Genomic DNA, 72,089 nt, shown 5'->3' on the forward strand with positions numbered 1-72,089 from the left:
GCTTTGTCCAGGCGCCGTCCACGTGCGCGTCCCACGTCCCACGTTGCGGGAGTCGAGAGAGTTTTTAAAGCATCTCCAGGTGCTGGTGAGTTGCGTGGCAGTTGAGCGCCACGACCGGGAGGCGGCCTGGTTGTTGTGGTCCTCTGGGACTGCACTCAGCGGCTCAGCAGGGCAAGAGCTTTACAAAAATGAAGCCACGCTGTGGGAGTCGAGAAGAGTTTTTAAAGCGCCTCCAGGTGCTGGTGAGTTGCGTGGCTGTTGAGCGCCACGACTGGGAGGCAGCCTGGTTGTTGTGGTCCTCTGGGACTGCACTCGGCGGCTCAGCAGGGCAAGAGCTTTACAAAAATGAACCCCATGACAGAAGTTCTTACTTGCAAGGTTTTGACTACACACTATACACTTTTTGGTGGCCTATCCCACCAAAGGTACCTGGTTCTCATCTTTACCCCTGTGTCATTGTGAGATTCCACCTGAACAAAGTACTTTGCATGTTACTTATTTTGTACATTTTACCTTCATCAAAGAAATCGGTTCCTGCACCCCTTATTGCGTGCTTCAGACGTCATATCTCACATAGCAGCTTGTTCTTACTTGCACTCCCTGGGAAATGCAACTTTAATTGTTGCTGTTTTATATCAAATCTTACGTTCACTGAGACTATGATCTAAATACTGATTGTTTTACAGAATTTTGCAACACTATTTTATGGACCATTCTGAAGTTTTTATGGTTTATTTTTATAATTGTCGTTTTCATGACCTTTTAATCATGTATGAACCCCTCTGAACTGTGTATTTTATGATATGACTTTTTATGGCTCGCCAGAGGTGAATACAGAATTTAATTTATTGATAGTATGTAATTTATTGCAGTGTATTTGTTTTTATATTTTATCATTTTTTTATTTGTGTTTTTATTAAGATAATTAATAAATTATGAAATTGTTGAAATTTGTAGATGTATTAATGTAGAAAAAGAATGGATTTCAAATGTGTTTACCAGCAGGATGTTGGGTATTTAGGGGATAAGGGTGAGGAGATTTTTAAAGGTAGCTATTTTAATGTAAATTTAATGTTGATAGTTTTAATGATATGCAAATAATTATTGTAATATATTGAAACGTACTTTGATACAATCATAATTAAAATATATATAACTTATATTGAATATAAAACATAAATATTACATTTTAAATATTGAAATAAGTTAAATGGAATCTTTTTAAAATAATAATCTAACATTTTATATATTTTTTTTAAAGTCATAATTAAAATATTTTTGTTTTTTGTCTAAAATGATGTCATTGTAAAAATATGTGTTTTAATGTTTTTATTTTAAAAATTAGTTTTATATATTTTTTGTAATTTCATGATGGTTAATTTTGGATCATGCTTTGATTTATGGTTCAAAGTTTAAGAATGGTTGTAAATATTTTTTTAAATATGCAACAGATCTATCGTGGTCTCTGTTGAGCCCTGCTTAATGGGTGGGACACCTATTAGAATAGCTATCAGAGAAGTTAACCCTGGAGGCAAATTTAAATGTCTAAATTGAATGGAGGATAGGAAGAGCATGATCATTTACCGAGGTCCTACACCTGAGCTCCTCCTATGAGTTGTTCATTAGTCATCAGAAAGGGGGTAGTTCCTCCTAAGCCAAGTGGATACAACCAGTTTGATCCAGTGGCTTTTGTATGAGTCACTGGGAGATTTGAAAATCAGAACTTGGTGCCCTCACACACCTGTTAGGGTGTCATGCTTTATCATTGGCGCTCCTCATCTGGCCGGCGCTGCGATGCCTGACGGGCCTGGTGGCTTCTTTATCGGAGATCTTTTGATCTGGAGATGCTATATAGATGAATGCAAGGGAGGGGGAGAAAGGGTAGTGAGTAAGTGATAACTAAAATAGACTCTGGTTGCCTAAATTTTTTTTTTTAATGATTAAGGAAGGTTACCAGGACTAAAGTAAAAACAAAGGTGCTATCATGTGGTCTTCAGGTACCAGTATAGCTACTAGACTAGTGTGATCACTAGTGTGGTGTGGTCAACATGTTTCGTGCCTTAGATGTCCCATAATCGGGCGGCACCTCATCAGGACCTAGGGAAAAATCAATGTGAGGCCCCTATCAAGGGCTAGAGCTCTCCTTTCTAACAAGGATGGCCTATTGTGCTAACAGGTGACCCCAAGGTGGGTGACGATCAGTGATTCCACCTCAATTGAGGTTAGGTAGTGCTTCATAGGCGTAATGGAGGGTCCTGACCAATATGAGGGACACTTCCTGGCTGGTCTGGACAGTGCCGTTCAACCTACCCACCTCCATATGACCGCTCGATTTTGGGGCATCTCTGATCCCCGTCCATTGCAGTGGTCCCATGGCGGTCCTACTGCCCAACTTCTAATAGCAGAGCTGGAATACCGATGAGGCGGTGCCCGCACCCCCACAAAGCTACGGTGGTCCAGGACCGCCAAAGACATAATTAGGCTCTTAGTGTAATGTATAAGGATTTTTCGGAATGGTACGAGTTCTGCAGGTAGGTTTTCCTGTTTACTTTACAGGCTTTTGTGTAAAAATGTGTACTATGGGCATTGGAAGTTACTGCTGTTTTTTTTAAAGCACATCACTTTTGGTTTATAATAAACCAATATTTTCTGCATTTTTTTCTTCTTTTTTTTAAGTTTACAAGAGCGTTTCTTTTCTAAAATACTTTTTCTTTTCTTTTTTTTGGTTCTTAGATACTTTGGATTGCTTCAAGGGATGTTTATTGGATTCATTTTATTTTTGGATTTAATTTGCTTTTTGGACAATATTTTACCTGTTCCTGTTCTTGGTGGATTATTATTTTTCAGTACATGAATACAGAGGAATATCTGGAGCCACTGAACAGTAAGTCTTATATATTTCATTTCTTTTGGGTGGGAAATGTTTTATTTTATTGTACATGTACATATAATGTGATTGTCATTTGGCATTGTGTGGTTTAAGTATATTTATTTTAGCTGATGGACTGAGTTTGTTCTTTGAGGTTTTTGGTTGGTGAGATTTAAAGTTTTCAAGTAAATAATTTACATAGTATTTTATTATCTCAGCCTTATTTAACATTGGAGTTATATTGAAGGTTTAGACCAGGCTTCTCCAATGAGTAGCTCGAGAGCTACAGGTACCTCTCCATCTACCCATGAGTAGCTCACCTGTGTGCAGCCCAGCCTTCTAAATAAAAAGCTTTTGCTTGGGTGAATTAATATACATGTACCAAAACTGAAATGTGTGTATTTTCAGAGCCCATCGCTCCTGAGAAATATTCTAAACTGGTAAATGATAATCCTGCAGCATTGGCAGATTTATTATTATTATTATTATTATTAATACCTTAGTATTATTACCTTGGTGCCAGGGGCAGTGCGGATGTGACTGTTATGCATTACCCTTGTAGAGGCATTCAAAATTGACAAAGCCTTATTTACATTACTGCTGGTAATCCTGCTCCTAAGGGGTCACAGCTGGTAATCTTGCATAGGGTGCCCACTAATATAATCATTTCTGCTGTGTGCATGGCACTAATATTAGTAGCTCTGAAGGATTTTAATGGAACATAAGTATCTCTTACTACTGAAAACGTTGGAGACCCCTGGTTTGGACTGATGCAATAAAAATTTCTGTTTTATTATTTATAGAAAAAAGATTTGTGATGTTGATTTAGATTTTGTGAAAGTATTTGGGACTTTTGTAGATTACTTTTTATTTTGCAATATGCTTTTGGCTATTATTTCTAATTACTCCTTTGTGGTTTATGAATAGTTTCACATTAAATTGTAGCATGTCGTACATTCTTTTGGTGTTTGCTAAGTTTGAGGCAATTTGGCTAACGGCTTGCTCCATTCATAGCTGTTGGCAGCTTTCCTCTTTTTCTAAAGCTTCTAGAAATGTAGAGGTTGGGTTCTGCCTGGTGTGGGTTGCAAGGCATTGTACTATCCTTCTACTGTGTTGTTTGTTTTGACTTCCTGTGCCAAGGGGCTGTCATAGACATTCCACCATGGTATTTGGAATTTGAGTTGGCGTCAATGTCCGGACCTAAGCATTCTGCAAATCCAAGCGTCCTCAAAATAATTAATCAGGGGGCTTAGTTTATCTTCATTTGGTGGTATCAAGGCCTTTCTATTTGTAAGTTGTGGTGGTTAGCTACCTCCGGGACAGAGAAATAGGATTATGATAACATTTTGTTCCTTTCAAAGGCAAATTGTCTGTTTGTAGAATATTTTGTACTTAGTACAGATTGTTGGAGCTGGTTCCATATGCTTGATTGAATTGATAGTAAAAGCCTTACACGGCTGTGTGGGGGTACATTTTTTTAAATGGTTTGAATCATGATTTGCTCAAAGTTATAGTCATTTATTGTGGTTAGTAGGTATTTGTTTTATGTTTAATGTGGTTTAAGAGTTTGCAGTAAGTGCTGCTATTTTTATTTGGTAGTAGGGCATATATAAAAGGCAGATTTGTATTTTGATATTCACTAGGTACTAGTGTTTATCTGGGTGAATGGGTTGCAACACATTTGAAGGTCCCATCCATTATCCAGGTTGCACAATGGCATATTAGGATTCATTTCTCATTGTTTAGGCTGTCATACAAATGGAAAGGTTCCTAATCATGTGCCATTGTTAAATAATCAGGTATTTCTATGTATTGGTATCCTCTAGGGGCAGGAGGAGTCCCACTGTTGGCTTTTTTAGTTCATGCAATTAATCCTTTTAAAGTATGTATGGGTGGAAGTTAGCCTGTGAAGTGTTGGGGGACTTTAGGCAGAATATCATTTAGGATTTTGGTTGTGGGTTCCTGGGAACTTGTGCTTGCAGCTACATTGACCCACTCACCTTGGTTGTTTGACCACCGCAGGAGCAAGGAACATCTGCCCAATCCCCATGAAATAATTTCCAGCACATGACAAAAAGAACGTGACCCAGCAACTGACCCACAGTGGGAGGGTAGTTTGGGAGAGGAGAAAGAGAGAGATTGTGTGTCGTCGTAATATCTCATGAGGAGGCTCTCTTTTGGGATGCCTCAGTCTGTCCTTCTAAATGGAAGTTGCATGCTTCTGCCTTCATGTCCTATGGGTAAACAGAAGAGGAATCCCTATTGATACATAGCAATCAAATACAAGGACACTATCGTCAAGTACATTAACAGTTTCTGGGTTTACACAGAATAACTTGCCACCTTACTCAACTCTTAGGGCTCTATTTACTAAGATTTTATACTGTGTTTCTCACCTTTATTCTGCCTCTTTCTGCTCCTTCTGCCCGATATTTTGCCTCTTTCTTCTCACATCTGAACTTTAATTTTTCTTATTCTGCTTGTTTCTCACCTTTAAGATGAGAAGCAAGCAGGAATAGGCAAAATAAGGGTCAGGAACGAGCAGAAAGAGGCAAAATACATGTGAGAAACAAGCAGAAAGAGGTAAAATAAAGGTCAGGAATGTCACCCAAGGGATCTTTCACCCACCTTGCCTGCAGCAAATGTAGTCCTTGGGTACTTTGGCAGTTGGAGGTCAACAGAAGAGGACTAGCAGCTCAAGACTTGGCCTTAGCTTAGCTGCCACTCTGAGCTGCAGGACACCACTTCTCTTCAGACTCACTCCCGACAGGCCCAGCAGGTCACAATTCTTGTGACGCAGCACATCGATTCTTATGCTAGTTGCAGGTGACTGGTTCCACCAGTCAGGTGTGTCTCCTTTGGCTTCTGGCATCCACTGAAGTCCCTCTTGCTGGGAGCAATATGTTTGTGCCATGAACACACGTCGATACAGGGTTCCAGTATATGGTCTCTTTGGGCATTTAAGTGTCCTCTTTTTGGGCTGCAGCATACTCCAAAGTCCTGTTGTCACTGATGGCATCTTCTTTGTGTCTTTTATGAGATTACAAGTTAGAACTGAAGGTCTGGTGCCAGGGGAGCCCCTCAAATCCTAGAGTAGGGGATTTTAATGGAAGGGGCTAGTTAAAGATACGATAAATACCCTTATTAAGGAATTAGGGGCTCTTGTAGATAAATCTTCAAGGGATACAATTATTATCTGGGGAGGCGATTTCAACCACTACCTTTGTAAACAATACCAGAGTGGTTGTGGTGACCAGGAAAAATATAGATCTGAAAATCTTCCCCACTTTGCTCATAATAGCGGGGGCGATTCATTCAATGATCTGATGGCCTCATTCGATCTGGGCTTTGTCAACCTGCTTTGTAGGCCCCCGACGGAATTCAGTCCAACATATGTGGGGAGAGGATCTAGCACGCTGATTGATTATATCACCATCACCAACTCTCACTCATGCTGGTTAACTGATTTCGTCACACACATAATTGGGGTGAGTGACCATCTCCCTCTTAGCTTTTGTATTCAGATTCCTTTTAAAATAGATTGCACCCTGGTTGAGAAATTGGCCTGGACAACTAATTGTACCCTAAGTAGTTTGAACGGGTATGCTCTCAGATGGTCACCGAGCAATCCAGCAGATACTAACAGAAACATTATTAAACAGGGGTTAACTTCTATTAACATATGCCTTCAGGATGAAGTATCACATACAGACGTCCTGAATTCCTTTGCAAATATTTCAAAGATTATTAAAAAGGACCTACAACGTCCAATTAAAGATGGGAAACCAAGCAGTAAAGGTTGGTTCGATTCAGCTTGCACCAAGGCCTATACACACCTAAAGAATGCTTTAAGGAAAAAACCGAGAAATCAACTAGAAATCAGGCATTTTAGGCAGGAATATAATCTGGCCAGAAAGTTGCGCAAACGCGTAATCAAGAATGATGCATGGGTAAGTCTGTATAATGCGTCTTTAGACAGGGATTGCTCCGCCTTCTGGTTAGCTGTTAAGGCTCCATTTTTTAACTCGGGGGATGTGGTTAGAATGGATATGGCTATCACAGAGGATTCGTGGATAGATTTTTTTGCCGAGGTTTATAACCCAGGAGGGAAAGATAAATTGGCAGAGAAGGGGAGTTCTACCCAGGGACAAAAGGAGAATAATTTTGCCCCGATTGAGTTAGCTGCCACATTAACAGAAATTTCTGACGCAATCACCCAGAGCAAGGGTAATAAAGCGCCTGGCGCAGACGGCGTCCCTATAGATTTATATAAATATCAGCCTGAACTTTGATCGCCCCTACTCACGCGCGTACTAGATGCTAGCTGTGCACTGGGCTTTATTGACACCTGGGCAGACTCTATAATTATACCCATATTTAAAAAAGGGGACCGGGATAAACCCTCTTGTTATCGTCCCATATCCCTACTGGATTCATTTATGAAAGTTTCTGGGCGAGTCATTTTGAATCGCCTTCAACAATGGGTAGTAGAAGCCAATATCCTATCCCCGGTACAATACGGGTTTCGTGAGGGCTGCGGCACTTTGGAACAGGTCCTTAATTTCACATTACTTTTAGGAAAATACACCCAGGCTAAAGAAGGTAAACTTTTTGCAGCATTTGTCGATCTAAGCGCTGCCTCTCGATTGTGTTGTCCACAATCGTTTGTGGCAGATCTTGAGTGACTTAAAGGTGGATGAAGTGCTTATCTCCTTTTTAAGGCAACTGTATGTCGGGGCCAGGGCGAAAGTTACATATGGTACCAAAGGTGAATGCACCAAGCCTTTTTATGTAAAGCGGGGAGTGAGGCAAGGGTGCGTACTTGCCCCATTTCTGTTTAACTTGTATACCAATGATTTAGAAAAAGAGTTAGTTGCTGTGGTACGTGACTCTCCTCAGGTTAACCAGCATCAAATTACGTCTCTGTTATATGCAGACGACGCGGTGATCATGTCCCGGACTCAAAGAGGTCTACAAACTGCTCTGGATACATATTTAAATTTTATGGATAACAGGGGGCTAAAAATGAATGTATCCAAAACGTTCGTAATGACCTGTGGTAGGTCCAAGAATAAAGAGTGTTGTTTGTATGTCGGGAAGGAGAAAGTTGCCTCAACCAAAACCTTTTCATACCTGGGCATAGTCCTCGAAGAAACAGGGTCCTGGGGGCCTGCTATTAGAAATAGGACCTTGGTATTCAAGAAAGCCACTGCTGCACTCATGTCTTTTTCAAAAAAGATGGGGAAGAGACCACAGACGATCTTGTTAAAAATTTACCAGGCGAAATGTATCAGTACAGCCACATATGGGGCAGGAATTTGGGGGATTCAAAATTCGTCCTCAATACAGAAGGTAGAGAACGCATTTCTTAGATTTATCTTGGCAACCCCTGCCAGCTCCCCTGTTTTTAATTGTCATGCAGAGTTGGGAGTGCGTCACGTGAGTGACTTGATTAGTATACAACCAGTTCTGCTTTGGTATAAAGTATGGACCTCGCCGGCTCTATTGTTAAACAGAAACATCATTAAGGAATGTATGGGGTTGGACAGGGCTTCCAGGATACCCTGGTTGAAGTATATACGCAACTTCACCAGGGACCTTGGTAGACCTGAGTTTTACCATCAACCTGAGCTAATGTCTAGGATTACTGGCAAGGCCTTGAAGGAGTTGTGTTGGCATCATGTAGAATCACTTAGACTTGGTGTAGAATTAAACAAGATACTTGTACAGCGACATCAACTTACACTAGTCTCCTATTCCATCCAGCCTTATCTAATTTGGTGTCAAGAGGGTTTTGACCGATACTTACTAACTAGACTTAGGTTTGATGTTTTCTTTCGACTAGTTACTTTTCCCATAGCAAATGACTGGGCTAGAAATCTCTGTAACTGCCCGTGCGATAATTTGTCCACTCAATCCACTTTGCACGTAATCTGTTTTTGTAAATTTTATTCGTTCGAAAGATCACGATGGATTAAGCCATTTTAAAAAAAACATGGTTCATGGAGACAATGTCGCCCAGCCTTATTGTTTTTAGTTTCTCTAAACGATGAATATAGTGTGTCAATCATGCTGGGTTTTTTAAAAAGTATTATAAGGAAAAGGAAAAGTTTAATCAATTTTTAGAGTAACTTTGTATGTATTTTAACATTTTTATACTTGCCTTTGTAATGAACCTGCTGCTTTTATGACTTCATGAATTTTGAATTTGAATAAAGTATATTTACTTACTTACTAATGGCATGAGGAACAGTAGCCAATGGGCTGCTGGTCCTTGCGACTAACCCACTGCTGTAGTGACAACATCCTGTGGGTGTACTTCACTGTGCTACCCAGAATACTCTATTTTAGGATCTTGCAATATGGCAGAACCCTTCCTCTACTGTACAGCGTTCCTAATCCTCTCTAAATTGTAGCTAGATTTGGGGAGTGTACGCCCCTGGAATACCTAATTGTCCTGTCCTCCTGAGCTGCAGGGTGTAAAGGGCTTTGTCCTTGAGTGAGGGACAAGGTAATTACAAAACAAGGGCCATCAAAGCCTTTGAGGTTCACTGCCTTGATGACTGTAAACACTAGCCATCCTGGGAGGGTGGAGGTGTAACCACTATCCTGCCCAGGCCTCTCTATCCATTGCTGAAAGTGCTAGCACATCCCACCAGGAGGGCAGCCACTTGTCTTAGTGGGAAATAGCTCAGGGGAGCATGCTAAGCCATTCAAGCTTTGTATCCTATAAAGGTACCCAAGCATGGTGGCACCCCTAAGCATGCCAGCTCACCTTCGACATGAGAATCATGTTAGGGTGAAAAAGCACAGTTTTTGGTACCAAACATGACACAATTTGGTTGTTCCATAATGGAGCTTGCTATCTCAAGCCTCCTCAGTAGCCAGCCCATGTTACTCTATGGACCGTTGATCACCTACAGTAAAACGTAGCTTTACAGGGTTACTGTAGGCACATATATATTCACTGAAAAAACCATAGGTTTTAGGGAAAGTTATAGTTGGACATTAAACTCGTACAAAACCATAGAAATTCCCCCGTTATACTCAGTTCGGTGGTTAGCCAAAATATCGAGTTTTAAATTTCGACCTACAATAATATCGTGTTTTTAATATCGTAGGTACAGAATATCGAAGTCAAGAATATCGATGGACAGAATATCGATCCCAAGGTAAGTAATATCGAAGTAAATAATATCGAAGTAATTAATATCGATGTAAGTAATATCGTAAGTAAAAATTTCGATGTCAATAATATCGATATTTATTTAGTGTAATGTCATTTAATATGTATTTTATTTGTATGTGAAAGATTATTGTAATGTATTTTAATACATTTAAAAATAAATGTTTAGAGATTTATAATTATTTTACATTTAATTTAGCGTTTTAGTATCAGAGCGGGTTGTGGGTTTATAGGGGAATAGGGTGGGAAGTAATTTAATTATAATTAATGAATTAATATGTATTGTTTAATTGGTATTTATGATTAATTAATTGGTAATTAATTAATAATTGGTAATTAATTGATTAATTAATTGTTAATTAATTATTAATTGTACAATTATTTTATTAATTGGTTAATTATATACATTATAATTAGTTTATTATTAATATTTATTTATTGTTAATTAATTAATTGTTAATTAGTAATTAATTGGTGATTTAATTTTCTTAAGTGATTAATTGATAATTAAATTAATTATGTGAATTTTAATGTGTAGTGGGTTGTGGGTTTATAGGGGAATAGGGTGGGAAGTAATGTAATTATAATTAATGAATTAATATGTATTGTTTCATTGGTATTTATGATTAATTAATTTGTAATCAATTAATAATTGGTAATTAATGTGATTAATAGATTAATTAATTTTTAATTAATTATTAATTGTAAAATTACTTTATTATTTTGTTAATTATATAAATTATAATTAGTTTATTAATAATATTTCTTTATTGTTATAGTTAATTATTAATTGTTAATTAGTAATTAATTGGTGATTTAATTTTATTAAGTGATTAATTCATAATTAAATTAATTATGGGAATTTTTATGTGTAGTGTGTTGTGTGTTAAAGGGGGAATAGTGTGGGATGTAATTAAAATTTATTTATTTAAATATTTATTTTACATAATTGGTATTTAATAATATTTTTTTTTTTAAAACATTGTTAACATGCAATTTTTTTATAAGAAATTATTAAATTGGTTATAATGTTAATAGAATCACTATGCTATCTAGTGCTTTCCCAACTGTTTTACTATCTGGAGTGGGAATAGTAATTTTTACCCCTACGCTATCCAGCGCTTTCCCTACTGTTGCACTCTCTGGAGTTGGAATAGTAATTTTTACCCCTACGCTATCCAGCGCTTTCCCTACTGTTGCACTCTTTGGAGTTGGAATAGTAATTTTTACCCCTACGCTATCCAACCTTTTCTCTACTGTTGCACTGTCTGGAGTGGGAATAGTAATTTTTACCCTTACGCTATCCAACACTTTCCCTACTATTGCACTCTCTGGAGTGGGAATAGTAATTTTTACCCCTACGCTATCCAACGTTTTCCCTACTGTTGCACTCTCTGGAGTTGGAATAGTAATTTTTACCCTTACGCTATCCAACACTTTCCCTACTATTGCATTCTCTGGAGTGGGAATAGTAAATTTGACCCTTACGCTATCCAACACTTTCCCTACTATTGCACTCTCTGGAGTTGGAATAGTAATTTTTACCCCTACGCTATCCAATGTTTTCCCTACTGTTGCACTCTTTGGAGTTGGAATAGTTATTTTTACCCCTACGCTATCCAACGTTTTCTATACTGTTGCACTCTCTGGAGTGGGAATAGTAAATGTTACCCTTACGCTATCCAACACTTTCCCTACTATTGCACTCTCTGGAGTGGGAATAGTAAATTTTACGCTTACGCTATCCAACACTTTCCCTACTATTGCACTCTCTGGAGTTGGAATAGTAATTTTTACCCCTATGCTATCCAACGTTTTCCCTACTGTTGCACTCTTTGGAGTTGGAATAGTTATTTGTACCCCTACGCTATCCAATGTTTTCCCTACTGTTGCACTGTCTGGAGTGGGAATAGTAATTTTTACCCTTACGCTATCCAACACTTTCCCTACTATTGCACTCTCTGGAGTGGGAATAGTAATTTTTACCATTACGCTATCCAACATTTTCCCTACTATTGCACTCTCTGGAGTTGGAATAGTAATTTTTACCCCTACGCTATCCAACACTTTCCCTACTGTTGCACTCTTTGGAGTTGGAATAGTAATTTTTACTCCTACGCTATCCAATGTTTTCCCTACTGTTGCACTCTCGGGAGTTGGAATAGATATTTTTACCCCTACGCTATCCAACATTTTCCTTACTGTTGTTTTTGTTGAAGTTGGACTAGTAGTTTTATTGTGTCTGATATTAAATATGTTTTGTAATATTTTAGCTATTGTAATATATAATTAATAATAAAAATTATTCAAATTAAAATTATTGATTATTATTTGCTATATGTAATTATTTAATATTTATTAATGTTATTGTTTTATGTGTATAGATGTATTGGTAATTTAAATAAATATTTAATAATTTATATGTTATAGAAATTATTATTAAAAGTAATTATTAAGTCAGTGTATATATTATATATTATATATATGTTTAATTAAAGTTTCATTTAATTATATATATTTATTATAAATTTTACATATTATACAATATATTTAATTATGTTTCTTTGATTTATAAGTATTATTTGGTTTATTTTACATATATTTTTAAACTAAAAAAAAACCGATATTTTTGAATTACGACATTTTTGACATCGATATTAAATTATCGATATTTTTGTACTTACCATGTTGTAGATAGGATGTCGATATTCTTGACCACGATATTTTTGTTGCGATATTTTTGTAGGTCGAATTTTTGTCTTTCGAAATTATGTCATACAATCACTTAGTTCACCTAAATATAACGCGCGCCCCCGCAATGCACTGCTGATGACGTCACATATTACATCACTCATGACATGGTCAGTGACATCACTGAAGACATCACTAATGACATCTCAAATGACATCACTGATGACATCATCCAGTGACTGTGTGTTTCTGTAAAGTTTAAATATGTTTAATATATATAGGGAAAGGCTTATTGAAGAATGAGTGGGTGTATAAGTGTCTGAATGGATGATTTAGTAGGTGCGTGACTGACTCTATAAGTGAGTGATTAAACGTACCTTACTGAATGCATGGGTTAGTGACGAAACTGTGTGAATGTTTGTATCCGTCTCTCTGTTGGTGTGAAAGCGGCTGCATGGGTTTGCGAATAGCTACATGAGTGTCTATATGGGTTATTGATTGGTTGTCTGAGTATCTGTATGAGTGCCTGAGTTTTTGTGTGCATAGATGTGTGAGTGGGTGATTCACTGGGTGCATGGTTTCAAGAGTGCATCTGTGATGGACTGTATGGGTGGGTGAATGTGTGTATGGGTGTCTTAGTGAGTGAATTTATATTTCAGTGGTACATGTGTGAGTAACTGCATATGTGAAAAGCAGTATATAAGTGTGTTGGAGTACATACATGGCTATAAGTGAGAGTGTGTGATTGTGAGAGTTGCTGTATGGATGAGTGTGTGCTTGTATCAGTGATTGTATAAGAGCGTAAGAATGTGCTAGTATTTGTATGATTAATTGAGCTGGTGTGTGTATAACTGTGTAGGTGAATAAATGGCAGTGTGATTAATTATTTGCATGACTGACTAGGTGTATGAGTACCTCTATGGATGAGTGGTGATTTGTGAATGTCTATATAGGTGTATGAGTGCATATGATAGTCCTGTACTGAGTGACCACAAGTATGACTGACTGTACAAGTGAGTGAGTGGATGTGTGTGTAAACCTAAGAATCAGAGAGTGGGTATGTAGTTATTGGTGATGGTGTGTCTATGGATTTGAGAATGGCAGTCTGTAATTTCGAGTGGGTGTATCAAAGGTTATATTAGGGTGTGAGAAGATACATCAATTTATCACATGGATGATGTCATCAGTGATGTCATTTGAGATGTAATCGATGATGTCATCAGTGATGTCATTTGCGATGTTTCCCTGCTCTCGCTTCAATGAATCAAAGCAGTTTGCAATGACAGGGCGGGAGCCTCGAATCTCTCACCCTGTCATTGAAAACAGCAGTGTCCCGGGGGTGGGTACCTCAGGACACTGCAGGAGCCGGCCCTGAGGCGTGGTGGTCCCCAGAGCCATCAAGGGCTCCCTCCCACCTATTGCACAGCCCTGGGGGGTGGTGGTCCCTGGAGCTCGGGGGTCTGTTACGGACCCCCTCATTTGTATATTAGTGCCCCGGGGAGGTGGCGGTCCCCGGGGCGTGTGGGGGCTCGAGCCCCCCCACACAGGTGTATATTTTTCTAAATAGAAGCCCCGGGGTGTGGCGGTCCCCAGGGCTTGGGGGGCCTTATCGGCTCCCCCACACATTATTGTGCCCCCGCAAATACTTATTGAAAGCCCCGGGGGTGGCGGTCCCCGGAGCAGTGTGGGGGGATTTGGGCTCCCCCACACATTTTTTTTGTTCTGCCCCGGAACCTGGCCCACCCGGGGACTTCAATTAAACGAAGCGCGGGAATTATTTTCGAGGCCTGATCCGCATCTCAGTGGTTTTTTTTTAAAATGCTTTTTTGGGCCCTGGGGGGTCCTTGTGGGACCCCCTAAGCAGGTCTGGGGGTCAGGGAGTTTCTAACCTGCCCCCTTTTCTTGTTTTGCCCCTTAGTTTTTCTGTTTTCTTGTGCCTCGGTTCTACCGATGCACAAGATGGCGGTCAACACTTCCCGGTTTGGAGTGTTGACAGCCAATTAGCATGATGCTCGTGATCGGGAGCGCCTATAAATATCGATACTTTTATTTTTGATTTTCTCAGCAACTACTGAACGGATTTACACCATTTTTAAAAAGGTTGTTTTCTGAGCCAAGCAGTACCGTTTTGCCAAATTTGGGGTAAATCCGTTCAGTAGTTTCGGCTGTAGCCTTGCATAAAGTTTCCTATGGGAAATTGATTTTTTGACTCTTATTTTTTGAATTTCTCAGCAACTACTGAATGGATTCACACCATTTAAAAACAAGGTCTCTTTCTGAACCAAGGGCTACCTTTTTGCCAAATTTGGTGTAATTCAGCAGTTCGGGCTGTAGTCGTGTCTAAAGTTTCCTATGGGAAATAACATGGAGAAAACGTGTTTTGGGTCCCCACTTTTGTCTCGGCCCCCGCTTGGTGAATTACCCCGAAACTTTCAGGATAGGAGCTGACCGGGGCGGGCCATAAGCTTTGAAAATTTTGCGAGGAGTTGTCAACCGGTGCCAAAGTTATTGGGAAAAGAAAAAACGCTTTTTGAATAAAAACAAGGTCCTAACTATAACTACCTATTGGTGAAAGCCAGTATATATATATCTCCAAACAACTTCAACGTCCCATTACAGCGCCGAAAGGAAAGCACTCAGGTATCTGATTTCAAGGTGATTTATTGCAGACCCCTTACGCCTCTAACAAACGCGTTTCACCTTGCGGCTTCGTCAGTGTTAGTTACTGTGCAAAAAGAGCGGGCATTCCATATCGTGAAGCCTCACGGGATCCTAGTAAACAGTAAAAATGGACTACATTTCGCATTGCAACAATAGCGGCCATCTTAAAACATGTTACCAATCAGACACAATTTATAGAAATGTCAGTTAGAACTAAAGTGCAAAGGCAATTTGGTGATATTAAAAATAGTTCCATGGGTAAAAATAAAAATAAATAAATACATATGCTGAATTTGATGTATATGGCATCACTATTTCCATTATTGCATGACAGAATATATCATATTGATTAATTTCATTCATGTACAATATAGGATACTGAAACTATGGCGCAATATGTTATCAAGTCATATGCGTGAATCGCATTGCTCCTATTCAGCTGACATATTAATGCCTGGTGTTTCACACATATTTCTGTTTTTACCCATTATGTACATCTCGCCCTGTATGGGATTTCTCATTTGTCGATGGATATGTTTAGAGTAGAGTTAGGTGAGGCGGCATATAAACAGATTATCCAAGCTCTGCTCTGACTCGCATGTTTAGCACGTTCATGATTCATATTTATTTTAATGTTATTTTTCACCCCTCTATAGATGTATCCACAGCTCCTCGTCATTATTTAATCCTAGAGGGGCCTTCGTCTGGAGATCAATGATGTATTTTGACTCCACTGTTCTGAGTGCTTTCACTCTATCTCCTCCTCTCTCTTTCCTGTCAACTTGGTCTAAACAGTAAAACGTTAAAAGGTCCCTATCACTATGATGGCACCTTTCAAAGTGACGCGCTACAGGATAAGTCTTGTCCTTGTTTATTATTGCGCGCATATGTTCGAGTACGTGCTTCTTTGTGGGGTGAATCGTGCTTCCGATGTAACGCAGGGAGCATGGACACTCCAGGCAGTACACCGTAAAGTCAGAATTGCCTACGAAATTTAGTAATCTGTCTCATCGGACGTGGGTCGTCTGGTCTCCCTTTGTAGCTAAGTTTCTTTTTGCTATATTTGCACGCCTTGCAATGAAGGCAAGGGTAGAAACCCTTAGTATTTCCGATGATTGAAGTTTTGGAAGGAATTACTAAAATGTCGGTGAATGAGATGGTCACCTAGTGATTGACAATGTCTGTGAGTGATGGAAGGGTGTTCTGGAAGATGTTTCTGTCCCACAAGCCAGTACCTTCAGTGCTCCCCCCAGGAGGGAGGAGCTTGCCCACAGCGAGCGACCAGCGTGGTACGGGACGCGCGTGGGCAAAGACCGGGCCAAGGGCGGGCCTGTCCTTGCCCGTCCTTGCCCGTCATCCCCCCGAAGAGGCTGGGCTGGGCAAGGGCTCTTGTTTCCGCATCTAGCTGCGCAAGAAGGGAGATTGTGATCGACCAACTAGCAACAGTAGTTCCTCGGCTGGGTGAGTCGTTTGATTGCTCTCAACTTGTGTCTGTATCTACGCTGAAACATTTTTAACTGAGAGCCGTTGTGAAGGACGTTCTACTGCATCATAGAGCCTCAAAAAGAGGGATCCATAGTTAAGAGTCCAGCTTCAGGGGAGAGTAAGGCTGGCACCCCTGAGGCTGGGGAAATATTGGTTATTTGCACAAATAGGTTTACATCCCTTATAGATCTACAAGAGCAAGAAAGGGTGGATGATTACCTGAATAATCCCCTGTTGCCACCACGTAGCCCTCTTCCTTTATCTTACCCACATAATATTATCGATCTTCAGGGACTACCCTCTCTTATAAGTGAACTAAAAGCAGAGGTAGCACTAATGCGAACAAAGTTGGTAGAACTGACCTCGAAGGTTGACTTCTTGATACAAAGGATTCCTCCTCATACAGAAAGTTCTAACTGTAGGGTAAAGCAGCCTAAACAATCTAAGCAGACAACTAGACAGGAATGTTGCCCAGTTACAACATCTAAGGGTGCTCGGAGCAAGACCAATACTCCACACTGCCACAACACGGGAGAAGAAAATAGGTCTAATATAGAACTATCACCACTGGGTGATCCCATTTATGCAACTACTTTAAAATCAGATATATCTCAGATACAAATTAGGCATCCTGCCACATTAGGCGTAGGGATCCCTTTCAATAATCATAGGCAACAATGTATTACACCACCGGGTATAGATTTACATCAGGCGCCAAAAATCTACATGGTTAATGTCCCTAAATATGACAGTAGGAATAATAGAGAAAGCGCAGATCCCCTCACAAACAAGGCAATTCGCTGGATCCGCCATGTCAGGGGATGTCACTCGGTTATCAGAGAAGATATTTCTAGAGCCCGCAGACTTTCTTCCTGGTCAAACCCTCTAGATTGCATTGAGCTAATATTAAGGAACCATGACCTGGTTGAAAACTTGCTAGCCCTGGAGTTTCGTACATCTTCCCCAGACCATTCTCTAATACAGTTTAGACATTTCCCACTCATAACTGGACAGGGTTGCTCTGTGGGGCTAGGTGACCTCCCACTTGATCGACCTTCAAATTTAGACTCTAATGATTGACTGTTAAATGTGTCTCAGAAGGCCATATATCCTTGTAGAGACCCTAGTAGCATTGTCCACTATTCTAATGAGGAGGAAGGTATAATGAGCATCACACCCCCTGACAATAGCGTACTGATATCTAAGGGAGCCATTGTGTTAGCTAATCATCATGGTAATTCACCGAGTATCGCACCCTCTGACAATAGCATATTGATAACTAAGGGAGCCATTGAGTTAGCTAATTATCATGGGAGCTCACCGAACAACGTGACTCCTTTGTGCCCAGGTAAAATATTAATGACCGGCTTATCCATGATATCATGGAATATAGCTGGACTAATCTCCAAGATTACATCCCCAGAGTGGCAGTCATTTGTTGCCCAACATGACGTTTGCCTGTTTTAGGAAACCTGGGCAACGGATCCAACCCATTGTGTAGGCTACTTAAATTATTATGTCCCTGCAATTGCTGGTGGAAAAGGTCGACCCTCAGGAGGTTTAACAACTTGGTTGGGCCAAAAGATTGGGTTTGTGGTGCAGGTCCTAGAGTCCCATAACAAGGATATACTATCGATTAGGTTGAGATGGGGAGTGGGTGAAAAGCTTGATGTTTATAACATCTATGCAAGGGGGACCAAGGGAAGGAAATCCAAGGTGCTAGTAGCTCTGGATTTACTTCTTGATCAACATTCTAGGGGCACAGATGTAATATTAGCGGGTGATTTTAACATGACTTTCGAACCCCTTCTAAACAGGAACTCTAATTTTTATGAAGTTGAAGATGATCTTTGGAGAATCCCGAAATTAGATCTAATCCCAGTAAAAAAATGGATGGATGCGATAGTACAGATGAATTCTCCCTGCATAGAGAAAGAATTAAGGGCTACAAATAGTAGAACACAGTCAGACAGAGTTGGTGCATGTACTTTTAACAATGGCTCCAGTCATAGCTGCATTGATTACGTATTAATTAATTGCCAGTTTTGGCATGCATTAAAGGACATGAAGGTAGTCGAGCGGATCAAGAGTGATCATAATCCATTATCTGCAGTTTTTGAGATAGTGGTAGAAAAAGATGCTTTCCATTCTTGCAGGGAACTGATAACTCTAGACGTAGTTCCTACAAATAACACGAGGCGATTGAAATGGGTAAATTTACTAGCAAAGCCTGAAGTCCTAGATAGGATCTCATTAGATGTAGACAAAGCAATAATAGATCTGGAAGATCTTCTGGCTAACATGGCACCATCAGAAATGGTTATCGGATTTCATGCGGAGTTATTTAAACATCTTCGTACCTATTTCTATAAAACCATTCAAAATAAAGGTACTCACCATAAGAAGGGAAGTAAATGGTTTAATAAGGAATGTAAGGAGGCCCGTAGTTCCTTGGGGAAAGCTATCAAGGAAGTTGACATGCTTAAGGTCCGCTCTGCCAGGCAGAAATATAAGAAATTCCAGGACCTGGCAAAGAAATGCTGGGAAGACAATTGATGGCAGGATCTCAAATGGGATGTAGTGAAATAGGGCAGAGAGGGTCGTCCTTTAGCGCCGATAAACCATGTAAGTCAAGATCAATGGGTAATGCATTTCCAATCCCAATATGCTGGTGGCGTAGATGATAGGGAAATGTCTGAGCTTTCATATACCTACTATAAAGGATCGGCTTTTAATGAAGTTAATGTCGATATTGCTTTGGGTACCCTGTTGGGAGGCAAAGCGTTAGGCCTTGATGGAATCCCAGCTGATATATTCCTTTCCAATAAAACTAAATGGAACAGATACATCCTGATTTTAATGAATGAAATTGCTAAAGGCATGTCGGTACCAGAGTCATGGAAAGGAGCTGAGATAATTCCAATATTCAAAAAGGGGGATAAGTCATTGCCTGGGAACTACAGGACCATAAGTTTAATTGATTCATCACAAAAAATCATGGGACGCCTTGTGCTAAACAAAATCCAGGATTGGATTAGTGAGCAGGATATCCTATCATCTTTCCAGTCAGGTTTTCGGTCATGTGCAAGCAACATTGACCAAACCTTTCACTTTACTCTACTCGAAAACTGTGGTTTTGGAAAAAGGCAGCTTGGATACTGCCTTTGTAGATTTAAAGTCAGCTTTTGACCTTGTTTCCCACAATAGATTGTGGAGAGCATTGCAAGATCTGAAGATGCCCCATGAATTATGATCTCTCATAGCCAGACTCCATGAGGACACCTCTGCAAAAATCAGGTGGGGAAGCCAGGGCCAGGTTACCCCCCCCTCCCATTCAGAGTGGAAAGAGGGGTAAGACAAGGCTGTATGATGGCCGCAACTTTGTTTTCTATCTTAATTAATGGGGTCGTAAAATTCTTAGAAGATATCCCAACGGACGTTCCTAAATTGGCAGGTGTAAAAATTCCAATTCTTATGTTCGCCGATGATACGCTGCTAATTGCAAAAACACCGAGCAGCTTACAGCGAGCCTTAACGCTTTTCAAGGAATTTTGCCATCTGCGGGGTCTAGAGATAAATGTCTATAAAACAAAATATATGACATTTAACCCCCATAGATCCTCTAGAGGAGCGATGCTGCTGAATAAGTGTCCGTTGGAGCAGGTAAAAGATTTTACATACCTAGGGGTCATCATACAGGGTGACATGAGATGGGGTAATCAACTGGACATGGCCACACTGAAACATCGACAGTTGGCTGGAACTCTACTAGCCGAGTTCAATGCATTCTTTACAAAACCAGTCAGTCCAGTCCTGACCATCTACAATATGAAAGTTGTTAGCGCAGTTCTATATGGAGCAGAGCTCTGGGGTTTTAAAAATCTCTCTAAACTGACTGTAGCTGAAAATAGCTTCCTACGAAAAATCACTAACCTCCCACAAAGTACCCCAGTACAGCCATTACTTTGTGACCTAGGTAGGAAGGCATTGGCTGACAGTGCCAGACTACGCCCCTTGCTGTACTGGCGGAGAATTTGGACAACCCCTGAATTGTCACCCTATGTTGAGGGCCTTAAAGATCTAATAAGAGCTGACCGTTACAAGAAAATCAAATGGTTACAGAATGTTAGATCTATACTAGTAAATATTGGTTTGGTTGCCCTTTGGGAGAATCCTGAGAACATCCGGTTCCCATCGAAAGTACAATTGAAGGAAAGATACTGGGGATGGGTGGATGCCAACACTTTCAGGAATAGCGATCCCTCGACATTGATGGGCCAATTCCTTATGGCTAAACCAACACTAAAGCTAGAAGCTTACTGGGATACTATCACAAAGCCTCATGATAGAAAGCTTTTGTTTCAACTGAGAGGGGGCACATTACCTGTTAAGTCTTTCACTGCAATTTGGGGGACAGCAGATGACACTTCCTGCCCCATTTGCCATGCAATTTCAGAGTCTATGGCCCATTTGTTATTTGTGTGTCCTGTCTATACAGTTCTGCGGCGAACATGGTTGGCCCCTATCTATTGAGCCTTGGGCACTCGAAAATGTGAGGTTGCACTTAGACTAATTTGTTCCGAAACATGGTTACCACTTCTTATAGCCATAGCTAAATTTTTAGGTTGGGCATGGATTATAAGATCTAAAGCGATTGCGGCATTATAACTTATGTATATTGCATATTGTATTTTTTAATCTTTGCACATATGTACACATTGAAGATCACAAGCGATTGTGGCACTATAACGAATGCATATTGTATGCTGCATTCTTTATTATTTGTATACAGGTATATGTCTATGAGAGGAGTATATGAATTTTATCATTGTTGTTTTTACATTATTATGGATTTTATACTTGAGGGATAATTACCTGTTTTAACAGTTTTATATAATTGGTCATTCATTATGTATTGGATTCTGCTTTTATGACAATTTGTCAAATAAAGCATTTATGACTGACATTGGTTATCTTGAAATGATTGTATTGTGATTCACGGACATTACCCAGTCAGTCAGTCATATACTTTTATTCGGTAATATTAATATCACAAAAAGAGACAAATACAGAAGATTACATCAAAAAACAGGTTAAAAGTGGAAACAGATATAGCACCAAAAATTCAGTTAATTGACATTATATAAGGCAAAAACAGGGACCTAAGACACATTCCCCACAAATTCATACTGGGGTATACACTAAGAATTCCATACAGTTAAAATCATTAATAAATATTAGATTAAAAATCAGATTAAAAATCATAACCATCTAATAAAATCGGAATAAAAACCACAGCGTCATACCAGATCAGAGTACAACAAGTCCTGGGCCAGCTTTTTTTTTTCATCTTCTTATTAATACGAATAGCAGCAACTAAGAAACTAGCAACATGGAAAATTGTTCGGACATTACTCAGTAATTGTAAATATACAAGTGCTGGTCTAACCTGAGCAAACCCTAGTTCCTTAAGCAACGGTACAAGGTACCTTTTCCTGATATCTGAGTAAAATCTGCAGAACATAACAAAATGTAAAGTATCTTGTGACGAAAGATTGTCACACTTGCAGAGCTCAGTTTTATCCGGGACTCCCCATTTTGGGAAATCTCCCAAAGAAAGATGAATTAAGTTAAATCGAAATCTGATTAACAGAAAACGATGAAACGGGCGTGTTAACAGCTTCAGGTAGGGTTCCAGACCAGGTAAACTCACTAACCCAAAGTGTAGTCTAACTAAAGGTTTTTTCAACTCCAATTCTTCTCTTTCTGCAAGTTGAAAGTTTACCATGGCAGATTTTATCAAATCCAGGTCTGCTTTCTTAATTGTTTCTGGGGCCGAAAAAATCTCTGGCCGGCCGAGTATTTTGAGAGTTAATTCAATGTATGCTAGCCACGGGATTTTACTGGCCATATCTAGAGCCAGACAATCTTTTAAGATCATATGGTTCAAGGATATCTCATCATTGAGCCAGGTCTTGAGTCAACATATTATCGGGGCCATTTTCACTTTGTCTAAAACATAATCCAGCCCCGTCTCCACGTGTATTGAAAAAGTGGGGGTAGACTGTGGCACGGATAATAGGGTTCTTAGAAATGTATTTTCCACCACTTGGATCTGCTGGTTCTCAGTGACATACCCCCAGATCTCAGAACCATAGGTGGCTATTGCAAGGCATTATGCCTTGTAAACTTTTAAGATAGCTTCCATGGGTCTGGCACCTAGGCGTTTTGAAAAACCCATAAGGGCTGAAGTGGATCTGGCAAATACATTTCTTTTAAGTTTCATCTGTGGGCCCCAGGACCCCTTCTCATCAAATAAGAGACCCAAATATGTAAAAACAGGGACCCTACTAACCTCATCTTTGCCACAAAAAAAGTCATTGTGTTTTTCTTGTTTCTTTGTTCCCCTACTATCATTACATGGGATTTCTTGGCGTTTATCTTTAGATCAAGTGAATCCATAAATGTATCAAACTTCATTAATAATTTATTTAGCCCAATTCCTGTGCGTGCCAGTAGAACCGCGTCGTCAGCATAAAGGAGAACTGGAATAGTAGTGTCTCCTACTCTCGGGACATCTAATGTGGCTCCCTTCAGGGCAGGTTCTAAGGTGTTAATATATAATGTAAAAAGCAGGGGGGCCAAAATGCACCCCTGCCTCACTCCTCTTTCTGATTTAAAGTACCTTGTGCATCTTCCATCTTGGGTAACTCGTATAGAGGCGATCAAACCACAGTGGAGGTCGGCGAGAAATTTAACTAAAACTCGGTCGATCCCCATATCAATTAAAATTTGCCACAGCTTAGTCCTATTGACTAGATCAAAAGCTGATGATAGGTCCATGAATCCCAGGTAGAGGGAACCCTTTTTAGCAACAGTATACTTACTGATAAGGAGCTGTAAGTTAAGACTTTGATTTAATGTGCTCCTTTTTGCTCTAAATCCATATTGTACATTAGAAAGAATCCCCCTTACCTCAAAATGATCTGTCAGTCTGGCTAATATTACTCTGCCTAAGATCTTCACAGTAGAGTCTATCAAGGAGATGGGCCTATAACAGGCTGCATCATCTCTTTGGCCTTTTTTAAATACCGGGATGATAATGGATTTTGACCAAGATACTGGCAATATATTTGAGCCTGAGGCATTAAAGATGTTAGTCAGTATTTTTGCCCAGAATCTAGGATAACTTTTATACAGGTCCGCCGGGACCCCGTCTGGGCCTGGTGCCTTATTAATCATGGTCTCCGTTATTGCTTTAAATACTTCGCTTTCCTGGAAGACCACTACTGACGGTAATTCCGAGTTAGAGATATATTCCTGTGGACTCTCGGCCCCCTGACTGCCATATATTTTCTCAAAGTGGGCAGTCCATTGCTCATCTTGGATATTACAATCAAGACATGAATTATCCTCACTGGAGAAGTAAGGATCATTAATAGTTTGCCAAAATTTTCCACTATCCCTCAGGACCTCCGGGGACAAAAGTTTGTCCCAAGCCTCGTCTTTGATCTGATTTTTTCTTATCTGAGTGGCTTGTTTGTACGATTTCCTTAGCCCCCTAATTAGCTCCCTATTTCTGGGGCTCTGCTTTAATGATTTTAGGAGGGCAGAATGTGCCCTAGTACATTCTTTATTAAACCATCTTTTCCCATTAGCAAGGGTGAACCATGACATATATGTTCGATTGATTGGTAACTTTATTTTTCCTATTGTTGGCTCCCATTAATGTTGGTATGGTATGATTTGATATAATCCCCCTGATTTCTCAGTCCCCGATATATTAGTAATCATGTAGTTGCGGGTGATTTATATTGTAATGAACTGCCTTGTAATCACTCCAATATGACCGCCATGATTTGCAATCATTTGGTGAGACTTACATTGCCATCTTTTATGTTGATGAATGTGTTTGCACAATAACACTGTCTGAAGGATTTAAATTGAATCATGTGAATGATGAAAACTGACATTGAAGAAGGCGACGTGCTGAAACACGTCTGTCAGTGCCAGCTGCCTACCAATAAAATGAATGTTTGAAATAAAAGACCCGGAAGTGCACTCACATTTTGCCACGCAACAGCGAGACACCGTTTGTGAAGATATATATATATGTATATATGTATGTATATATATTACCTACTGGCGGTCGCCAGTAGGTAGTTCTAGTTGGGACCTATTTTCCATAGGAAATCCGCAACATTCTATTCCCAATAAGTCTGGTGCCGGTTGATGAATCTTTGCGAAATTTTCCAAACTTTTGGCCAGCTCCGGTCCGCTCCTATCCTGAAAGTTTTGTGGTGATTCGTTAAGCCGGGCCGAGAAAAAACGCGTTTTCCCCATGCATTTTCCCATAGGACCTGTTGCCGCAGCTACAGCCCGAACTGCTGAATGGAATGACACCAAATTTGGCAAAGAGGTAGTCCTCAGTTCAGACTCATGCCTTTTGCATAAATGGTGTAAATCTGTTCAGTAGTTCCTGAGAAAATTAGACTAAAAAAGATAGATATATCTATGGCCTCGGAGGATCCGTGCACCTTAAGCGCACCCTATGCGCACCCTCCCAAACCGAGCGCGCACCCTCCCGATCACACGCTGAATGCTAATTGGCTGTCAAGTGTCTGTCTACATTCGAAACCAGGAACTGTTGGCAGCCATTTTGTGCCTCGGTAGAAGCGAGGCTGAAGAAGTAAGGGGAATAAGTGTTTAAAACAGGGGGCAGGGTAGAAATACTCGGCGAAATGCACGCAGGGTGCGCGGATCCGGACAAAAAAAGAAAAAAAAACAAAGCGCGGGCTTCTGCGCTTCGTTAATAATTAGCTCCCGGGTGGGCCAAATCCCGGGGGCAAAATGTTTGTAAATTATTAGGGGGAGGGGGGCTATTTGTATTTTCTGGTATTTTACTGACAATAGTATGTTGTTGTTTTTTTAACAATCTTTCTGATTGTTTTTTTTTTGCCCGCTGTTAAGTGATGAGTACGATTGAAATCACTATTTCTAGAACAATATATTCTGAGAACAGCGAAAAAGGCAAACAAATTACTTTGTGGAAATTATGTTGTGTTGTAAAAAATGTATTATTACATGATATAATTTCTTTTTCTTTTCTTTCACAGATCCAAATTTTAAAATAAGCAATTTTTAAGAATTTAGATTTGAATGAAAATGTGAAAAAAATGTGTACCATTTTTTATTCCTATTACTGTGAAGGTAAGTTTAACTAAGTCTCAATATGCAGAATGAGGAGGTCTGCAAGAAGCCACAAAGTGGAAACATGTTTCTAAAAACACTCTGTTTATACCTATGTAGTTTTGAAATCTGACCATAATCAGATATCATGTGGCCTGCAAAAAAAGAGATTTGAGGGGTTCATATTATTTCCTATTTTAGCTATTGAAGGACCACAATTATTTCAATCATTCTTCTTTGAACATCTTTGCAGACAAAACTCTGTGCTTACCTTTTTTTCATTCGCAAGGAATTTTAAAAACTGAAATATGTCACTTTTTGTAACATAGTTATTGTGTAAGATACTGTTTCATATTTACAAAGAGAGGAAAACGCACTCTATGCACTTTTTATACTCCATGTAAATACAACCTCATCATGCAGACCACTTTGCGTTGAAAGGGTGTTCTATAAGTGTTGTTGTGCATGATTGCACTGAATACTCATAGAACAAGGCACATGTCTAGATTTATCAGAAATCATAAATCTCGATATGTGTGTGAATGGTGCACCATTCTAAAATTGGTGTAGGAAAGCACAACAAGGAGAATTGTTTTCATTTCTCCACATTTTTATATCTTCAATGCATGCTGAAATGTTCAGCATACATTGAAGGAGAAAAATGCATTTTCTCATTGTTTTTGTGCAGGAAGGTGTGTCTTCCTGTAGAAAAACAAACAGCACATGACACAGATATCGTTGCACTACGGTGCAAGGGTGCCTGTGTCACCACATGGCTGCAGTTTAAGCAGCCGTGCAGACAGAAGCATAGATTTGCAACATATTTATGTACATATGTTGCATCCCTGTTCTTCGGAAGTACTACAGCACACTGCAGTTAAAGAGGTTACTGTGTGATGCTGCAGTACTTCCTCATACTTCTGCACTTATACATTCACCATATGCTACTAATGCATTCATTCAGTCAATTACGTACTACACATACATTCATCTAAACTAACACTAACAAAGAAATTTAGCTCTTTTTTTAAACCAGGAAAGTTAGTTCTTACAAGAACTTTTTTTCTTCCTCTTTCTTCTTTATAATTTTTTGGGGGTATTGTGAACAAGTTTTAATTTTTTTTGGTTTTTCTGCAAACAAAAACCACAAAAAAAAACAAGAGAAACCAAACAATGAAATTCAGGGAACAATAAAAAAAAAAAAAAAACAACTAGCAAATGTGACTTTCTTGGCGGCGGCAGATCAGATCGATCGACTGCTCACCATAGCACAAAGTTGCATTGCACTTAGTGCACTTTTAAAAATTGAAATTGAGGACGGATGTCCAAGGTTTGGCCTGATGGGTGCACTCTTGATGTGCTCGGCTGCGATGAGGTGGATGGCGCAGGAGCAGGAGTGTTTCTCATCCGTCGGCACTCTTCTCGTGCAAGATTGTTTGGATGAAGGGTCCTCATGTGCTTCATCATACTTGCCGTGCCGCAAGAGTATTTCTTGATAGGATCCCCTCGCGACAGGACTCTTTTGAAAATCTTGCACGTGACCAAGGTGGCATTGGTCTTATTCTGCCCCTCGGGAAAAGTAAAAAATGTCCGCACCACTGAAGAAAAACGTTCTTTGGGTGGTGCCTCCGGCAAAAATTCATCCTCAGAAGTATGAGGTGATGCAGGTGATGCTTGCTGCCCTGAAGCCATTTTTGGTTGAAAAAAGTTAGAGCTAAGTGCAAACTTAGTCTAAAAAATCTTCTTCTCTCCTAAGAGATGGTGCTCTAAAGAAGGTCAAAGAAGAATGATTGAAATGGGTGGGGTCTTTCAATAGTTAGAAGAGGAAGTGAAATGAACCAATCAAATCTCTTTTTTTGCAGGTCACATGGAAACCGCGTGCCATGCGCGTACGCAGCACGCACCCAGCGCGCATCCGCGAAATTGAGTTAAAAAAAAATTATAGGATTAGATGTAAAAATATTTTGGTTTTAAGACTAGTTTAGAGTTTGTCTTCAATTAATATTCACATGAAATACATACATATGTTTTTTTAAATGTTAAATACTTCGCGGGATCCGCGCACCTACCATGTCATAGACGCAGATGACGCATCGCGGAAGCGCGTAAACGTTGCGTTACGTACATAGAACGTGTCGCGTGTAGGCTGGGAGTCGCGTACCAGTCGCATTGGACTCGCGCATTAACCACGTACCCGACGCATACCATGCGCGGATGCTATCGCGTAGGGATCAAGAGCGGTGTGCATAGGGTCCGCGGATCCAAAAACATTGAAAAAATATATAAAATACAGTTTTGAACATATAGTTAAAAAAATATTTTGAAAAATATAAAAAAATATGTTTGAAAAACCCAATAAAAACAAATATTTTTTAAGTTTTTACAAGAATTAATTGAAAAAATAAGTTAAAAAAATGGTGATAAAAAAGTATTTTAAAAGAAAGATAATTAATTAAATTGACACATTGAATTTGAAAAATATAGAAATCCAATCAAAATCATTAAACATGATATCTTCAGAGATAAGTTATAGATAGGAATTCGCATTTAAAAAACCTTTGAAATTCACCGCTAGTAGATAATATATATAATCACACTGTGAGTTAGTGTGTATTTGGGATCAGTGTGAGAGAAGCATTTGGTGAAATCATGTATTTACTGACAGATAACCGTTTTAAAACCTGTCATGTTGTGAAGTTTTAGTAGCATTAGAATCCAATCTTTGCTTATGCGTTGATTAAATGAGTCATGCTTTGACACTGATGTGCTGTACTTAAATATGTAGATTGTGTGCAGTACCATTAACTCTTCCAGACTAGTGAATGAGTTTTGGTAAACTCCTAGGATAGTGTTGCTTGTCTAAAATCACACTGTGAGTCTGTGTGCATTTGGGTAAGGATTCTGAGAGAAGCATTTGGTAACATCGTGCATTTGCTGACAGAGAACTGTTTTAAAACCGGTCATGTTGTCAAGTTTTAGTAGCATTAGAAGACAGTTATGGCTTATGCTTTCATTAAATGAGTCAGGCATTGACAGTAAATTGCAGTTGTGAAATATTTGGGTGGAGTTCCCTTACCACTTGCACTGTAGTGAATGAGTTTTGGTAATCTCCTAGGGATAGTGGTGCTTGTCACTGATGTGCTGTACTTAAATATATAGATTGTGTTCAGTACCATTAACTCTTCTAGACTAGTGAATGAGTTTTGGTAAACTTCTAGGATAGTGTTGATTGTCTAGAATCACACTGTGAGTCTGTGTGCATTTGGGAACCACTGTGAGAGAAGCATTTAGTAACATCGTGTATTTCCTGACAGATAACTGTTTTAAAACAGGCATTGACACTAAACTGCAGTCGTGAAATATGTAGATTGTGTGCAGTTCCCTTACCACTTCCACTGTAGTGAATGAGTTTTGGTAATCTGCTAGGGATAGTGTTATTTGTCTAGAATCACACTGTGAGTCTGTGTGCATTTGGGAACCACTGTGAGAGAAGTGTTTGGTAACATTGTGTATTTGCTGACAGATAACTGTTTTAAAACATGTCATGTTGTCAAGTTTTAGTAGCATTAGAAGACAGTTATGGCTTATGCTTTCATTATAAATTGCAGTTGTGAAATATGTAGATTGTGTGCAGTTCCCTTACCACTTGCACTGTAGTGAATGAGTTTTGGTAAACTCATAGGGATAGTGGGGCTTGTCTAGAATCACACTGTGAGTTAGTGTGTATTTGGGATCACTGTGAGAGAAGCATTTGGTAACATCATGTATTTGCTGAAAGATAACTGTTTTAAAACCTGTCATGTTGTGAAGTTTTAGTAGCATTAGAATCCAGTTTTTGCTTATGCCTTGATTAAATGAGTCATGCTTTGACACTGATGTGGTGTACTTAAATATGTAGATTGTGTGCAGTACCATTAACTCTTCAAGACTCGTGAATGAGTTTTGGTAAACTCCTAGGATAGTGTTGCTTGTCTAAAATCACACTGTGAGTCTGTGTGCATTTGGGTAAGGATTGTGAGAGAAGCATTTGGTAATGTCGTGTATTTTCTGACAGATAACTGTTTTAAAACCGGTCATGTTGTGAAGTTTTAGTAGCATTAGAAGCCAGTCTTTGCTTATGCTTTGATTATATGAGTTAGGCTTTGACATAAACGTGCAGTCCTGAAATATGAAGATTGTGTGCAGTTCCCTTACCACTTCCACAGAAGTGAATGATTTTTGGTAAACTCCTAGGTAGAGTGGTTGTTGTCTAGAATCACACTGTGAGTCTGTGTGCATTTGGGAACCACTTTGAGAGAAGCATTTGGTAACATCGTGTATTTGCTGACATATAACTAATTTAAAACCTCTCATGTTGTCAAGTTTTAGTAGAATTAAAAGCTAGTCTTTCCTTATGCATTGATAAAATGAGTCAGGGTTTGACACTAAGGTGCAGTACCATGTACTATTCTGTTCACTGTGGCAGAACTGAAAACTTAAAAGTTTTACCTAAGCACTGTCCTAGAAGTAGTCTGATTATTTAGTCAGTTTCTAAGTACCAAATAGATTGCTTCAAATGTCTATGCAGTATGCATGTAGTGTTCTAACATACTATACACTTGTCTTTTACACCTTCAATTCCCTAGTCAGTATCCATACACTTCCAGGTCTTTGTTTGCCCCTTGGGAAAAGTTAAAAACATCCTCACCACTGAAGAAAAACGTTGTGCGCGTGGTGCCTTCTGCAAAAAAAATTCCTCAGATTCGGTAAATATTTTAAAGCGGCAATATTTACAGTTTTTGGAAGTTAAACTTATAAAATTTTGTTAGCTGTATGCATTTTATATATCTGTGATTTTTTTCTTGTGGTATTTTGTTGAGAATACCATGTTGTTGTTTTTTTAACAATCTTTCTGATTTTCCAGCTCTGTCGTCGACATCCATGATTCCCACAGGAGTGTTCCGCCTTGTTGTTTTGTATTATTGTTGTTACCTTTTGTTCATTAGTTTATTGTTCATATATATGTTAATAAAAAAAGAAAGTTTGAAAATAGTTTATCGTTTATATATTTATTATTATAAAAAATAAAGTTTGAAAAAAAATTAAAGTTTTTGGTTGTTCTCTTAACTGCTGTGTCACTCTTTCTTGTTGTTATTACTGTTATTTGATGGAGTCCACCATGGTGTTAAATTTTGGGGCACTTATCGCTGGAATACTGGTGATATCTGCAGTTTGCACCAACTTCTGAATAGTGTGTTAGATTTATCTCAACTTTACTTCCATTAAAGTGCTGATAATGAAATTGAGAGTAGCTGTTCCCGTGCAAAAAGACACGAGGTGCACCTTTCCGATTTATTCTAAACACTAAAATCCTGTATTGAATTGCACTGAGGTATTGGCTGCACTTACAGTGTACACACAAAATCTATTAAGAAATCTCATTGTATTTATATTGATTGGGAATAGTGCATCAGGTGCTGGATCTTGACGAGATACACTGCTCAGTTCGTATATTGTTCTGCACACGAAAAAAATCACATCACAACTTTCACACCAATTGAAATGCGAAACAAATTCCGGCGATAAGACACGTTAGCACCAGGGATTTTACACCTGCTTTCTGCTGGTGTTAAGCAGGACAACTACCTGCACCATGAAAGGAAATACAGCCAAGAGCCACACCAGAACACCCACAGGTGCCATAGAGTCAACGAGCATGATAGAGGGATACCCATGAGGGCCACAAGACTCATCGCAACAACTTCAGGACCGCCAATGCCCCCCAAACTGAGCAAGTGTGTCCCTGTGGTAATTGTGTTAGCATGATAGGCCCGAGCCCTGCAATATCACAGTGTGCTGTCACCTCAGCTTTGGCAGTGAGCCTGGACATGTAGCTACGCACGCATCCTCCTGCATGTACAACCGGCGTGTGTTGGTCCGGGGTACACAGGTCAGCGCAGGGGTGTGCCTATTCGGCAAGGGGAACGGGGTGTCTCGGACATGTCCGTGTACAGAAAGTGCGGTAAGTGTGTCTCTGTGTTCTAGTGTGGCCTGCCACAAGGGCCGCAGCAGTTGATGTTGTAAAGTGGCATGCACCACCTCCAAACGGAACTGTGATGGTGTAGTTGGAATGCAGCATGACAAGCGCGAATAGGCATTACAATGGTGTGCCGTACGAGTGCACGAGATACAACAGCGCACCATACATAAGTGTGGGGGCTCGTGTGAGGGAGGAGCAGCTGTTTGGGAACGTAACAGACAGTGAACTCGCCCATGTGCCATGTGCTGGGCATCTCATCCATGATGACCACGGTCACAGACATCCCACAACACCAACGACTGGCCTTTGTACACATCCTGTATGAATGCAGCGTGGTTTTCACTTCTATGCTCGTTCAGTGGTGTGATGTTGGCGGGTTGTGTGACTCGTGCTCCTTGTTGGTGTGTTTCATTTTGGCCATTGTTAGTCTATATGTGTGTTATACTTAATTGTGCATGTGTGCCATTCTGACCATCTCCCCCCTCCCCACACTTTCTGCTTCTTCCTCTTCCTAGTGCTATTGTGTCTATAATTTTGTGAATGGACGATTTTCTAGCTGCGTAAATGACTCTATAAGTGAGTCATTAAATGTATCTTACTGCAGACTAGTGACTAAACTGTGTGAATGTCTGTATGTGTCTGTGTGTTGGTGTATAAGTGGCTGCATGGTTTTCTGAATAGCTATATGAGTGTCTATATGGGTTATTGATTGGTTGTCTGAGTATCTGTATGGGTGCCTGAAGGTTTGTGTGGGTAGGGTGTTTGACTCTATGCATAGATGTGTGAGTGGGTGATTCAGTGGGTGCATGGTTTTAAGGGTGCATCTGTGATGGACTGTATGGTTGGGTTAGTGTACATATGGGTGTGTTAGTGTTCGAATGTATATCTCAGTTGTACATGTGTCAGTAACTACATATGTGAAACGCAATGTATATGTGTGTAAGAGTATATAACTATCTATATGTGAGAGTGATTGCGGGAGTGGCTGTATGCGCCATAGTGCGAGGATATCTGTGTCATGTGCTGTTTGTTTTTTCTGCAGGAAGACACAGAATTTGTTAGTATTTTTATGAGTAAGTGAACTTGAGTGTGTTTAACTGTATAGGTGAGTAAATTGGACTGTGATTAATTATTTGCATGACTGACTAGATGTGTCAGTACCTCAATGGATGATTGGCAGTGTGTGAGTGTCTATATAGGTGTATAAATGCACAGAGTGACTGTAAATATGAGTGACTGTAGAGGTGAGTGAGTGGACATGTATGTAGACCTAAAAGTCAATGAGTGGGTGAGTAGTCATTGGTATTGGAGTATCTATGGTTGTCAAAATGGCGTTTGAAATTTTGAGTCGGTGTATCAAATGTTATATTAGGGTGTGAGAAAATGTACTAGTTTATCACATGGATGATGTCATCAGTGATGTCATCAGTGATGTCATTTGAGATGTCATCAGTGATGTCATGTGTGATGTCACTGACCATGTCATGAGTGATGTAATATGTGACGTCATCAGCAGTGCATTGCGGGGGCGCGAGTTATAGTTAGCTGAACTAACTATAACAGGGGAATTTCTAGGGTTTTGTATGAGGGAAATGTCCAGCTAACTATAACACGCCTGAAACCTATGGTTTTTTCTGTGAATTTCAAAGGTTTTTTAAATGCCAATTCCTACCTATAACGCCCCTGAAACCTATGGTTTTTTTCAGTGAATATATATATATATATATATATATATATATTACCTACTGGCAGTCGCCAGTAGGTAGTTATAGTTAGGACCTATTTTCTATAGGAAATCCGCAACATTCTATTTGGAATAACGTTGGCGCCGATTGACGAATCTTCGCGAAATTTTCCAAACTTTTGGCCATCTCCGATCCGCTCCTATCCTGAAATTTTCATGGTGATTTGTCAAGCGGGGGCCGAGAAAAAAGGGGGGTCCCAAAACGCATTTTCCCCGTGCATTTTCCCATAGGACCTGTTGACGCAGCTACAGCCCGACCTGCTGAATGGAATTACACCAAATTTGGCAAAGAGGTAGTCCTCAGTTCAGACACATGCCTTTTGCTTAAATGGTGTGTATCCGTTCAGTAGTTCCTGAGATAATTAGAGTTAAATAAATAGATATATCTGGGCGGAGCCTAACCACACATCTCATCGTGAGATCTGATTGGCTGTCAGTACTTCATCCAAGAAGTGTTGGCATCCATCTTGGGACCAATATACATGATAGCACCTCATTAAAAAGCATTGCAGTTAATAGAAGGTTTTAAGACTTTAGTTACATTATAAATCATTTGTCGATGGTACCAAACTCATTTTAGGAATTGTGGTGTGTTCTAAGGTGATTTTACCATGTGAAAAAGCCTTCTGCTGGGATATCATGAATCATGTTTGAAAGAAAACTATTTTCTCATGCTTTTCCCACAGAGGTTTGGAAGGTGATCTATAAGCTAAACTGAGAGCATATTTTCTGGAAATTCACATTATCTTTCTCAGTCATGTGAGAATCAAGTCTGACATTCTCAGTAAAACATGTACATCCAACAAGGGCAGAGACTGTCAGTTGATTCCTCTGTGTTCTACTGCAGCTTCCCAGAGTGTTCTAAAGAACAACTAGAGCGCTAACAGTCCTACTTATGACAAACATTTTGCACACCTGAAGCCATCTTGTTTGGAACAAAGTGGTAAATCTTAAAACATTTAATTTAAAAAGGAACAAAATGAGGGGGTTCATTTTGCCATAGAAAGTATGATTAGTGCTGCAGAAAGAAAAATTAGGGCACATTTCGAGTGAATTCTCAAATCCTCTTCTATTTCATTAAAAAATTCTGACATGCAGACTGAAACATGCACTTTCAATACCAGCAGCATACTTCCCTGGTGAGCAGTAGCTTTACTACAGTGATCTAATAAGCAACTAGAGTAGTAACATTCTGAATTTATGGCAAATGTGTGACACATCTGAATGCCTTCTTGATGGAATCAAAGTAAAAAACTGAAAGTATTTCCTACTGAGGAGACTGTAGTAAATGAGGAAATTAGGAAACTTCATAACAAATAAGTCTCCCAAAATGGCCACCAGAGACAAAAGAGCCCCAATGTAGTCCAAATATCACCCAGATGTAGCCCAAGTATAGCCCAATGACAGAATGTCCCAGACTGTTCTAAAGAACAACTAGAGCGCTAACAGTCCTACTTATGATAAAAGTATGGCACACCTGAAGCCATCTTGATTGGAACAAAGTGGTAACTCTTAAAACATTTAATTTAAAAAGGAACAAAATGAGGGGGTTCATTTTGCCATAGAAAGTATGATTAGTGCTGAAGAAAGAAAAATTAGGGCACATTTTGAGTGACTTCTCAAATCCTCTTCTATTTCATTAGAAAATTCTGATATGCAGACTGAAACATGCACTTTTAATACCAGCAGCAGACTTCCTTGGTGAGCAGTAGCTTTACTACAGTGATCTAATGAGCAACTAGAGTGCTAACATTCAGAATTTATGGCAAATGAGTGACATATCTGAATACCTTCTTGATGGAATGAAAGTCAAAAACTGAAAGCATTTCCTACTGAGGAGACTGCAGTAAATGAGGAAATTAGGAAACTTCATAAAAAATAAATCTCCCAAGATAGCCACCAGCGACAAAAGAGCCCAAACGCAGCACAAATATCACCCAGATGTAGCCCACATGTAGCCCAATGACAGAAGTGTGCAAAACACTTATTTTTTGTGTATTTGCAGTTTTATATAGTGCAGACTTGTCAGGTATTGGAGAGCTTTACATGAGCATTGGTTACATTACACAAGATCAAATTCATTTTGGTTGTAGATATGGGGAGATTAAGCGATTTGACCAGAATCACAGAATGTTGAGCTGAAGCAGAAACTCCAACCTGGTTCCCCAGTTGCAAAGTCTGCAGCTCTGGAAGTAACACCACATCCTCTCCCCTAAGTGCAACATTTAATCAAGTGGTCAACTGGATAAAAAAACATAAAGATTACAAATAATTTAAAAGTTCTTTGTCGCTATTTGAAAACTCAGAAAATATGTCCTCATTTTAGTTTTTTAGAGCACTAACCATAATTTTGATGCAAATAAGACCCTCTTATATATGTAATTTCCAAAGGAAATGCTTTAGGTATTACAGTTTTTATTATATCAAGATGACTTCAGCCGTTCCACACTTTTGTAATAAACATAGAATGTTAGCAATCTAGTTGTTCATTGGGATACTGTTGAGAGGCAGAGGCCAGGGGTATGGACCCTGAAAATTGAAGGCAGGTAGGAGAGTGCAGAGGCAACAATTTGATCACACTGGGCAGGCAGGAAGGGCAGTGACAGCACAACATGACTATGGAGGGCAGTGGAAAGGGGGGCAGGGGCAACAAACCAACAATACAGGACTGGCAAGAGAGGCATGGCAATATAATAGACCATTGTGGGCAGAAGGAAGAGGCAGTGGTAGTGCAACCATACATGCCAACAGACCCGTTTCAGCCAGGAAACATCCAATGTTTTTAAGCTCAAATGGGCTTTATTTGATCTGTCTCCTGTCTACAATCTCCTCTTTTTCAATGTGACTCAAAGGGGAAAATCAATACCCCAGTTTTTTTTCAAAATCTCCCTCTTACCAAGTTAAAATGTTCACAAGTATGGTATATTGGATCATGGTAGGCAGGAGGAATTGGGGTAGGGACATGGATTCGGATAACAGAGGACAGGAGGGACATGGAGAGGTGCACCAAACTGACCCTACAGGGCAGGCATTAGGGTTTGCAGCAGCACAATACACCACACAGGGCATACGGGACTGAAGTGCAGCACAACAAACCATAGAAAGCAATAGGGAGGGGACAGGACCATGCACATGGACAACAGAGAACAGAGGGGAAAGAGGCAATGGTAGCTAGCTGACCATAATGGACAGACAGGAGAGAAAGCTGCAGCATAACAGACCATAAAGGGCAGGACGGACGGATCAGGGGCATTACAATGGAACAGACAAGCCAGGAGGGAGGGAATAGGGGTCTGCACATGGAACCAGAGGGCTGGGGGCAAGGGGGCAGGGCAGGAGCAGCAAGATGACCATAGAGGTCAGGCAGGATGGGCACTAGAAACAAGACACACCATGGAGAGCAACAATGAGACTATGATGGCATACACACAGACCATGGAGGGAAGGTGGGAGGGGGTCAGGGTCATCTAGCTGACCACACAGGGAAGGTGGGAGGGGCCATGGCAGCACAGAAGACCATGCATGGCAAGCGGGAGGGTTAGTGGCAGCACATAGGCTATGATGGGCAAGAAGGAGGGTGCAGGGGCATGCACAAAGGACCATGGAGGATAGAAGGGAGGGTCAGGATCTGGGCACAGTCAAGCAAGTTCAGGGGAAGGGGCCTCACAACAGACCATGCGGGGCAGGTAGGAGGAGCAGTTGCAGCACAACAGATCAGGGAGGGCAGAAGGGTGTGGCAGTAAAATGGACCATGGAGGACAGGAGGAAGGAGATAGGGGCATGGCATGTGGACAGGCAGGGTGGAGGTGGCAGGGACAGGTTACAGTCATCTGACAATGATAGGCAGGTGGGAGGGGAGTGGCAGCTCAACAGAACACTCAGAGTAGATAGGAGTGGCAGGTCCATGGAACATGGTGGGCAAAAAGGATGGAGCAGGGGCATGCACAAAGACATCGGAGGGCAGGGGGGAGGAGAATAGGGGCAGCAAGCTAAGCACAGAGGCTAAGCAGGAGGTCAATGATGGGCCATAGAATTGGGCAATGGAGGGCAGGAGGAGTGGATTGGTACATCATGCTAAATGGAGGGCAGTGACAGCAAATCAGACCATGCATGGCAGGAGGGAGGAGGCTAGTCCATGGATTCAAGCAACAGAGGATAGGGAGGAGGTGGATGGGGCAGCAAGCCAGCTGTTCAGAGAAGGTGGGTATTAGGAACTTTATTGTTTTTAAAATGTGTGTATGTGCGAACTACTTAAAATATGAACAAGTATGCAGCATAATCTCACTTTTATTCAGGAAGAAGAGGACGTTTGTGACTGTGACTCCGGGCTCACTTGGCAGAAACACCCCCTGACCCTCCACCCCATCGCAAAATGTAATGCCCGTGAAAAGGGTAGGTGGACGCAGTGTTATATAGAACATAGTCCTGAGAGCATGATTGAAAATGAAAACTAGATATAGTATATGATATAAACTATGCACCAAAAAGTGTGACATAAGATGAACCGGGGCGTGAAATATAATATGCAATACATTGTGCGCCATGACAGATTCATTGGAGAGCGTGAGATAGCACAGGCACTAGCGCGTGCTATGCGATATGCGCCTTGGAGTGTAATATGCACAGGGCAGTGTTGTGTAACCTAATTAGTCGCTAAAGTTGTAATATAAAATACGTGCTGGGGAGTGTAACGTTGCATATGCACTGTGACAAAGATATGGGTCCCAGATTGTAATATGTATGGCATAACGCTGTGCGTTATAACATAGGCATCGAGGAAGGCACGTTAGATGGGGCAATATAACCCATGCGAAGGCAAGTGTGGCATGACATATTCACAGGGTGGTGTTACAGTGCACATGGGCTAGAGAGTGTCATAGCATACGCACTAGCTCGTGGAATACAACACAGAGGTGTGTGGCACTTGGCGGGTACTGGTGGGTGTAACACAGCATTGGGCTCAGCCTGCAGCATGTTGTGACTCTCAAGTGAGGTTCATCTCCTTTCCAGAGATTAAAATAAAAAGTATTACACATCCAGCAGTGGATGTGTGTTTTATGAACCGTGAGGGGGTTTCTTACATAGTTTGGTCGAATTTTTGTCAAACCCCTTTGAATGGCTTGGTGTGCGTGTGTATTAAATGTGCCCATCAATAGCTACTCATGTTTGCATAAATAAACGACAAGGGTGTCTACTTGGAGTGTACCCACCGGTGGGGGTGCCGGGATTAGAAACGGTAGGGCGTCAGACACGTCAGAGCTTCACTAGCGGTGTAAATACATTCCACGTGGATTCATTGTATGCATAGTCGCCTTTTAATGAATATCACGCAAATCGTCAAGGTGATAGGTACATACGGTTTGTCCAGGATGTCCTAGGTGTTTCTATAAATATATATTTTTTTAAATAATAAAAAGCAAAGGCCGGCCCCGGGTTATGGGGTCCCCAAGGCTATAAGTGGCCTGAAGAGGAGGGCAACGCAGCCCCCCTCCTAAAGAATAATAAAAAAAAAAGGCCATGACCCGGGGGTTGGGGTCCCCGGGGCCAATAAATTAGAAAAAGAAGGGGGGCCACACAGCCCTCTTTCTTAAAAAAATAAAATAAATAAAAGACCGGCATCGCGCCAGAGGCCACGGCCCCTCCTTGCAGCACTCTGCAAACGCGCACCCTGGCCAATTGTAAGATGGGGAATTAATTCCCCTTCAATACTGAGTGTCCCTGAGGGCCAACTAGCCCAACAGGTATCTCCAGTATGCGCCAGGGAGCTGCGTTGCACACAGGTGTTCTGAGGCCACGCTCCTTTTTACACCTCTATGCAACGCAGCTCTGTGGCCTTTACTGGAGGTACCTAGTGGGCTAGTTTGACCCTAGGGACCCTTAGGATTCAAGGGAACTTAATCTCCTAACTTAAAAAACAGCCACAGGTTGTGTTTACACAGTGGGGAAGGAAGGGGACGGGGCCTGAGGTGACGTGTGCAAACACGCCCTATGGCGCGTTGTAAGTTGGGGAAATAATTCCCCTTCAATCCTGAGGGCCCCTGGGGGCTAACTAGCCCACCAGGTGCTTCCAGTAAGCACTACTGAGCTGCGTTGCAGAGAGGTGGTCCAGGCCGTGCCACTTTTTACACCTCTCTGCAACACAGCTCTGTGGCGCTTACTGGAGGTACCTAGTGGGCTAGTTGCACCCTAGGGACCCTCAGGATTCAAATGAACGTAATCTCCCAACTAAAAACGGCCACAGCGCGTGTTTACACAGTGGTGAAGGGTGGGGACGGGGCCTGAGTTAACGTGTGCAAACAAGCCCTGTGGTGCGTTTTAAGTTGGGGAAATAATTCCCCTTCAATCCTGAGGGACCCCGGGGGCCAACTAGCCCACCAGGTGCTTCCAGTAAGCGCCACTGCGCGGCGTTGCAGAGAGGTGGTCTAGGCTGTGCCCCTTTTTACATCTCTCTGCAACACAGCTCTGTGACGCTTACTGGAGGTACCTAGTGGTCTAGTTGGACCCTAGGGACCCTCAGGATTCAAGGGAACTTAATCTCCCAACTTAAAACGGCCACAGGGTGTGTTTACACAGTGGGGAAGGGAGGGGACGGGGCCTGAGGTGACGTGTGCAAACACGCACCGTGGCACGTTTTAAGAGGTAGTTTTAATCCCCTGCCCTATTATTTACTAAGGGCTTACAGAGGAGGTCATGATAATCACAGGGGGACCCCAACAGATAGTGTTCCCTAGTGTATGTAGGTGTTTTCACTGTATTCTGAGTGTCTTTTAACATAGCACTGGCTCTAGGACTGGTTAGTCAGACTCTGTAACCACCAGTATCCATCTGTAAAAGTTGTGGGTACAGGATGATTTTGCAACAAGGCTTCTTTCTGCTCTTCTGCTTGTTCTTTCTGCATGTTATCCTTCTTCCTGCACTTTTCTTTGTCTTTGAGGACTTCTGTTGCTTCTTTCTGCATTTCTTTTTCTTCTTTCTGTGCGCTTTTTCTTCTTTCTTCACATGTCCTATCCCTGTAGGCATAGTTAGAAATTAGCATTTAAAAAACCTTTGAAATTCACTAAAAAAACCCATAGGTTTCAGGCACGTTATAGTTAGGAATTAGCATTTAAAAAACCTTAGAAATTCACTGAAAAAAACATAGGTTTCAGGGGCGTTATAGTTAGCTGGACTTTTCACTCGTACAAAACCATTGAAATTCCCCCGTTATAGTTAGTTCAGCTAACTATAACACGCGCACCCGCAATGCACTGCGGATGACGTCACATATTACATCACTCATGACATGGTCAGTGACATCACTCATGACATCACTGATGACATCTCGGATGACATCACTCATGACATCATCCTTGTGATAGAGTGGCAGACCTCCTCTCCCCCTAATATAACCTTTGATACACACATTCAAAAATAGAAACTAACATTTTCAAAACAATGGACATACCAATACCAGTTACAACAACCTAGTCAGTAATTCTAAGATCCACATACACATCCACTCATTCACCAACAGTCCTATACAGTCACTCATACATGTACTCACTCATTATATGTACTCATACACCTATACATCCTGTTACACATCGCCACTCATCCATAGAGTTACTCACACACATAGTCACTCATGCTAATAAAGAATCAAACATCCATTTACTTGCATATACAGTCATACACACACCACCACACTTACTTCTACAGAAACTTACACATACTTAGTCTTATAAACACTCACTTATAGAAACACATACTTATTCATACAGGAACTCTTTCAATCTCTCACTCTCACATATACTCACTTATATACACCAATAGTCACATATACTAGTTTAAAACATATGTAGTTACTCATAAAGACACTATTGAGACAGTCATTCACTCACTAACACACCCATGCGCACACTCATCCACCCATACAGTCCTGCACACATGCTGTCTTCAACACATACAAACAGTGAGTCACTCATTCATGCACCTATGCCCTACGTAATACCCCCACCGAACCATACAGACACTCAGACACTCATACTGATACTCAAAAAAACAACTAATAACCTATATAGACACTCATGTAGCTACTCACCAACCCATGCAGCCACTTATACACAAAGTGAGAGACTGATACAGATATTTACATATTTAAACATTACTCACTAAGCCATGTATTCACTAAGATACACTTAATCAGTCAGTTATACAATCAATTTTTCAATAACAAATCATCCATTTAGACACTTATATACCCATTTATTCTTCCATCGACCTTGAGATATACATATATAAAACATATGTAATTTTCAGAAAAACACACATTCACTGGATGATGTCATCAGTGATGTCATCAGTGATGTCATTTGAGATGTCATCAGTGATGTCATGAGTGATGTCACTGACCATGTCATGAGTGATGTAATATGTGACATCATCAGCAGTGCCTTGCGGGCGCGCGAGTTATAGTTAGCTGAACTAACTATAACGGGGGAATTTCAATGGTATTGTACGAGTGAAAAGTCCAGCTAACTATAACGCCCTTGAAACCTATGGTTTTTTCAGTGATATATATATATATATATATATATATATATATATATATATATATATATATATATATATATATATATATATATATATATATATATAATTTATTTATATATATGATCAAAGAGTTGCCGTTTTCTTGAGATGCATTCCAGATTGGAAAACAGCCGACTTCACCGGCACCCACAGCGAGACACCAACCACCTCAGCACGGTGCCGACGCGTTTCGGGCCATCCGCCCTTCTTCCTGGGCACTTAGCTCTCGAAATGGCATGACGGGAAATACCAGCACATCCCCTTCAATTTAAAGCTGATGAAACTCAGGTAAGCTGTTCGCTAGGATTTCTGGGACTGGTAGTTTAATTTTTAATCCCAAGTGGGTCGCATGCCATTGCATGAGTGATGTTTAAAAACAAAACATAAATACTGAAAAGTCAATGTCCCGCACAGTGGCGCCAGTCATATTAGCAGCCCCAACCTGCTCCGCATTCCTGCCACACCGATACGCAGATACGGACCCACAAGGCTCCTGTGGTGGTGCATACTCGTGGCCCAGGCCGGACCACACATAAATGATCAAAGAGTTGCCGTTTTCTTGAGATGCACTCCAGATTGGAAAACAGCCAACTTCACCAGCCCCCACAGCGAGACACCAACCACCTCAGCACGGTGCCGACGCGTTTCGGGCCATCCGCCCTTCTTCCTGGGCACTTAGCTCTCGAAATGGCATGACGGGAAATACCAGCACATCCCCTTCAATTTAAAGCTGATGAAACTCAGGTAAGCTGTTCGCTAGGATTTCTGGGACTGGTAGTTTAATTTTTAATCCCAAGTGGGTCGCATGCCATTGCGTGAGTGATGTTTAAAAACAAAACATAAATACTGAAAAGTCAACGTCCCGCACAGTGGCGCCAGTCATATTAGCAGCCCCAACCTGCTCCGCATTCCTGACACGCCGATACGCAGCTACGGACCCACAAGGCTCCTGTGGTGGTGCATACTCGTGGCCCAGGCCGGACCACACATAAATGATCAAAGAGTTGCCGTTTTCTTGGAATGCACTCCAGATTGGAAAACAGCCGACTTCACCGGCACCCACAGCGAGACACCAACCACCTCAGCACGGTGCCGACGCGTTTCGGGCCATCCGCCCTTCTTCCTGGGCACTTAGCTCTCGAAATGGCATGACGGGAAATACCAGCACATCCCCTTCAATTTAAAGCTGATGAAACTCAGGTAAGCTGTTCGCTAGGATTTCTGGGACTGGTAGTTTAATTTTTAATCCCAAGTGGGTCGCATGCCATTGCGTGAGTGATGTTTAAAAACAAAACATAAATACTGAAAAGTCAATGTCCCGCACAGTGGCTCCAGTCATATTAGCAGCCCAGGCACATTATAGTTAGGAATTAGCATTTAAAAAAACCTTAGAAATTCACTGAAAAAAACCATACGTTTCAGGGGCGTTCACTGATGACATCTCAAATGATATCACTGCTGAAATCACTGATGACATCATCCAAAGACTGCGTTTCTCTTTAAAGTTTAAATATGTATTATACATATGCCAAGATGTATTGAAGAATGAGTGGGTGTATAAGTGTCTGAATGGAGGATTTAGTAGGTGCGTGACTGACTGTTTAAGTGAGTGATTAAACGTGTCTTACTAAATGCATGGTTTAGTGACTAAACTGCGTGAATGTCTGTATCAGTCTGTCTGTTGTTGTATAAGCTGCTGCATGGGTTGGTCAGGTGCTACATGAGTGTCTATAAGGGTTATCGATTGGTTGCCTTAGTATTTGTATGGGTGCCTGGGTGTATGTGTGGGTGGGTGGGAGGAGTGTAAGGCTGTGCATAGATGTTTGAGTGGTTGATTCACTGTGTGTATGGGTTCAAGAGTACATGTGGAAACAGCTGTATGGGTGGGTAAGTGTGTGTATGGGTGTGTTGGTAAGTGAATGGATGTCTCAATGGTACATATCCAAGTAACTCCATATGTAAAAGTCAGTGTATGTGAAAGTTGAAGTATATAAATGACTATACGTGAGAGTCAGTGATTGTGAGAGTGGCTGTATGGATGAGTGTGTACTTGTATCAGTGATTGTAGAAGAGAGTAAGTATGCATTTGTTTCTGTTTGAATAAGTGATGTGGTGTATAGGTCAGTAAATGGAAGTGTGATTGATTCTTTGCATGACTGATTAGGTCTGAGAGTAACTCTGGATGAGTAGTGGTGTGTGAGTGTCTGTATAAGTTTATGAGTGCATATGATAGTGTTCTATTGATGAGTGACTGCATGTATGAGTGATTGTATGGGTGAATGAGTGGATATGTTTGAAGACCTAGGAATCAGTGAGTACGTATGTAGTAACTGGTATTGATGTGTCGATGGTTTCGAAAATGGTAGTCTGTATTTTACATTGGTATATCACAGGTTATATTAGAGTGTGAGGAGGTGGATCAGATTTTCACGTGGATGATGTCATCAGTGATGTCATCTGTGGTGTCATTGAGATGCATCAGTAATGTCATCAGTGTTGTCACTGACCATGTCATGAATGATGTAATATGTGATGTCCTCTTCACGGACTACGTTCTTGGTACTTGACATCATGTGACCCAGACATCCACATTCAATCGGTAATGGCGCGGGCCGGTGCACCAATATATAAACGCTGCACTGGCCTTCTCTGTTTTCGATCGCATCTTTTAGAGGCAGCATAGAAGTCGGCTGTACCCCTTGACGTGTGAGTATTGCATTACAACCCGTGCGATATTAGTATAGGTTTCATTGAGTTAGCACGCTGCCATTCATTTCTCTTTATGATGTGAACCGTGCATTCTTCAGCGGTTTGCTCTGCATCCCAGATTGTTTTCCAGCCATTTTACTAATTTAAAAAAAAGAAATATCACGCTGATTTCGACCTTTACTAGACAGTTAGTATGTAGGCACGGGAACATATATTCCCCATTGCTACATTTATAATCTAGTATATTCTTGCCTGGGATCAACCAAGTTTTGGCTCTGTTCGCATGTATAAAGGATACGCTGTAATATATAGTTATCTCTTCATTGAATAGACATTTGTTACACAAGGGCCCTATTCAGTGTTTAGTTTAAATCCTTGGTTATCTTTAACAGGTATCAGGCTGGGCAGAAGTGTACCATTAGCATCACGCGTATATCTTCACCTTTGAACACTTCACCGCCTCTATACGTATCAATCCATATATGTGATATATCCCTACACAACAGGTATTCCATATTGATATGTTACTTTGATAAATTTCCTGGTGCACATAAGAAGCCAATGCTAACGAAACTACTGTCCATATGTTTTCAGTTTTAGATTCCATTGCTGCCTTTCTCTTGATTGGATGTTATCCAACTTAGCTTCGGTATTTCACTTATGACTTTATTTATGTAGACGTCTTGGGTTCAAGCGTCTTGATGTTGTGAGTCATGATCCCCATTTCCGACAATTTACCTATTTCAGGTATATAAGTATTTACACTTAAACTAGTCTTTACCCCTGCTCGTTGTATTTGACGTGTTTACTTCAATCTCATTATCCGTATATCATTTTTCTAGAACTACATAAGGGATATTGCTCTATACCCTTTGTTGGACCCCTGAATATATTCTTGTCTGGGCCACATAAAACCTAGGATAGGTATTTCTATTTACATATTTCAATCATAAAATGTCGCTAGGTTGATTATATTGTGAATATATAATTCAGGTATTTCTTTTTATTCTCATATCCCTCTCCAGTGTTCTAGTCTTCTTTTACCATTGTGGACCATATTCGTAATGGCTTTTCACATTTTATTGTTTTTAGGTAAGCGTTTAGTGTTTATTTCACACACTTTTCCCCTTTCTTTATTGGTGAGTTGAATACTTTGGGTCACTTCTTTTTTCTTCTTTTTTGGATAAACCATCTATTTCACTCTTGGGTTATATACTTTCCATCCTTCGCTGGTCACTTTTTCTTTTTTCTTTCATTCTTTTTTTCATTTTTCATTTTTTCTGATCTATGGATTTTTCTTCTAGATCTTATGTTATTGTGCAGCACCTCTAATCCTTTTTGATGTACTTTGCGCATTATTTTATACCTTTGGACTCGGTGTACTTAAATATGAGTTAGTTTGTGCCATGTCATGTTACATGGATAATGTGTTACATGTGTTGTTTAGTCATGTTACATGACCTCTTGTATGTTTATTGTACAGAAATTAAAGTGGCTTCTCCTGAAGAAGGCGTCTTCGTGACGCCGAAACGTGCGTAGAGACTTACATCCCCTATCTACTTAGATTCAGCCACCTTGTATTGTTTGTTTATGTAACATTTATATGTCTTCTTTTCACTACCTAGAAATTTGTGATATAAGAGACGCATGTTCTTCTGAATAATTATGTCTTTGTTTTGTCATCTGTCTTCTGTTGTAATGTTTACAAAAAAAGGAATTTTTAGTTTTTATTGATGATAAAGAATAAAATGCATTGTTTTTAAACATAAGTCTGTAGTACACCGAGTCCTTGTTCTCATGTTTATTACCTGATTTTCGCCAGGTGTTGTTTTGCCTAGGAGCTATACAATTTTCTCAGAACTATTTCCCTGTCCTAGGAACCACTAGTAATTACAGGGGGCCCTTGTTTTGTACGCAATTCATATGTGACGTCCTCAGCAGTGTATTGCGGGGGCGCGAGTTATAGTTAGCTGAACTAACTATAATGGGGGAATTTCTCTGGTTTTGTTTGAGTGAAATGTCCAACTAACTATAACGTTCCTGAAACCTGTGTTTTTTCAGTGAATTTCTAAGGCTTTTTAAATGCTAATTTCTAACTATAATGTGCCTGAAACCTATGGTTTTTTCAGTGAATTTCAAAGGTTTTCTAAATGCTAATTTTGAATTATAATGTTCATTATAGCAATGGTTTTTCAGTAATTGTGAAAAAAATAGTGATATTTTGTAACTTTAATACCCCAAAAAATAGCTGTTGTATTTTTTTTGTTTGTTATTAAAATAATATAACGTCTTCTGTTTTCTTAAATATTAATATATATATTTTTTTTTGTTGAGAAAAAGTGGAGTTGCGCACCCATTGTGTACCTATCTCGCTGGGTGTGCGGATTTAAACCGCCATATTGGTAAAGTCGTGAAGGATGCGCGTTTCAGCCAGCCCACTCCACTTACGCTTACAGGAGGGGAACTACAACGCTACATGTCCCAGGTTTTCCCTGCAGTGATCTGCTGATCACAGGTCTAGTTCTCAGCAGGCCACAGCCACTCCCTCATGGCTGCGTTACACCCACACCACACCCATGCAGCACAGGCGTCACAGGACATGTGACCCAGCCAATAAAAAGAGCTGGGCACAAGTGCTCGATGCCATTTCCACTCTCTATCTCCGTGTATCCATGTGCTTATTATGTTGGTGGCAGCCGAGGCACTTTGACCAACACGGGCCTCCCGCAATGTCGTGATCAGTTGAGGTGCACAGAGATGGTAGCAGCCGAAGCACTTTGCCGGACACTGGCCTCCTGCCACGTGACGATGATTTGAGGTGCACAGAGTTGGTGGCAGCTGAGGCATTTTGGCCGACACAGGCCTCCTGCCACTTGTCAATGACTTGAGCTGCACTGAGTTAGTGCCACCAGAGCTGAGCGGGTATGCAGATTATGATGATGCATGGCCTTGATAAGATATCCTGGCAATCAAGACCCGATTTGAATTGTGAGCTCAGCTGGACAGCGTGTACGCCAAAGGCAGCTGGCTGTACAGACATGACTCCTCTGCACGGTGCAGCAGGATGCTCTGGGGCCTGTGCTGCAGAATCCAGCGATGGCTGAGGAGGTTGTTCTGGCACTTGGTCGGCCCTCTTGGAGTCACTCCGGTGGCGGCAGGTGAGCATTGAGGTCTAGGTGCATAGGGTCGAACAGTCATCGCTGGGCGGCAGACTGGTCTGGGGGCCAGGGCTGGGTTGCTTGTAAAAGATGTAAGAATCATGCACACTGCCTAAGAATTTTGCAACAACATTAGTGTACAGGCCCCGGTAGTCCAGTTTTGCCTGCACATTGTTGGAATGTGTGTGCTTTCTGTTGCGGTGATTAGGTACAGTGTCAGCAGGGGGCACAAATAGTACATGTGTGCAGTCAGTTGCCCCAACACATGCAGGAAGGCTGCTATGGAGTGGTTCCATTGCTTGGCCTCCAGTTGTTTCTGCGCAGTTTAGGTGAAGTGAACATGCATGTGTATCAAGCTGAAACGAACCCTGATGCTTACAGATGTGATAAATCCTGCATAATGAGACCGTACCAGAAGTTCGTGTAGCTGTAACAGTCCTTTTCTTTCCTACGAAGGTTATGACCACACAAACTTCTGTTACGGTCTTTTTATGCAGGATTGATCATACCTGTCAGCAATCCACTTTGACCAAGTTCAATACATTGTACAATATTAAGTTTGTGACCATACTAACGCTTGACCATTATCTTCATTTATCCAACAGTTTTCTGAATACGGACTTTTGGGATTTCCAGGACGATCTACAGTTATTTCGATCCACAAGTTGATGTTCTCCGTTGGCAATGTCACTCGTTGTTCGATGTTTTTGTGTTGTTAATTTCTGTTTTTCTAATAAAGTACTGTTTTTCCACTACTGTTGACTACTAGACTTCATGACCTGGCGCACCCCCATTTAAGTGACTACAATCTTGGATCTGGAGCACAGAGGCGTCAAGCAACGGCTAGGGTTGGGGTTGGTTGTGCATGAATACTATGAATTGGGACGAGCGGGTGGTGCGGATGAAGGGGCCCTAAGTTGCTTTTGTAGACATGCATCCAAGTTGTGTGAGGAAGTTTAATCGGGCTGGCTGTGAGACTCCTCCAACTCTTGCAGTTGTTAGTTGGAAGATACCAGAGGCCAACAGGTGCAGCATCACCAGCAGCTTTGTCTGCTTAACGATGTTGATTGTCTGCTGTGTTGGTACCGTCAGCCTGTGGGCAATGTGGCAGTGTGCACCAACCTGAGAATGGGGCGATAATTCTTTCGCCAATTTTGCTGCGCTAAACTGCCGATAACTCGGCGATAAGTCCCAACTGTTGGGTTATATGGTGACTCTAAAACGAGCCCTGGTGTTTATTAGGACTTTGTTGTAGCTACATGCGAATCACAAGAAAAAAGATTAAAAAACAAGAATAGTGGAGGGGTACAAACACCCTGACCCCCCAGGGCCTACTCAGGGAATCCCACAAAAAGCCCCAGGGCCAAGAAATTATTACTATTCTTTTTTTTTTAAGCAGCTGAATGCACGAATCAGGATGATTTTTTTTTTTTTAACAATGGGGTGTATTCTCAAGAACTTATCGCTGAGTTATCGGCACTTTACAGCATCAAAGGAATTATCATCCCATTCTCAAACTGGTAAAAACTGCCGATATCGCCAGTTTTCCAGCGATAGCTTCCTCAAACAAACTTTGCCACCAATGAGAGCGAAAACTAACGCTAATGATATGCAGAATAGGCGTTACCGTGCAAAAAAAAACCATGAAAACACCACTTCCCGATATTTTCAACAACCAGCGAAATCTGCGATGCTATCCAAAAACAGGCGATAAACCACGTTAGCAGTAGGAATTTAATGTCTGCCTTTTACTGGTGTAAAGCAGGACGACTACCTACAGTATGAAAGGGAGCCCAGCCCAGTACCACATCTGAAGACCAACACGTCATCGAGCTACTGACCATGCGGCTCCGACACCCAAAAAGGCCACAACACCCACCACCACCACCCCCAGGACCTCCCCTTCGGACCACTACCACTGAGGCAGCGCAGAATAGAAGAGCGGACCTTCCCAAAACAGCATGGCCCCCTCAGCCACACAATAGCTAAATGTTGGGAGATGTGGGAACGAAGTATGTGTGAAGGAGGCAAGTCACCCATCAATAACAATGCACACAATGCCAAGTGTAGTGGTAATGTGCTGGATAGACCCCAGTATGCAGAGCACAGACCTCTCCATGTGTACATATACTGCGGGTGCTTGTACTGTTATGGACAGTGGATGCAACCATGCTACCTCAGGCAGTGGGGAAGATCTCAGTCATGTAGCTGTGTCATCCCCCCTGTAAGCGGAACCGAAACCGGAGTGGGCTGCTCCAATGTATGCCTCTCCAGCGTAGGAGTGTGAATAAATAGGCCAGGGCTCTGGGCGTGGTTCACTTTTGGGAAGGCCAACGCATCTGTCAGAGCGGCGGCCCTCACCCTGCCACGAAGCCGCCACCGTGACCGCTGGCCTCCTCAACACAGGCCCCCTGCGAACCCAGCGGCACAGCATCGCAGAGTTATGTCTGTATAGACTGCTGCCTTCAATGTACACAGTGGTTAGCAGGGCTCACAATTCAGATCGAGTTGCGATTGCAGATGACGCACGCATCCAGTGTGGCCTGCCCGGACCACGCATCATCGCTGACTGCGCACACGCTGAGTGCTTCAGGTACCACTAACTCTGTACAGCTCAAATCAACGCCAGGTGGCTGTGGGTCCTTGCTGACCGCTGCCTCCGGCCGACCCTGCGTTCATCAGAGCTCACAGTTAAAATTGAGTCTTGATCAATTAATTTCAGAGTCCAATAGGAAACTAACTATACCGTCCCTGAAACCTAAATATTTCGACATTGAATTCCATACATATATCATCTTTTGTTTTATATGCCTACACTGCGGTCAGCAGAGCTCATAATTCAAATTCAATCTTGATTTATTAATTTCAGAGCCCAGTAGGCAACAGACATTGCATCCACTATGGCCTGCCCGCACGACCCATCATCACTGGCTGCGCACACGCTGAGTGTTTCAGGTGCCACTAACTCTGTGCAGCTCAAGTCAACGCCACGTGGCTGTGGGCCCTTGCTGACTGTTGCCTCCAGCCTACACTGTGGTTAGCAGGGCTCACAATTCAGATTGAGTCGTGATTGCAGATGACACAGTCCAGTAGGCAACAGACATTGCTCCCAGTGCGGCCTGCCCGTGCCACGCATCATTGCTGGCTGCACACACGCTGAATGCTTCTGATGCCACTAACTCAGTGCACCACAAGTCACCGCCACGTGGCCTTATTGACGCAGAATTAATTAGGCAAAAGACATTGCTCCCAGTGCGGCCCGCCCGAACTACATATCATCGCTGGCTGCGCACACGCTGGGCGCCACTGTTGCCACTAACTCAGTGCACCACAAGTCAACACCACGTAGTTGTAGGCCCTTGCTGACTGCTGCCTCTGGCCTACACTGCGGTCACCAAGTCAACAATTACAAAACAGGTCCTGGGGAGGTGGTGGTCCCCGGGTCTCCAGAAGGGTCATGTGCCCTCCCACACCTAATTTAGGTAGCCACGGGGACGTGGCTGTCCCTGGGGCAGCAAAGGCCCTGCAGGCCCCCGTAATATAATTTTCAGATTACCCCCAGAACCTGGCCCACACGGGGACTCATTTAAATTAAGTGGGGAAGCCCCCGCTTCATTTTTTCAAAAAAAGATTTTATCCGGATTCGCGCACCCAGCACGCATTCGGACGTTTAAAAAAAATAATTATTATTATTGGGCCTGGGGGTCCTTGTGGGACCCCCTGAGCAGGACTAGTGGGTCATGGTGTTTCTACCCTGCCCCCTTTTCTTCTTTTTTTAATGTTTTCCGACTGTTTTCTTGTGACTCGGTTCTACCGAGTCACAAGATGGCTGCCAACACTTCCTGGTTTGGAGTGTTGACAGCCAATCACAGTGAAGCTTGTGGATAGAAAGGAAATGGATAGACATTTTATTGTACAGTTAATTAAAACCATTACAAAAAGATCGTTTAAAAACAAACAAACAAAAAAAAGAGAAAAAAGTTAATATGTCTTTAGTGCTCATCATAAAATAAGGATAGCTGTGTGTTTAAAAACTGCGTTCAAAATTTAAGAGTCCTAAAATCAGTTCTCGCCCTGGGGGAGTACAAGGAGTGCCGAGCTAGAACAATTCTTGCGTATCCTGTACTCTTTTCAAGCTTGACCTGATTGGTATTCCACTGTCAAAGTTCGGGTTATGTTGTATCGGTCCATAATGACGGTATTGCGAGGGCGTGTTCTCCACACATTATCATGTTCTAAGCTGATTTGGTAGTCTCACTGCTCCGTAGTGGTCCTTAGTGATCAAGTTTTGTTTTCCCACTAAGGGATCGGGTGTAGAGCTGGTTTCCTTTTGTGTATTTTCCTTTTATCTTCAAGCTTGTGCCTACTCCCTTCTTAGAGATTAGCGGGCTTAGGTATGTTGTAAAACCAGATTAAAAATTTTCTTGATGTGCTTCCATTTTGAATCTGAATTCTGCAATTTCCAGGAATTTTACAAGACGACAACTCAATTGGACATTGTCGCCCGAAAAACATGCCAAAACAGCTTGCCTGCAAGTTCTTAATCGTTTTTCGTTAAAGATTGGCTTTAGAATTGTTTGGTGGTCTTGTAGCAGGTCCTTGCTGTTGGTGATGAGATGTAAGATATTTTCTGCACCATTTCCGCAAAGGCGACACTTTGCTGGCAGGGTTGGGCGTAGCCATGGTGTTATGTGGTTTGCCGACGGCAGTAACCCTAAACGAAATTTTAAAAACTTTTCTTTTATTCTTTTGGTGAAGCAGGATTGCAAGTATTTTTGTGGTCTAAGGCTGGTGTATGTTTGTATGGTAAACCAGCCATGCGCTCGCTCCGCCAGTTGAGTCTTGTCCTGCAAAAGTGATTCCTTTTTAACGGTATTGTTTACCACTTTTTTGAAGCCCGCCACTGGTCCTCGTAGATTCCATAGTTGGTGCAGCCCCAGTGATTCTAAGGCGTCCTCCAAAAAAAAGCCTTGCTGGACAATTCACCCTGTCTTGCAGCTCCTTCCATAGAAGAGTGTTTAGTGTGTTTTCTTCTCCCTTGGAAATTTTGTTCCAGGTTTTTAGGTATTTACGAGCCAGAACTTCCCTGGTGAGACCAAATTCAAGCCTGATTTGCGCTGGTAATGTATACCTTGGTAAGCTGAAGATCATACGCATTGCTTTAGTTACTGTTCCATCTAAAACCTCTGCATCCCTTCCTCTCATAGCTTCACTGCCGTAGGTGATAGATGGTATCAGTTTTGCCTGTATCACCTTTAGTAGAGGAGAGAGGGTTGGTCCAGTGATCTTATTTTTGAGGTTTCTTAGGGATACTGCTGTCATTAGACCTCTCTTTTTTATTTCCTCACATTGAGGATTAAAGCTTCCCTTGGCGTCTATGATGACCCCCAAATATCTGTATTTGGTAGTAATATCCAGTTTTATTGAATCTTTAAACCAATTGTTTGTTATTTTCCTTGTTTGTTTAGTAATACACATGACTTTGGTTTTTTCGTAGTTGATTTTGAGTTTGTTTGTAATAGAATACTGAGATGTTATGATTAATAGTCGCTGTAGACCTATGGGGGTCTGACTAATTAGCACCAGATCGTCCGCATAGAGTAAATTTGACATCTGTGTCCCTCCCAGTTTTGGCGCAGGGGAGTTGCTATTGTTAAGCAAGTTTGATAATTCGGCCAAAAAGAGATTAAATAACATCGGTGCTAGGACACATCCTTATTTCACTCCAATGCTTGTGGGAATTTTTTTAGACAGAAAGTCTCCTTCGCCTAATTTGACCTGTACCCAGGTGTTACTATGCATAAGGATTAGTTGGTTCAGTAACAATTGGGGGATTCTCATTTGCTTTAGTTTTTGCCAGAGAATGTTCCTGTTTACATGATCGAACGCGGAGCTGTAATCGATGAAACACAAAAATAGTGGTTGTTTTGTGATGAGTGCGTGGTCAATCAGAAGTGATAAAGAAAGTATGTTTGTGGTCGTGCCCATACTTTTACAAAAGCCAGTTTGGTTGAATGGAATTGCTTTTGTGTCACCCACCCTCAAGTAAAAGGCCTGCGTAATATTTTGCCTCGTTGTTGAGCAGGGCTATGAGGCGGTAACTTCCTGAATTGTTCCTGTCACCTTTTTTAAAGATTGGGGAGATTATTGCCCCTCTCCAGGACTCTGGAATTGTTGATGTCTGCAGGATTTTATCAAATGTTGGTATAAGGACCTTAGCCCAGTATTCGGGGTCTTCTTTGAAAACCATAGGGGGAATACCGTTGGGACCTGGTGCACCTTCGCGTCTCCCTTTAGAGATTCTTTTACGGATCTGTAAGTTATTTATCACAGTTCCTTCGGTTTGTGCAGTGGCATCATTGTGTAAGTGTGCCCATTCTTCTGTGTCCTTTTTAGGGGTGAGTGGTCCTTTTCACCCTTCCTGGTCTTCGTTTAGGTGTTTGCCGAGAAAGTTTGCCCAAGCTTCTTCTGTAGGGCAAGATTCAATCCCGTTGTTTCGCTCACCAATCTTGGAATTGATCTTTTGCCAAAATTGTACATTGTTATTTGTTTTGGCGTCTTAGAGGAGCTTTCCCCAAAAGGTTTCTTCTGCTTCTTTTCTTAGTCGCCAGATTAGTTTCCTGCGAAGTTCTTTTTGCAGTTTTAGCTCGTGGCATGCAGTAGGTACCGTCCTCACTTTACGTAGGAGGTGGTTGATCTTACGTTTTAGGGTTTTGACCTGAATGTTGTTACTAAAGTTGTAATCGTTCTTATTTCTTGGTATATTTATCTCGCATTTTTTCCGAGCATTTTTGTCTATTCCGGCTCTTCCGCATAGTGTTTTCGTGAACCGCACCCACCTCTCGATTGGATCTGTACATGCTATTTGTGCTTCTTCAAATGCTTGTTTTGCTTGCATTTGAAGTATTTGCGGATTTATGGTTTTACATTTTATTCTTCTGTCATTAAGGGTGTATTCTGACCCAATTGTATTAACGGCCAATGGTTTTAATTTCGCTGGGATCCCAATGGTGATTTCCTGGGGGAGATGGTCACTATGATCCATCGTGCCAATTCGGTAATCACTCACCATTTGGTACATGTTCCGAGAGAGGAATGAGAAGTCTATTGTAGAACTGACCTTCGAGTTATGGAATGTGGCCACTTGTGGGCGGTCTCCTGGAAATCTGCTGTTGAGGGCACGTAACCCCAGCTCTTCTAATTTTTCCAGCAGTTTTTCTGCTATTTTTGATCTGCTGCCGCTAGAGGTGTTATCTTGTTCACATGGTTCCCATGCAAAGGTGTCCTCACTTACTGTAGGGACTGCAGCTGGGTTATTGAGCATGTTTAAATTAAAGTCCCCACTGACGATAAGGTTTTTAGATTTTTCAGTTTCCAGTAGCTTTGTTAGTTCTTCCCTCAGTTGCTGTGCTCCCTTGTTTTTCTCCTTAGGGTGTAAATAGAGATTAGTTAGGAGTATGTTTTCATTTTTTTGTTCACGGATTGTCAGAAGCAAAGTCAGTATTGCATTAGGGGGAGATAAATTGTATGCCAGGGGTACTGCTGCAAAGAAGGTCTTGAGCGAGCAGTATATTGCAAGGCCTCCCTTCTTATGGCCGAACGATGAACTCTGCATGGCAGACAGGAAGTTTAGATTATATCCCGGAATGGTCGGGGGCGAGTCTGTCCATGTTTCTTGTAATATAATAATATCAAATTTGTTCAGGTATGTTGTTAGTTTATCATCCAGAAATTTGTCACCTATGCCGTTAATGTTCCAAGAACACAAATTGAGTTTGTCGTGTTCATTCCTCTCTATTGCATTATTATGTCAATGGTTTTTAACGTTAAGTGATTTGGGAAGCCAGCTCCAATTTTGCAAAGTTGGGCTGTTAGTGAAGGTTTTTTTTTTGGGGTGGTCTTGATGAATTAAGTTCTCTGGAGTTTTGCTCCGAGCTCCTCGGAGTACTGAGATCGTCAAGGGATGTTCGTTAGTATTGTTTTGTAAGCTGTCAAGAATCAGGGGGTCCGGGTATTTTGGTTTAGGGAGTTGACAGAGTTTTATGCCCCATGAGTTGAACTTTATTTCTTCTTTTATCAATCTTTCGGGAAATGTGGCCGTTGCCCATATTGTTTTTGTTGCTTCTACCCCCGGAGTTTCTAATGTTTCTATAAACTCGACTGACTCCAAGTCACTGGAGCGGATGTCTTTTAAGCTATCAATGGTTTTAAGTAGGCGGAGAATATTTCCCCTATTTAAGATATCGGTTGTGCCCCTTGATTTGTACTCCGGGTAGAAGACTAACGTGGAGCTGCCTATTACCTCTTCCGCTTCAAGTGGGTTGTTATGATGGGGGATTGGATAATTCCCCGAGCCGTCGATTTCATCCTTTCCTCCAGCTTGTGTGAGGGCACTCATTTTTGTATTTCTCTTCTTTTCCGTTGTTGCTTATCCTGTGGGGTTAGGTGTTTTTGTTGTGGTTCGGGTGCTTTGGGTACCCCGTCGGCAGTTTGTTTTCGTTGCTTTCTCTGTCAGAAGGGGTTTTCTTAAGGGGTGTCTTTCTGGAGGTTCTTTTCCTTCGTGTTTTTTTTCTCCATCCATGATACCCCTTTCTTGGGGGTTGTGTTCCTCTTCCGATTCTTCTTCCATTTTGATCTGGGTGACTTGCAGTGCGAGTGGTGATGTTTTCGTGCTGTTGTTGCTCTTTCCCCAGACTAATGCGATTTTATTCTTTTTTTGGTTTCTACCTTTTCTTTTCTGCTTCCTCCCATGCTTCCCAGATAGAGTGACCTCCGCAGCAGGTTCTCTTTGTGGGTTTCTTCCTGGCGGCAAAGGTGTTAGGGTTAAGGGAGGTTGAACTCCCTGGTTTTGGTGACTTCCGTTCGGCGCTTTGTTTTTCTTGTCCATGCATGGATCGGAATCGTGGGGCAGTTTTTTGCTTTCATTTGTTAGATGCTGGGGTTCCAATGACGGGGGGATACGCACTTCTGCTCCCGTATTTACCAGAGTATCTGGGCAGTTGTTTTTTACAACCAGCCTAATATCTGAGAGAAGATGGTCCATAGCCGTTGGGAGTGTTGCCAGTTTGTCTACTATTGTTGTGCAGGAACAGTTAAGTTGTGTAAATTGGGTCTCGGTTTGAGCCCTTTTGACAAGGTTGTTTAGTTCAGCTAACTTGCCGTCAATATTAGATACAAATATTGACAGTGAGTTAAGGACGGAGAGTTGTAGGTCCATTTTGTCTGACTGGTATTGGATGGCATTTACAGATAGTTGCATTGTGTGTAAGAGTGAGGACCAAATGTCTTCTTTTGCTTCGATTGTTTCCCTTCTGGAGGTTCCCATATTAGAGAGACTGCCTCCTCTTGACGGGTCCTCCAGCTTAGGGACCGAGTATGAAACTACAAGCTCTTCCCATTCCTCAGGGGTAAGATATGAGGTTTCTGGGCCACTGATCAATATTGATTTTGCCGGTGTACTAATTGAGTGACGTGGGCGCGAGGGGGCTGACTTGGTGTCTTTTTGTTTTCTTCGTACTACTTTTTCCTCAAGCCGGAGGACGTCTGTATTAGTTGTTTTCTCTCCCCATCCGTTGTCATCTTGGTTGGGTGAGAGATTTGGGTGCTTCGAGGCTACATTTTCTGTTTGTTTTCTGATTGTTCCTGGACTCTTCTGTCTCTTTACTTCTGGTGGCTCTAGCAAAGACTCCTCTGTTGTTGTTGTGCGCTGATGGGCAGCTGATTCTATTTGCGTTGGTGGGAATTCGTGGTGCGAGTAATCGCCATTAAACATGTTGCCGTTGTTCTTATCTTTAGTGTTTCCTTCGCACTTTTGAGGGTGATGCCAAGATGGAGTTATCGTAATGCCCTCCGTTCCTTCATCACTTTTTAGTGCTCTGTTTTCGTTTTGGTCGCACTCTGCGGTTCCACAGAGATCAAAGAATTCAGCGTCAGAGGAATCCTTGTCTGTGTTTGTGTGATATCCACTCAGGGGCTTCTTCAAGTTTTTTGTCGTTGTACTGAGGTTTTGAGTTTTGGTCACTTCATGGTCCGCCGCTCTATTTTTCCCTCGGTTTTTGGATCTCCCCCTTGTAGTGTGGTGTTCTGGTTTGCCGGTGAGTTCTTCTGGCGGCAGCCATGTACCATGGCCTGCGTGTTTAGAGTCCCAGAGCCTCTCCTTCCAGTGCCCTTGCTCGAATCTTCTCTCCTAGCGACATTATTTTCGGCAGCGCTATTCCGCTCTTTGCTTGTAAAGGTTGCATCATCACCTGATTCATCCCTTGATGATTGTTGCAGGGAAGCATCAATGCTTACCTTGCTTGGTTGCAATGGAGTTGGTAAGTCGCTCATGCTGGAGCTTTTAAAACCGAGAATGGATCCGGGATCTTTAATAAAGGAGAATTTCGTGTAGATTTTGGGCTGACGGTTGGGTTTGGTCACAGGAAGTGCGCTTATGTCTCCTTTTCTCTTGGAGTTTGGGGAGCTTATGGGGCTTGTAGACAGGGGTGATATCAAGGGGAATTCCCCGTCTACTACGTTCCTCCTCCCTTCTGAAGTCCCAACTCCCTCACCGCCAACCTTCATTAAGTCACCCTTTTGTTTTTTTTCCCTTTCCTTGTTCTCCTCAGGCGATCGGCGGGTGACATATAACTCCATGTATTCCCAGATCTCATTGCATAGCTTTGATCTCCCTCCTTCCTTCCGTTCCTTCTTTCCTTCACTTCTCACTTGGTGTTCTTCTGGAGTTCTTCTGGAGTGCGCCTTTCTCGTTTCCCTTTTTCCTTATGTCTTTTTTCTGCATTTGTATCTTTTCCTTCCTCTTTTTTTTTCTCCTTCCTTCCTCTCCTTCCTCTGCTTTTAGAGGAGGGCAGTAGATTTTTTGTTCTTGTTTAGATGGGTTTACTCTTTGGCGGAGAAACAGACGGGATCGGGGGAATTTTTTTTATTTTTTTTTGGTGGCACCCTGGCCCCTGTTGCTAACGGTCCCTAGTTTAGTCTTAGTTTGTCCTGGGAGACCCCTCTCAGTAGGGAGTTACAGTGGGCGTACAATTAAGGTCTGTACTCTCAGTATTTCTGCCACCAGGATCCTTGTGTCGCTTATATGAGGCCCCCCGTACAGTCCAGGGCAGAGCACGTCCGAACCGGGGCAGACCGAGATCAAGTTCAGGACCGGGGCAAGGATTTTCCACCTGGGTAACTCCAATTCTCAGTTCCTGGCTCCTAGCCCCTGGCTCCTATATGCATGCGCTGCCTCTGGATACTGGGGGGGATTGGGCGCCCGAGACTCCCCTCCGCCTTCAGCACGCTGACCCAGCAGCTCAGCAAACCGCCGCCTGCCACTGCCGCTGAGCTCAGCCGGTTGAACCCACTCCTGAGGGCAGGCAAGCAGACAAGCAGGCAAGGCAAGGCAAGGCATTAAGACCCCCCCCTGGGCGACGCTTGGGGAGGAGCTGCAGATTGTCACGAGCAGAGGGGTGCTAGACTGGCGGACAGGGGGGCAGCAGGAAGGCCAGGTGATCGGGGCCGCAGTTGAGCGTTATTTTTGAGGCAGTGACGTGAGTGGGGGACCGGGGGCAGAGGGTGAAGCTCCGTCCAGGAGGCTGTACTCTCTAGGGAACAGAGCGAAAGGTGTCGACCCCCCCCTGCCTCCGTCTCGCCGCCAAGCTCTCACCTCACTCACTCACTCTCGCCCGTTGTTTGCAGCTCCGCGTCTGCTCGTCCGATCCCGTGGACTTCCGAAGGTTTTTTCTGTGGACTCCGGGACTCCGGGACTCCAGGTCTGTCGCGGCCGATACGGCTGACGCTCCACGCTTCACGCAGCACACAGCACACAGCGTGCAGTACCTCACAGCTGCGGTGAGCGGTCTGGTCACACACAATTTCGCTACTGTACAGTGAAGCTTGTGGTCGTGGCAGCCAATCACAGTGAAGCGCATGGTCAGGAGGGTGTGCAAACCCACCGCTGTCCCAAATATCAAAACTTTTATTTTTTGAATTTCTCAGCAACTACTGAACGGATTTCCACCATATAAAAAAAAGTCGCTTTCTGAATCAACCACTACCTTTTTGCCTAATTTGGTGTAATTCCGTTCGGCAGTTCAGGCTGTGGCCTGTAATAAAATTTCCTATCGCAATAACAAGGAGGAAACATTTTTTGGGACCCCTTTTTTCTCAGCCCCAGCTTGACGAATCACCGCCAAACTTTCAGGATACCAGCTGACCTGGAAAGACCTTTTTTTGGAGAATTTTGCGAGCATTCGTCAAACGAAGCCAAAGGTATTAGCAAATCAAAATGCTTTTCCTATGGGAACTAGGTTCTAACTATAACTACCTACTGGCGACCGCCAGTACATTATATACATATATATTTTTCTGTTATATTTAGGTTGTTGCCTGCATGCTTGTAGTTAATGCAAAGATTTTTTGATTTATATTGTTATGGTTTTCGTTACATATTTTATTGGGGTGAATTGTAAATATTTCAGTGATGTAATATATTCATTTCTAATTTTAAACATGTGTATACAATGTTTTAGTTTTTTTTTAAATAATTGATTTATGGAAAACGTTTTTTTAAAATATCTATTAATGATAATGATATCATTATAGTTGATATATTGTAAAGCAATATTTTTGACAAATTATAAGTGTATTTAAAGGTGACAATATTTTTGTTTCTGATATTTGTATTTTCGAGATATGTAGAAATTTAGGGGCTCATTTAGATGCCGGGGCTTGGGACCAGCCGTCTGTAAGGCGATGGTCCCACACATGAGATTACGATGCGACTGCCACCGTAGCACTCGCATCGTGTATCTCTAACATTGCAGCGGGTGCTGCTGGCTGCAGCACCCGGTGCAATGTTCGAAATCCACTGTTTGAGTTTCCATGCACTACGTGCCAGGCACCACATGGTGCCTGCCACCTGGTGCCGGGAATGTTTGGGGGTACCATTGGTGCCCCCAGTGCAAAACTGAAGTCCCCTGGCATGAGGGGGGCCCACAACGGGCCACTAAAGAACATCCCCACCAGCCTGTCAATGGCGGTTGAACCACCATACACAGGCTGGTGGGGATGCAACATCATAATATGGTGGACAGTGGCTGCTAGGCACCTCGACCATTTTGTAAAAATGTAGGGTGGGACCGCCAGGTAATCGAAGAATTGCCTGGTTCAGTCCCGTGGCATATGGACTTTCCATCCGCCATGCACACCACCCGCCACCGTAATCTGGTAGGCGGACAAGTGCTTTGCGATGGCGGTGAATCCACCACTGGCAGGCTGCTGGTGACGAGTTCACCGCCATCGTAATGACCCCATTAGTTTTTAAAGAATAATATTTGTTTTCAATATTTTTGATTTTATTAAGAGTAGGAAGTCAATATTTTAGTTTAAAAAATAGGTATATTCCGATAGTTTTATGTTTCAATATTGTATGCATCAGTTTTAGGTCTGTGATCCTGCTGGAGAGACAAACCTCACCAAGAGCCAGCAACTAAGATAAACAAAGACTTACCTTGAGGATTTTCTTGTGCCTTGCTCCTGGATCCTCAAGAGAAACACAACACCCTCATGAGATGCAGTCAAGTGGTAAATCTTTAGCATGAACACAGCAACAAATTCTATCTTGTCATCTTGGTGCAAGTTAATTGATGTTAGAAATCACAAATAAAGCAGATATGTTGCATTGTACCAGTATCTCTTCTAATATCCAAGTCTACCTTACTGCAGATGTTAGCAAGGCTATATGGTATGCCCATCCGTGATCATGCCTGCGAGATGTCTCCTTTCCTCAAGACTGTTGTTGATGCCATTCTTAGCTGTTCCCTAGATTTTGATTTGGTCAAGACTTACGCTGAGACAAGTCTGTAAGGACAATGAGCATCATACTGCTCACAGCCAAGAGGGGCATGCACTAACTTGGTTAGAGCAAAAAATCAAGATGAGCCAGTTAAGATTATTCAATAGAGAGAGAAAGAGGCCAAGAGTGGAGCTAGTTCAGGCAAAGTAGATAACATATCAACCATTGAAGTAGCATAATGTAACTTCGTCCAATGTTTATATTTCTTCCTAGGAGCTGAAATAAATGCTTAAGGAAAATTTAGATGACAAGAAGAACGTTATTAACCAAGAACTGACTTACTTAGGCCATCCTCAGATAACAGGCCTTCTCAAGGAATCTGACCGGGGTGCTGTGGATGACAAACAAAAGATAGACAAGGACACTGTGGGCATTTTTGGAAGTTAATAGTCAAGCTCAGGCATCAAAAAAGAACTTTCAACTCCTACTCTAGTTACAGCCTATAGTTGGGGATAGAGGAGTGCAGAATTAGTTTTTCATTAGAAAAGAAGACACTCAATCATTAGATACAGCTCCTCAAGAGCAGTCCAATGAGCAAGTAGAATGTCACTGTGTTTCATTTTGGGAAGAATGATTCAAGACAAACTACCCACAAATCAACCTCTAACTTGATAAAGTATAGATCAGATGGATGTAAAATTGGAGTTCTGCATTCATTGTTATTCAGATTTGGAAAAATGTAAATCAGCTACAAAGGATTTTCAGGTCGAAGTTCAAACTCAGCATTCCACATTAGCCAAGCAAACAGAGGTTGTAAAACAGAAGCAAGACGACTACAAATATGCCGGGTAGATGTACCTGCATGTACTTTGTGTACCTATATATAAAGAGATTGGATTGCATATACTCAATTTCTCGAAAACCTGGATAAAGAACATGTCCTTCCTCTTTATGAGAGTTTTGCAAGTCGTGGCAGCTGCAGGTAAGAGTGGTGGGGCCTGCTGGGGGGTATTTTGAGAGACGAACACAAGGGAAAATTAAATAAAAATGTATTTTCTCTGGTGGTCATCTCTCAAAATCCCCCCCAGCCGGCCTCACCGCCCCACCACTCCTACGTGCAGCGGCTGCGGCTGGAGTTATCGGACTGTCACCCGAAGTCATAGAGTAACTTCTCCTACTCCAAAACAACTGTCATGACCATTTATAATCTCTGCAAATTTCCAGAATAAGAAAATAAAGGAGAGGACGTTCACAAGAGAGTATGAGGCAAAAGTTTAAAGCATTTCCATAGAGAATAAAGGGGGCCCGATGATCTTCTCTGACATTCTGATTGAATCATCAAAAAAAGGAAGAGGATTCAAGCAGATCATTATTTCTTTTCTAGAGGCAGGTGTGCCAGCAATGCGAGTTCACACACAAAATGGAAGTTGTTTCAGCAAGTTTAATCTCTTCAGAGAAGAAAGCATAAATGAGCTCTTGGAAACTTTAGGCAAGGCCAGCACCATGAAGACATTCTGAGTGCTGCCATTCACTAACAATATTTACGATGTATCAGTGCTATTTAAAGGATTTAGCAGGATAAGGTTTAGCAACACTGTTCTGTTTTTTGTTAGTGTGGAATGGCAAGCAACTAATGGACTTCAGGAGTTAATACAACCTACAAGATGCTATTTCAAGGCAGTAGGAGGTATGGGTAGGTTCCGTGAGTAGGTGTCCATTATTTTAGATCTAAGAAGCTGGATGTGGTGGGGAGGGAGAGAGGTGAGATTCAGAAGGGGCGTTTGTGGGTATGTAAGACCAGGGGCAGTTAGAAGAAGATTAGGGCTTCCAGATTCAAAAGGGAGTATCAATTTTGGGGCAAGTCTTGCTTAAGTTAGGGGGTGAACCTAGGAGGACGAGAAGTGCAACACAGGAAGACACAGCTTCCCAAAAAAACACAGATTATATTATTGGGTCTCTGGGTCCCATTCAGGAATTGCAGGGGTGCAACAGAGTGGAAGACACAACTTCCCAGAACCATTGTTCTAATCGAGTTCCTTTGAACATTGCAATGAGTGAAAAACAATTAACACACTGAATGATATACCTATACGAAAAATCATCATGTGTAACAAACTTCTATGGGACCCTTCCATAGCTGCAAGTAAATCATCTGGAGATGAGGAGAAAACAAATAAACAGGGTAAATAGGCAACATTCTTAAAAGATAACTATCTCATACTGTGCCTGCTTTGTGTAAAAATATCATTATCATTTCTGAACGCTGCTTTGAGGGTCCCTGCGCACAGCATACTCAGTGAGACCTCGGTTAGATTGTGAGTACAACTCCCTAAAATGAGACTTGCAAGATCCGGTGCTTTTATGACCTCATATCATTGGCACTTCAGGAAGAAATTAAAACATTTGTAGAAACGAATCACAAGGAAATAAAGTGAATATAAAATATTTTCATTATCAGAAGAAAAAATATATAACAATATCAGAGAACCCTGTTATTTGAAATAATCCTGGAGCCTGGGAACTCTAAGGCTAAACATTCAAAAAATTTAGTAAATAGAGATCCAACTATCAATTTAAATCAAATCTGGCACGATGAATATCCCCTCCATTAGTCTTCGTAATTAGTCAGCAATATCTATCCATGCAAATTATGTAAATACCTAATTATTTCAATCTATACCTTGATACGTTAATTCATCACCTTATTTACCTAATAAAGCGAGAGTGATACCGAAACAGATCATACAATTATCTGCATGTCTTTCCATTACTTACTAAATTGCACACAAATGTAATATAGCTCAGCTGTCATTGCAAATGTAAAACCTCATATTGATTTCAGAATTCATTAATATTGCAATAATATACATTATGATAACTCAATCTATAAACATTGCTTTGGGAAATAGTGGGAAATACCAGGATTTCCATGAACTCCCTAATAAAATCACGACATGGGAGCAGCTGAAACCTTAGAACTGTGAGAAATCCGCCAGTGTAATGTAAGCTGCAAACTGTGAATGACAACAGTTGTGCTTATATTGGATGTCAATTTCGAAAGCAGGGGAAACCTCCAAAGTAACATCCTTACCAATGACAATTTCAACTCACTTGAGTATTCATGTCCTCTGAAAAAGGTATGTGTGCCAAAATGCATATCTACAACACTCTTGCGTAGTCTTTGCTCTGTGGACAATCTAATGCAGTAAGCATGGATGAGGAGAAGCACAATAAAAAAACTCGGACTTGTGTAGAGTTAAGTGCATTTAAAGTTCACATTACTACAGAGAGTTTTTATGAGTCCCAGAAAGCTGGAAATATATGTGTTGCAAAGTCATCTTGTGTCAAGGGCGCCCCTATTTTTTGCTGAGTGGTACTGGTGGTAGCTGACTCTGATTGTCCCTGGGCTCTGCCTAACCAGGCCCAATGACAGTGCTATGCTGAACACACTTAGAATACAGTGAAAACACATACACGAGGGTGCACTTTAGGTTAGGGTAGCCCTGTGATTGGCATTACCTCCTTTATAAGTCCCTAGTACATAAAAGGGCAGGGGTATTAAAACTACCTTTAAGTGGGAGAGGATGTGGCCTTATGGTTAGAGCAGTCTACCTCGAGTTCGAGTCTCAGTAACAACGCTCAACATCCTGTGATTCTGGGCAAATCACATAATCTCCCCGTGCACAACAAAAATGAATGTGTCCATCTGTTTTGAAACTGGTGCTAATGTAAAGCGCTCTGATACCCGATTTCTTGGGTCAAGGTCACGTTATATAAAACTCTATTATACAATAGGGCTTGTCGGTTTAGAGGCCAGCAGCCTTTGTTGTACTTGCATGTGTGCACTGCTGAGAGCCTGAGGTCATTTTCAAAGCAACCCTGTGTTGCATACCTGCTTTAAAAATGTAAATTGTGCCCAAACTCGACTTTGGTGTTAGGGGCACTTAATTTATAAACTACAATATTTTGGCGTATTAGGTACCCACAGGTTCTCCCTTAGGTGTCCCAGGGGAGAGGGGGGTCAGGTACCTATAAGGAGGACCTGTTCCCACAGTGAGCATTAGATTCATGTATCCATTGTAGTTGTCATATAATTTTAGACAAACTGTAGAGCAAGTGTTTCAATGTCATCAATGCTACTTCAAGGTATGGCTCACTATTCAAAGAAAAGTAGGGTTATTCAAACGAGATAAGGAAAAGACTGTCTTTTTATCCAACAATAGTAATGTCTAAAACCACCCCCATGTGAAAAAAGTGTAGGAAAGGAGTGATGGCGCCTCACGGTAGCAACACCATAGAGGATAAAGCAGGAAGGTACTCGCCTGCTACCTCAAGATCTCATCATCAGCTGCGACCACTCCGTAGAAAGGAAATGTGTGTGGGAAGGTGTAGACAAGAGACTGGGTAGTAGCCCAAAACGCAAAAACTGCTAGGGTGTGTATAACAAAGAGAAGAAAAGTTGTGCAGAGAACCGTGCACCGTAATGAACCCCACAGTGTATGTACACAGATTTGAGTTGGTTCACACTAGCTTTCTACTTTTTATTCTATGCTGTGTGACCACTCATATATAAAATGCCGACATGTTTCATTGCCATTTGGAAAAACTCACGGCAACTTCTTCAGGGCGTGGGGTATTGTCATTTCACCCTTTAGCCTTGCTTGATCAGTTAAAAGCAGTTCTGTTGGAAAAAAGACAGACAAACAACACATATCCAAAATATTTGGCTTCTGGTTCAAAGGCGCCCATTACTGTATGTACACCTTTCCCAACTGAGTATCCCCCAAAATGTTTACCGGGATGTTGCCCATCGTGGGCATACCTTTACCCTCGGGCTTATGTGTGTATAACAGCGGTCGCTTGTTCAGGGCTCATCCCCTCGACTCCTACCATGAGTCTGTAAACACACAGTGAAAGACATGAATTAGAAAAATCGAATTACAAGTTTTCTAGAGGAAACAGATATCGATTTCCCTCCATTCCCTGTGAGATAAATAGCTGTGTCTCTTAATCTATATCCTTCCCTGTATTGCTGTTGTGTAACTCTTCAAGTATAACTCCTGCTTAGCGGGGGTTAGCGGGGGTTGATCTTGTATCAAAGGAGGTGCTCCTTTTAAATTCTGCCCGCTATGTGGGGTGTTATCCCTCCTATGTCTCGCTCATGGTACGCTTTTTAGTACCTAATGCGTGGCTCATACTAAGTGTATCTGCTGGTATTTAGTGGGGCCAAGCTCTTAATAAAAAATTACTAGACAGTTGCTTTACGTGACGGGTCTGTGCGTACCCTTTTTAAAAAAAAACCCTCGGCCGAGCCAGGTTTACTAGTGCAGGTGTCCCTTCACCTGTGGTCTGTACTACTTTTTAAGAAACCCCCTCTGTTTTAAAAGGAAAAGCAAATAATCGGACTCACCGATATTATGTCCGTGTCTGGCATTCGCTCAGCACTGCAACAACGCAGCCGCTGTCAGCCGTGACTAAAAGCGTGATCTCCCGGATCACGTGGCGACGCTATGTCGGTCCCGCCCATTTCAGGTCGTACTTGTTGGCTGGGCCGACAGAACGCGCCATCTTAGAATGGTAATGTATACCTCTACAGGCAATCAACTTCTCAGTATGGGAGCGTCCGTGCACCTGGGGGTCCCGTTTATAACTGTTGATTTAACTCATAGATGAAGAATACAGGCGTATCATCCCCCAGGAGTTCCGTTTGTAACTATTGGCTTGATTCATAGATAAAGTATAACGTCAAGTGTAGTCTGAATAATGACTATATCTTACAATACTGCAGTGAACGGTGTCAATAATGCCGGGTGCCCCTAGGTTTCTCACTATGTGGTCCTGGTTTCTCTTAAGGTAAAGCACTCCCATATCGCGCCCTCCTTTTGCAATATTCATACACTGACCCTTATGGCTGGACTCATACTGACCATCAGGGGGAAGGAAGGAAGAGCAATGAATGAATGAATGGTACATGGATTATGTATAAACCTTATTCCACTCGATGGAGTCATTCACCCGGCATTATTGACACCGTTCACTGCAGTATTGTAAGATATAGTCATTATTCAGACTACACTTGACGTGATACTTTATCTATGAATCAAGCCAATAGTTACAAACGGAACTCCTGGGTGATGATACGCCTGTATTCTTCATCTATGAGTTAAATCAACAGTTATAAACGGGACCCCCAGGTGCACGGACGCTCCCATACTGAGAAGTTGATTGCCTGTAGAGGTATACATTACCATTCTAAGATGGCGCGTTCTGTCGGCCCAGCCAACAAGTACGACCTGAAATGGGCGGGACCGACATAGCGTCGCCACGTGATCCGGGAGATCACGCTTTTAGTCACGGCTGACAGCGGCTGCGTTGTTGCAGTGCTGAGCGAATGCCAGACACGGACATAATATCGGTGAGTCCGATTATTTGCTTTTCCTTTTAAAACAGAGGGGGTTTCTTAAAAAGTAGTACAGACCACAGGTGAAGGGACACCTGCACTAGTAAACCTGGCTCGGCCGAGGGTTTTTTTTTAAAAAGGGTACGCACAGACCCGTCACGTAAAGCAACTGTCTAGTAATTTTTTATTAAGAGCTTGGCCCCACTAAATACCAGCAGATACACTTAGTATGAGCCACGCATTAGGTACTAAAAAGCGTACCATGAGCGAGACATAGGAGGGATAACACCCCACATAGCGGGCAGAATTTAAAAGGAGCACCTCCTTTGATACAAGATCAACCCCCGCTAACCCCCGCTAAGCAGGAGTTATACTTGAAGAGTTACACAACAGCAATACAGGGAAGGATATAGATTAAGAGACACAGCTATTTATCTCACAGGGAATGGAGGGAAATCGGTATCTGTTTCCTCTAGAAAACTTGTAATTCGATTTTTCTAATTCATGTCTTTCACTGTGTGTTTACAGACTCATGGTAGGAGTCGAGGGGATGAGCCCTGAACAAGCGACCGCTGTTATACACACAGAAGCCCGAGGGTAAAGGTATGCCCACGATGGGCAACATCCCGGTAAACATTTTGGGGGATACTCAGTTGGGAAAGGTGTACATACAGTAATGGGCGCCTTTGAACCAGAAGCCAAATATTTTGGATATGTGTTGTTTGTCTGTCTTTTTTCCAACAGAACTGCTTTTAACTGATCAAGCAAGGCTAAAGGGTGAAATGACAATACCCCACGCCCTGAAGAAGTTGCCGTGAGTTTTTCCAAATGGCAATGAAACATGTCGGCATTTTATATATGAGTGGTCACACAGCATAGAATAAAAAGTAGAAAGCTAGTGTGAACCAACTCAAATCTGTGTACATACACTGTGGGGTTCATTACGGTGCACGGTTCTCTACACAACTTTTCTTCTCTTTGTTATACACACCCTAGCAGTTTTTGCATTTTGGGCTACTACCCAGTCTCTTGTCTACACCTTCCCACACACATTTCCTTTCTACGGAGTGGTGGCAGCTGATGATGAGATCTTGAGGTAGCAGGCGAGTACCTTCCTGCTTTATCCTCTATGGTGTTGCTACCGTGAGGCGCCATCACTCCTTTCCTACACTTTTTTCACATGGGGGTGGTTTTAGACATTACTATTGTTGGATAAAAAGACAGTCTTTTCCTTATCTCGTTTGAATAACCCTACTTTTCTTTGAATAGTGAGCCATACCTTGAAGTAGCATTGATGACATTGAAACACTTGCTCTACAGTTTGTCTAAAATTATATGACAACTACAATGGATACATGAATCTAATGCTCACTGTGGGAACAGGTCCTTTATTGTATACAGACTTCTGAGTGGGGGATGACCTGTTCTCTGCCCCTTTAGCTCCTTTTTGTGATTTGACCTATAAGGAGGACCCTTATAAGAGGACCCTTATAAAAGGAGTGTTATATTCCCTGGGGATAGAGAAGTTACATGTGTCACTTCTCCCATTGAACTAAAGTGCTTCCCAAAATCCACTTTTGTGCTAGGAGCACTGTGGAGTGAGGATCTACATTATCTTTGTATATTCAGGACCCCTAAAGTCTCCCCTAGGTGTCCCAGGGGTGGGGGGGGGTCATGTAGCTAGAAGCAGAGTCCTTATAAAATCAGTTTTATAGGCCCTAGAAGGCTGCATTGCCGGTAACAAAGTAGACACATATGAGTGATTGTATAAATGATTTTTGAGTGAACACATTTTGACTCATTGTGCTGAAGAGAAGTTACACCAGTACCAAGTGGACTCAAAGCTGTCTAGTCCTGGAGACCTTGTCAATGCAGCTGATGAGTGGGTGAGAACCCAGGATTTCAATCAGCACTGGGGGGGGGGCCAGAAGAAAGGAGGGCAGGACCCTCCTCAGGGGGAAGTCCAGGGAAAAGAGGTCAAAAATATAATGAGTCCTCCAAAGACCTACAAAAACTAGAACAAGGAGGGGAGTCTCCCGGCCAACCCACACTCAAAGAGAGGGGATACAAGGGAAACAATGGTAGTTTCTTTGATCCCTCAAAGGTGGGTAAGTGCTGTAACCAGTCAGGGCACAAAAAGGGACATGCTGTCTGCATTAAGAAGCCGTCCACTAAGGGGCCATCCCCAGGGATTGCCAGTGTAAGTGTGGGAGTGCAGAGTACCCCAGAGAGAGGTAGACAGGTGGTAGAAGCAACCTTAGTGACCCTAGGTGGGTTGAATATCACAACCCTGTCTGCCTTACCTCCAAACATGAATAAGTACAGGCAGAGGCCTAAAGTTAATGGAACTGAGGTGGAGGCTATCAGACACAAAGGGGCTAGTGTAGCTATGGTCCTGGACAAGCTGGTGCATCAGGAGAGGTTGGTACCTGGTGAGCTTCACAAGGTGACCTATGCCAACAGCAGTACCAAACTCCATCCTATGGGTATGGTGGATTTGGAATGGGGAGGTGTAACAGGTTCTATAAAGGTAGCTGTGTCTCCTGTGCTCCCAGTCCAGTGTTTATTGGGCACTGATCTTGAAGCATCTGAGTGGTCAGAGGTGGAGAGGGGTCTTCATGGGTAAATGTGGTGACTAGGTCAAAGACTATTCAGAAGGGAAAGGCTAGCCACTTGGATTCTGGCACAAAGGGCCTAGCATCCAAGGACAAGGGCACTGGGCCTGGTGAGCCAGCCCAGGTAACTCCAGAGGTGCAGAAGGAATCTGTCCCTGATGGGGAGGATCTGGCATCTGAGGTAGGGGCCAGAGCTATCAGATTGGGCAGAACTGACAGGAGCAGGTGGACCCTCCAGGGAGGAGTTTGGTAAGGGACAATGAGACTGTCCCACCTTTGAGAGCTTGATGCGAATTGCCTCTAAGCAAGACGAGGTGGATGACAGTGTATTTCACAGAATCTACTGGGAAGATGGACTCCTTTATACTGAGGCTAGAAACCTCAGGGATGGGGCCACTAGGAGGTTGGTGGTGCCCCAGAAGTCATCATATCCCCTTGGCAGGACATTTGGGACTAACAAAGATATGGAACCGATTGGTGAACCATTTCTACTGGCCACATATGTCTGAAAAGGTAAAGGAGTTTTGTGTCACCTGTCAGGCCAGTGGCAAGGCAGGGGGCAAGACAAAGGATCCTGTGATACCACTGCCAGTGGTTGCGGTTCCATTTGAAAGGGTGGGGATGGACATTGCTGGTCCCCTGGACCAACCTACTGCATCAGAGAATAGGCATATCTTGGTTGTAGTGGACCATGCCACCAAGTACCCTGAGGCAATAACTCTTAAAATCATAGATACTCCTGCAGTGGCAAGGGAACCGCTTGGTATGTTCATCACAGTGGGTTTTCTGAAAGACTTTGTGTCAGATACAGGCACAAAAAGTCTGTCCAGTTATCTGACTGCGATGTGGGATGAATGTGGTGTCAGCTACAAGTTCACCACCCCATATCACCCCCAGACAAATTGTCTGGTGGAGAGGTTCAACATCACCCTGAAGGGCATAATCAATGGGTTGTCTGAGAAACTCAGGAGGAGATGGGATGTTCTCCTCCCATGCCTAGTGTTTGTATACA

This window comes from Triturus cristatus, chromosome 10 (assembly GCF_964204655.1).
Source record: "Triturus cristatus chromosome 10, aTriCri1.1, whole genome shotgun sequence".
NCBI classification, from domain to species: Eukaryota; Metazoa; Chordata; class Amphibia; order Caudata; family Salamandridae; genus Triturus; species Triturus cristatus.